This window comes from Furipterus horrens, unplaced genomic scaffold, assembly GCF_987537825.1.
Source record: "Furipterus horrens unplaced genomic scaffold, mFurHor1.1.pri manual_scaffold_6, whole genome shotgun sequence".
Taxonomy (NCBI): domain Eukaryota; kingdom Metazoa; phylum Chordata; class Mammalia; order Chiroptera; family Furipteridae; genus Furipterus; species Furipterus horrens.
Genome location: NW_028327176.1, coordinates 3751470 through 3821162, shown reverse-complemented (window position 1 = coordinate 3821162; position 69693 = coordinate 3751470). Strand labels below are relative to the sequence as shown.

General features: G+C 53.0%; 2 protein-coding genes across 2 annotated transcripts; one reads left to right on the top strand and one right to left on the bottom strand.

Annotated features, from left to right (window-relative positions):
- Nucleotides 1-34818: 34818 nt before the first annotated feature.
- On the bottom strand, nucleotides 34819-38706 carry RRM2 (ribonucleotide reductase regulatory subunit M2). The gene is made up of 10 exons (XM_090280900.1): nucleotides 38545-38706; nucleotides 38389-38463; nucleotides 37936-38079; nucleotides 37449-37565; nucleotides 36896-37029; nucleotides 36622-36716; nucleotides 36367-36500; nucleotides 35331-35435; nucleotides 35133-35246; nucleotides 34819-35051 (listed from the first exon to the last, which is right to left on the bottom strand). Exons 1-10 carry the CDS (start codon nucleotides 38647-38649, stop codon nucleotides 34899-34901), a joined length of 1176 nt encoding a protein of 391 aa, XP_090137026.1. The 5' UTR covers nucleotides 38650-38706; the 3' UTR covers nucleotides 34819-34898.
- Nucleotides 38707-57023: 18317 nt separating this feature from the next.
- CYS1 (cystin 1) lies at nucleotides 57024-65826 on the top strand. The gene is made up of 3 exons (XM_090280899.1): nucleotides 57024-57418; nucleotides 63586-63644; nucleotides 65647-65826. The coding sequence occupies exons 1-3, from the start codon at nucleotides 57104-57106 to the stop codon at nucleotides 65750-65752; spliced, it is 480 nt and encodes a 159-aa protein (XP_090137025.1). The 5' UTR covers nucleotides 57024-57103; the 3' UTR covers nucleotides 65753-65826.
- The last annotated feature ends 3867 nt before the right edge of the window (nucleotides 65827-69693 follow it).

Genomic DNA, 69693 nt, shown 5'->3' with positions numbered 1-69693 from the left:
CCCAGACAGGAAGATGGGCTGGGGTCCAAGAGCTACGGCCAAGGCCCCTTCCCCTCCCCAGCCCCCCAAAGGCAGGCCGCGTGGAGCGGTGGAAACCGTGCCATGGTGGGACGGCAGACGGAGCACAGGTTCCCATCCTGGCCCAGCCACGTACACGCTACATAACCTCGAACCACAGAGACGGGCAGAGACCACAGCCCTTTTCTGTGGGCGGGCGATGTGTGTGCGTACCACCCACGCTCTCTCCACAGCCCGCCGAGACCTGCTGTGGCCACTTTGGAGAGAGAAGAGCATCCTAGAAGAGTTAAACGACCCGGATCCTCTGAGCCTTGTGTTCTCATCCATCCACAAAAAATCAATGCGACGTCCCCATTTCAAAGGACGGAGGCAAGGACGAAACATGGGAGCATTATAGAAATGACGCACGGAGCAATAACGTCCCTTTCAGAAGCGCGTCTGCTCACTCGTCACTCACACACGCATCCTGCGCTCTTGTTTGCAAGGCCAGCCATGGCGCCTGAGATTCCAACGGTGGGCACTGTAATAGGCCACAGCACTGCAGGCCGCTTTGTCACGCATGTCACCTTCACCCACCCCTCCTCGCGTGGAGCTCAGTCCCTGCAGGGGCGGGTGGGCAGAGCAAGGAGGACGGAGCCTCCGGCTCCTCTGCCAGGGCGGCTCCTCATTCTAAACGTGCAGACAGCGCGAAAGCCGATCGGGTGTAAAACAAGAGAACCGGGGCACGTTCGCCCAGTGGGAGCCTCTCTGCAGTGACCCAAGGATGGAGGAAACGGCTCCCCACGGATGAGTCAGTTCCCCGCCCCCCAGACATGATGCTGAGCCAAAGATGCCAGATTTCCTGTGACTCCATTTATTTGTGGCACCTGACCAGGTGACCCCATCTCGGGTGACAGGACACAGCCATGTTCCTGCGCGTGAGGGGCTTCCTCGTGCCATAGGGTTCTCGTTCCTGAGTCGGGAGCTGACGCCCAGGGGCACTTGCTTTGTGGAAAGGTATCAAGCAGGGCTCTAGTGTGTAGTTTTCTGCGTTACGGTATCTGTATTAAAAAGCCGTCTATGAGACATGCCAGGGAGGGGAAGACGGTGGGACAGGTGAGCGTGGTTGTCAGGAGGGTCAGGGCTGGACAGTGTCTGGTCATTAGTGGGAGATTCAGATAAGGAAGAGGAGGTGAGGGCTGAGCCCTGGGGCCTGCTGGGACTTGGGGATCAGGCAGAGGGGACAGAGAAGGGGGCCAGTGATGCTTTTGGGAACCCCAGAGGCCATGGTAGCTGCCAGGAGCCCGTGCTGCTGGGAGTCAGGGAAGATGAGGATGGAGGACCCACCTTGGGACCTATCACTATGAAGGTCACTTGATTAAAGCATTTCAGAGGTGAAGAGGGGACGAAAGCCAGACTATGCCGGCTGCAGAGAAAAGAGAGGTGAAGGAGGGGACAAGACCCAATGAATCCTACTAATCTTTCCAGACTCAGTTAATGCCATCGCCTCCAGGAAGCCTTCCCAATGGCCCTCTTCCTTTCAAAGCCACTTCACTTTACAGGCAGTTAAGGCTGTCCTCACCATGTGAGCCAGGTGCTCCCCAAGGGTAGGGACTGTGTCTTTGTCACCCTGGCATCCTGGCACACAGCTGGGGCTTCCAAATTCTTAGCTCTTCTGTCTCCCTTTCAGGTGGCAGAAGCAAAGTCTGAGACTTTCCCAGAATTCTGTTCTCTCATGTAATGAATCATTCCTCCCCAAACAATTGTTCTTTTTGAATTGCTGTGAGAAGATTATTAGTATTATATAATGATGAGACCTAATATTGCATTAATTGGATTGTGAATTACAATATTTATATTGTCACAGTCGTTAACTCAGTGATTGCAATTTTGCTTTAATTTAATCTAGCTTCTTGTGCATTCTGTCAAGACTTCCAAAAACACTATAACCCAGAAGCGCATTTCAGAACAGACTAAACACCGAATTTAAAGAATTTATGGAAACCTGGCCTGCAGCCACTGCCCTCCTGAGTGAGAAAACACAGGTCATCAGGTGCAGATAGCTGACCCTAGGGCAGGGCCGGCACCCCACCCTCCCACACTGGTAGCCAGTACTCTGCCCCCTCTAGACCCCAAAGGCCTCAAGGGCAAGAAATGGGGGGCCCTGGCTAGAGGGCTCAGTTGGTTGGGCATCATCCTGGTCGGAGCGTGTGCAAGAGGCAACCGATCAATGTTTCTCTCTCATGTGAAGGTTTCTCTCCCTCTTCCTCTTTCCCTCCCCTTCTCACTGGAATCAATAAAAGAAAAAAAAATTTAATGGAATGGGGAGATCGCCTCTGTGCCGCTCAGGGCTCTGGGCTGGGAGCAGCACCACACACGGGGCAAGGCCGTGCTCAGCGCTGGGGCAGCGGCCCCGGTGTGGAGGGGGCACCGACCCAGCCCCGGCAGCACGCAGCAGGGACAGCCTAGGTAACAGCCCAGGTCCCCGGCCCAGCCTTCGCCCAGGCTGCATAGGCTGGTGAAAAGCCCGGGGTCACTGCAACCAGCGGGCTTTCCTTCAGCGAGCTTCACAATCTGTGCATAAATTAAACTTGACCTTTTGTCTTCTAAGTTGCCAGTGGCACAGCCTGGCCGGTTGTCCTCCAAGAGCCTCCTGAGGCATGTGTGCCCGCAGCTGACCGGCCAGCGCGGGCATTAGCTGGCAGGGAAGACTCACGCTGGCCACGCTCACGGGCCGATGTATAAACCAGAGCCCCATTCTTCACTGACAAGGGCAACTGGGCCGTGATAAGGACCAGACCGCTTCCTCCCGGAGACACAGTCTAACCTGCGCCAGCCGCGCCGCCCTCTCTCTGGACGGGGTCCCAGGGCCTGGTGTCCTGAGGCACCAGGCACAGCGCCCTCCTCGCCTGGCCTCCGCGTGGCTCTCCTGTCCTGCGCCCTGCCCTGGTGCGGGCTGTCTGGCCGTTCACGCTGCGGGAGCTCAGGCTCCACACCCTGTCCCCGTGGCCAAGTCCTCTGCCCATTCCCTTTACGTCTCTTCTGTGGGCTGTGGGAGAATCCCCACACAGGCCACCGACCGAACTCAAAAACTCCCTTCCCTTCAACGTTTTGTTTATCTTTGCATTAGAGTCCAAAGCAGTCCCCCCACATCATGAATCTCAGTAAATACCTACCAGACACATGGCTGAATGAACTGGCCCAGCTTTTGCACCTCGGCTCTCTCTTCCTGCAGGTGAGCACTTCCCCAGGGAACAAACACACCCAGGGCAGGGGGCTGTCCCCCAGCTGTCTGGACAACTCCGAGGTGCCTGATCCCAGAGGAAACACGCCTGGGCCCCACCACCGAGGACCTGCTGCCTGAGACCGCCTCTTCCTTGGCTCACAGCACTCCCTCAGCCCCTTTAGGTCTCACGGGCCTGGAAGCTGCTCTGCCTCCAAGGCTGTGTGAGTTCCTGTTCCATTACAAAGAAACTTGAAATTCAGCTTCTAGAGCTATAGTTCTGAAGTCTAGATGGGCTCCTGGGGGTGCCTGCAGGGCTCCCCCACAGACCCAGACAGACCCCAGGCAGAAGAACCAAGTCCTTGGAGATGAGTGAGGGGCGGGAGCTTCAGGGTCAAATGAGCTGGTTTGGAAGGTTGCCTATGTGACTGCGGTCAAGTTCAGCAACCTCTCTGGCTGCAGCCTCCCTCTCCGTAGAAGAGAGCCAATGTTGTGTGAACGTCCTACCTCCCTGGGGCAACACGGGGGGCACGTAACCCTGCCTTAGCATAGCTCCCAGCTGCGAGGCTCTGGCCCTGGGAGTGTTTGCTGTGCCCTGGAGGAAGTCCCACATGCTGGAGAGGACCGGAAGGGGACAGACGTCCCTCAGGCCGGGCCCAGGGGCTCACAGCTCAGCCAAATAAAAATTAGAGGTGTTGAGAGAAAATAGTTTGACCTAAAATAGAAGTGGGGATGGAATCAGAAAAGGTGGAGGAAAATTCCAGAACCCGACTGTAGTGCGGGGTAGGGGACCAGATAGCCTGACCACTCCTTCACTTTACAGTCAGGAGACTGAGGCCTGGCAGTAAGGGCCTGAGCTGGGCCACGCCAGGCGCGGTCTGGTCCCGCCTTGTCCTCTCCTCTCCTCTCCTCTGGTGGCCTCGTAGCTCATGACTGGATGGACGGAAGGACTGATACCTTCCATCTGCAGATCAAAGCCACAGAGAGAGGAGAACCCAGGGTGGGAAGTTTCCCATAGCCAGACTGCAATTTAACACATGACACTCAGATATTCAAAACATTTAGTTTATTTATTTCTCTGTAACTGATCATATCATTTTCCCAGGACTGTACCCAGCTGGAGAATGTAAACTTCCCGACTGCAGGAACGCCAGAGGGACGGGGCCTTGAAGCATGAATGCGTTCCAGTTTTCTATTCAGAAACCACCTCAAAGAGGCCGGACCAGGTAGCTCAGGTGGTTAGAGTATCATCCCTATATGCCAAGGTTGTGGGTTCGATCCCCAGTCAGGGCACATAGCAGATCAACCAACAAATGCATCAATAAATGGAACAACAAATTGATGTTTCTCTGTTTCTGTCTCCCTTTTCCTCTCTCTCTAAAAATCAGTAAGTAAAAATTGTTTTAAGAAAAGAAACTACCTCAAAGAGAGCCCCGTGCAAAAGATAAACTACAACCCCATGCACAGCACACACAACTATTAACGGGACGATGGGTCACAGGCCTAAACATGACAGTGAAAACCACCAAGCTTCTAGAGAAGCACAGGAGAAAACCCTCAGGATCTCAGAGTCGGGAAGAATTTCTTGACCAGGACACAAATTATAAAGCAAAAGAAAACAGCAAATTGAATGTTACCAAAATGAACATCCTTTTGGTTTTCAAGACACTGAAGAGGGAAGCCAGAGACTGGAAAAACCACCTACAGGTCATGTGTGTAACAGGACGTGTAGCGCGTGTGTGCAGAGAGCCCACCACCGAGTAGCACAGAGGATCCGACGGACAGTGAACCCCAGATCTAGGTATGGAACGTGGGCACACACGAAGGTGCGTGGTGAGGTCAGTCGTTAGGGAAACGCACATTAAAGCCACACGGGGGTTGGCCGGTCCGATTCTGCGGGCCAGGTCCCCAGCTGGGGGCGTGCGAGAGGTAACCACACATTGATGTCTCCCTCTCTTTCTCTCGCCTTTCTCTAAAAATAAATAAAATCTTAAAAAAAATAAAAATTAAAAATAAAACCACAGGGGTACCCTGGACGCCCACGAGCGCGGCTACGATGGACAAGACGGGCCGGGCCAGGATGTGAGGCGGCCACATGTCCCCGCGCTCTCGTGCTCCCGGGCACGTGGGGCGGGCAGTCACCGGGGAAACGGCCGGGCAGCTTCCTAGCGCTCACCACACACCTGCCCGTCACCCGCCACCTGCGCCTGCGCACTCCCAGCAGCCTCGTCCGCAACAGCCCGAAGGGGAAACGACTCTCGTTCCACCTGCGGGCCAAACACTAACCCACTGTGGGGTCACACCGTGGAGCAGTGTGCAGCGAGAAAACGGCGAGGGCTGGCTACACACCACTGGGTGAATTTCAAAGTAATGATAATGGAAAGAAGTCAAACAAAAAACAATCATGCTCATAGGCTCTATTTATATAAAAGTCTAGAATATGCAAACTAACCAATCAGCAGTTGCCTGGGGACAGGGTGACAGTGAGGAAGAGCCTGAGGGAGAAATGACGAAGAGGCCGTGGAAACGGTGATAAGACGCTCATTAGCTTGACCGTGGTGCTAGTTTCACGTGTGTACATGTATGTTAAAACTTCACATTAGATTTCCGGCCAAGATGGAGGCCTAGACAGACACAATGGGTCTCCCTCCACAACTAAGAAGGAACACAACTACCGCAGAACTACAGACAACCAGAAGTTCCAGGAAATCAAACTGCATGGAAGTTCAGCAAACAAAGACATAAAGAAGAAACACACTCACTCAGACAGGTAGGAGGGGTGGAGCCGGGGCAGAGAGGACTTGGTGTGCTGGCAGCAGCAGTGGCGGCAGCGGCAGGCTGGCAGGAAGTGCAGTCACACATTTTAAAAAGTCAGGAGGGACCCCTGGGGAGCGTTCCCAGCTCATCACTGGACCCCGCAGCTCACAGTCCCAGCACCAGGGAAAATCAATCCTTATTGCTTCTGACTGTGCAGACCAGTGGGGGTTGGGGTGGAGGAAGAAACTGCCAGTCTCTCAGCAGAGTCCACTTGCTTTAAGGGTCCCCACAGTCCTGGAATGTCCGCAGACCCACCCACTCTGGGGACGATGGCCAGGGCAACATCTAGAGAGATGCCAGTCCCATATGGAAGTGGGAAAAGTGCCTGGAAAAGGGGCAAGTGCTGAGCAAGTAGCATTGTTGCCTCTCAGACCCCTCCCCCACATACAGTGCCACAATGTGGTGAAACCAGTTGCCCTGTACGGATGAATCCCTAAGGCTCTGCCCCTTACAACATAACAGGAGTGACAGCTCTACTTAAGACACAGAGGCAAACACACATAGGTGCCTGTCAAGGTGAGGAGACAGAGAAGTATGGCCCAAAAGGGGGAACGGATCAAGGTTTCAGTGGGAAAACTAAGTGATGAGGAGATAGCCAACCTAACAGATGCAGAGTTCAAAACATTGGTGATAAAGATGCTCACAGGCCTGACAGATATGCTTAAGTACAGCAAATGCATAAGGGAAGAAGTGAAGGCTGTGCTAAGTGAAACGAAGGAAAACCCACATAAAACCAGTGGTGAAGGGAAGGGAACCGGGTTCAAATCAATGATTTGGAACATAAGGAAGGAAAAAACAGTCAACCGGTGCAGAATGAGAAAACAGAAATTGAAAAAAATGAGGAGAGGCTTAGGAACCTCTGGGACAACTTTAAACGTGCAAAATCCAAACCATAAGGGTGCCAGAAGGAGAAGAGGAAGAGCAAGAAATTGAAAGCTTATGTAAAAAAATAATGAAGGAAAACTTCCCAAATTTGGTGAAGGAAATAGACATACAAGTCCAGGAAGCACAGAGAGTCCCAAACAAGCTAGACCCAAAGGGAACCACACCAAGACACATCATAATTAAAATGCCAAAGGTGAAAGATAAAGAGAGAATCTTAAAAGCAGCAAGAGAAAAAAAGAGAGTTATCTACAAAGCAATTCCTATAAGACTATCAGCTGATTTCTCAAGAAAAACTTTGCAGGCAAAAAGGGGCTGACAAGAAGTATTCAGGGTGATGAAAAGCAAGGATTTACCACCAAGATTACTCTATCCAGCAAAGCTATCATTTAGATGGAAGGGCAGATGAAGTGCTTCCCAGACAAGGTAAAGCTAAAGGAGTTCATCATCACCAAGCCATTATTATATGAAATGTTAAAGGGACTTATTTAAGAAAAAGATCAAAACTATGAACACTAAAATGACAACAAACTCACAACTATCAACAACTAAATCTAAAAAATAAAAAACAAAATCCAACTAAGCAAACCAGAAAGGGCACAGAATCATAGGTATGGGGATCATTTGGAGGGTTATCAGCTGGGAGGGGGGAGGGGGAGAAATGGGGAAATGGTGCAGGGACTAAGAAGCATAATCGGTTGGTACAAAACAGACAGGGGGACGTTAACAATAACACAGGAAAGGGTGAAGCCAGAGAACTTATATGCACGACCCACGGACATGAACTAAGGGGGGTGGGATTGCTGGAGGGAAGGGGGGTACTGGGCAGAGGGGAGCAAAGGGAAAAAAACTGGGACAATTGTAACAACATAATCAATAAAATATACTTAAAAATTGTTAAAAATAAAATAATTTATGAATATCATGTAAAAATAAAAAACACTTCACATTAGCACCCATGAACCAGGCACACGTTAAACAGGCACAGCTTATTAGGTGGCGCTTACGCCTTAATAAAGCTGGGGAAAAAGAAAAAGAAATCACTCTAAAGCAACAAGGAGAAAATCTCAACAAAGTCCCCAAGGCAGTCACGAGGTAAAACATCCTCTCGCCTCCGTGCAATCAAATGAAAAATTTATGACAAAATCTGGCGGAAAGAGGCTACCATCTCGGGGGAGGAAAGTTCTGCTGACTCGTGAGTCCAAGAGCAGCCAGGACCCAAACTGCAGAACATGGGAAAATAATAATAATGAAATACCACATATCAGGTTCCGCGGGGTTCAGCTAAGGGAGTCCTCGGAGGAAAAGCCATAGTCTTCAAGACATATTTAAATAGACAAACCAAAGAAAAGGACATCAATTATGTGCCCAAAGGAGGAAGTTAGAAAAAAGAACAAAATCAACCTAGAAAAGCAAAAGGAAGGATACAAAGAAGAGAGGAAAGGGAGCCAGGGCCCAGGTACTTCCGACACCCCGGCTCAGAGTGGGTGCAAGGCGCCTGCACAGCCCTCCCCACCTCCCCCAACCCCGTGGGCTCACAGGCCCCCTCAGGACTGCTCCACCCCTAACCCACCCAGCTCTCCTGCCCTCCCAACCTGGCCCCTCTGTGGGGAAGGGGAGACCCCCAGCCACCTGGGGGCAGGGGTGGAGGTTGCTGAGCTCCAGGGGCTGCAGGCTCGGGGGTACCAGGCCCCCCAAGGATCTCTCTCACACGCCCCGAACAAAGGGACCAGCTGGCAGAGGCTGGGACAGAGGCAGGACACAGAGGCCATGCACACCCCCTCCCTGCCTTCTAGAACAGGGCCCCTCACTGCACATTAGGGTTCCCAGGGAGCTTCGGGCATGCAGGACCCGAGCCCCTTCTGCGGCATCAGCGCGGCCTCCCCACTGTGGTCGTCTAGACCAGGAGCCACGGGGCGGCATGAAGATCGCTACAGGCAGGCACGGAAGCCAGTCTGGGGTTCACGCCCCAGCTCTGCCTCTCGTCAGCTGTGTGACACCACCCCCCCCGAGCCCCAGCGTCCTCGAATATACGAAGTGACCTTCCCAGATGGGTGGGGGCCGGCAGTAATACATGGAACCATGCAGGTCAGCGCATGCACCTAGGGGTGTGACAAAGCACGGCTGTTGTCACCATCCCCCCCTTTGGCTGCCTCTGATTCCTGCAGGTGGACTGGGCTCCAGGATCACCCGCCACATCTGGGGTTCAGCTGGGAGCCGGCAGAGGGGCTGTGGTGCCGAAGCCAGAGCCGGCGGAGGCCAGGGAGGCCACCCAGTGCCTTGGGTCCACAGGCCCAGCTTCCAGTGCGGAACGCTGGCTCTAGGCTCCGTGGGCTTTGTCCCCAAGATGAAATTTCTATTTTGATTCCATGTGACATTAATGAAATGACTTTCCATCCCCACGTGGCGTCTGAGTTATGAAACCACAGCCTCTGGATCCCCAACACGCCCCACAATAACACGCCCTGCCCCTGGCTTCAGGAGCCGCCCCGCGTCTCCAAGAGGGACATGCCCTCATCCACACCCTGGGTCCACATCACTTCCCTCCGGGACAGTGACGGCAGCCTCGGCCTGGGCTCCTTCTTCCGTCTCCCTCTCCCCAATCCAGCTCTGTTCAAAGACAGTCAGGGAGACAGGAAACCAATGGAGAGGGTGGCAAACAGCATTTTTAGGAAAACAATGGAACGGGACGGGCCAGGAAGCTGTGGAATGTCTCGTACACGGAGACAGGGACCGACTGCCGCGCCATGACACTGGCTGTGGAATGAACAACAGAATGTAGCTCTCGCCTGCCACCCTCCCCACACCCTTCCTGAGACGCGCGCCGGTCATGTCACTCCTCAGCTGGCACTCGGTGACACCCCTCAGCACGGTACTGAGAGCCCCTCAAGACCTGGCCGGCCGCTGTGCACCAGGGAGCAGGGCGGTCCAGGCGCCCCACGCCCCCCACCCCCCCAGGGTGCTCAGTTTACTGAGTGAGCAGCGCACGGTGTCACGGGTCATCTCCCGGGTGACGCCACCCCACCTGCCCACCTCCTTGGCTACGATGAGTTCCTGGATTCTGTGGAAGCAAAGATATAAATATTTCTGGAAGCTTTCCGTCCAGAAGGAAGCAGGAGCCTTCCAGTTTCTCAACAACTTGGCTATTCAGAGTAGGAACCCCACCCACATGCCGGAACCCCTTGTCAGGGTCACTGAAAGGCCAGAACCGCAAGGTCCCTTGCGTGTTTGGGGCCGAGGAAGCTGACCGCTGCCAGGAGGCAGGCAGCCATCTGCAGCTGGAGGCACCGCCCCCGTCCCCAGAAAGCTCCGGGGCCACAGAAACGCCAAACGGCACTCCGCCAGCAGCTTCGTAAAACTCCCTTCCCACCACATCGTGTGAACGTCAGGACAAGCACAGGTTCCAAAGGAGACTGAAGAAGAAATTGTGCCTTAGCAAGTAGGTGTAAGACCTCGTCCCTGACCCTGGAAGGACCCCAGGAGCTGCCACGGCCGCCCTCCCCACCCTCTGAGTCCCAGGAGGGGGGCACCTGGCCCCGAGCTCAGGGACGCGTATGGACGGGAGAACCGCAGTGCCCTGAGGATCCGCCCTCGGTTCGGGTGCCAGGCCGCCCCGAGGCCCGACACCCCAGTTCCAGACAGGCTCCCGAAGGCGCTGCGGGTGAGCAGCGTGGCAGGATGGGTGGGACCTTGGCCATCCGTTAGCAGCTGCGGCCGCGCACAGGTTAGCGGGCCACGCAGGGCGAGGAGGAGACGGGGAGGCAGCAGCCAGGAGAGGCAGGAGGGAGCCAGGCGGGGAAGGGAGCCCCTCACATGGCTCCCCCATCAGCAGCCCGCTTCCTCCACCGCGGTGTGACCCCCCCAGTCACGGTGGCTCCCCCCGGACGGCACTCACTCACTCGCTCATTCAATAAACACTTGCCAGGAGGTTCCAGAGCGCTGTGCCCAGGCCAGGTGCTGGCTGGGGATACTACGGGGACAGCAGACCCTGTCCCTCACCTCGGGGGCCTCACAGCCTGGAGGGAAGGGTGGTCGGGAACCACTGGAGGCCCCGGGAGCTGAGAGCACCCCTGATCAGCCTTGCTGGGTCTCGGGGAGGCGCCTGGGGAGGTGGCCCCTGGGATGAGACCTGAAAGAGCAGGAGAAGTAGGACCGGGAGTAATACCCCAGGTGCGACGCGCCGCTGGATCTCCGCTAGGACGCGGCTCCCCCTCCTGGCCACGTGCGCTATAGCAGGTCCCCGCCGCCACCCGCCTGGCGCGCGGGGTGCCACTCACCGAGCCAGGGAACAGCGGGCAGGGAGCGCATCTGCAGTGCAGTTTGGGGCGGTGTCTGGGGCACGCTCAGTGGAGATGTCTAGCTGCATGTTTGGTCTGGAGCTCAACACCTGCACTGACGAGAGAGGTGCAGTTCCACAGACGGGGGTGAAGAGGCTCTAGGAAAAGACTCTGCAGGGGTCGGGGGTGGGGTGGGGGCACAGGGCCAACGAAACAGAGGAGCCACCAGAGCAGTAGCTGTAAAGCCGGGAAAGGGTGGGGGTTCAGGGAGCGAAGGGGGTGCGGTGAGAACCAAAGGGGCCACTGGCCACAAGGGGACAGCACAACGGACGTGAAGCTCCAGAGCGACTCTATATCTGGGCTGCCGCAGCTCAAACACCACTTCCTCCCCTTACTGGCTGGGTGACCTCAAGTAAGTCACTCACCCTCTCTGTGCCTCGGGCCCCTCTCCTGTAAAGATCTGTTGTGAGAAGTGAATGAGTCCATATTCATTAAGTGCTTAGGATACTGCATGGCAAAGAGCCAGCAAACGTCCGTGTCTCAAGGGCAGTATTGGTGGCAAGGTCTGCGAGGAAGCCAGACAGCTGGAACTGAGGCCTGCGGGGACAGGAGAAGGTGGCAGTAACCACCGACTTCTCCAAGAGGGCGGGCTGGGCAGAGCAGGGGAGGTGGCTGACTCACCGCAACGGATGCTGCCTATCAAGAACACACCCAGGAAGAATAAAGAAACTAGAGCTGGGGTGTGGGAAAACTCCGGGAGGCCTAACCCCTGACCCCGCACCCGCCTGGTAGCCTGGCAATGCTGGCTGACCGGTAAGGAATCCTGACCCTCCCCTCCCCTTCTTCCACCATCCCCGCCCCCCTCCAAATTAAACCATTCAGGCCCGAACTAAGTTGCTTCCCAGGCAAGTGGACTCTCAGACCCAAACCAGCCAGGGTCTGCGGGGTGGAGAAGGGGTGAGGTTACTCCCCAGGCTCCCCCGTGCCCACTGGCTGGAGGGGGCCCTGAGTGGGTCGTGCAGGTCAGAGGTCTGGAGCACCAGAGGATTTTAAGCCTCCCCCATGCCCTGAGCTCCTGAGTCAGTAGGTCTGGGGTGGGGCCTGAGAAATGGCATTGCTAGCAAATACCCGGGTGATGACCACGCTTCTGGCCCAGGCCCAGCGGGAAGGCCCACGGGGCCCACCAGCCTCTGGGAGACCCGTTCAGCCCGCGGCCAGCACCACAGAGCCCGTCCCAGGCCCTTCCCGGAGCCTTGGGGAGCCCGCGGGCCCCTGCCTGAAACAGGCTTTCCTCTGCTAACCGTGGGTCTGTCCCCACTTCCCCCTCCAGTTCCTGTCTCTCCTCAGAGCCCATCCTTGACCACCCACGTGCCCTTCCTGCCCCTCTGCCCTGCCTTTGCTTCCGTGAGCACTGTCACTACCTGACTTACCGCATGTAGCTTGTCAGTTTGTCGCTGGTTTTCTGTCTCTCAGTCCACGAGGGCCTGGGCTTCAGCGGCTTTGGGCTTCTTGTCTCCCAGCACCTGGGCAGAGCAGGTGCAGAGGGGGTTCTCAGAACCACGTGTGAGCTAACGCCGTCCCGGCCCCAGCCCCAGCCCTCCTCCCGCACGCCTCCTCCAGGCTGCTGGCCCTGCTCACCTTTGCGCAAGGCCTCCCTTCCCACTCTTCCTTCCCAACAAGAATGGACAGGGGACCCCCTCCCTCCTTCCCTCCCTCCCTGGAGCTAACCACCCTCGCTTGTACAACTGGAGCATATGAGCCTTCGCTGACTGCTCTCTCAACGCCGAGACCAGGCCTCAGACCTGGGCTCCCTCTGTCCACCAGCCACAAGTGTCTGTCTGCTGGCAGTGGCCAGGATTGCAGAAGATGGGCCCTTCCTACGAGGGTGGCCAGCCTCCTTAGGGAGGCCACGTTAATACACGGGACATCATCCTAGCACAACCCACGAGTCGTGTCACTGAGTGGGGCTCTGTGGCACTAACTCTCTGAAGCTCCAAGAGGGACAGGGTGGGGGGCGGGGGAGGGGCTGAGGGCCCAACACCCCCAGATGAAGTCCTGGTTCTGCCACCTGAGCCCCACGGGGATTCCAAAGCCTAAGATGCTCTGAACTGAAAGGGGCCTCAGACCTGCCCCCAGCCCACCGCTTGGCCGGAAATGACAGGCCCTGGGTGCCCAGCGCGATGCAGGGCTTTGTCAGCACTGCCCAGAGGCGACTGCAGAGCAGTGGGCGCACACCCGCGTCACCAGCCAGCCCTGCGCAGTGCAGCCCCACCCCCACGGCGACAGCTCGGGCCCAGGGGCCACCCCTCAGCCTCGCCCTCCTCCCGGGACCCTCTGCCCCGGGGGGCGCTGCCCTTTGCTGATTGCCAGGAAATCAAAACAGAACCACAGAGCAGAAAGCCAAGCTGCAGTCACTCCCAGCACCTGAATGCTGCTGTGTGTTTCCATCTGTGACGCCTCGGGTCTTTATCCCGACGTGCACAGCGTCACGTCGCCGTGACCACGGCACACCCAGAACCCGGCTCTGCTGTCTCTGCCCATTATCCCGCCCGCAGCAAAGCCTTCCTGCCGATGGTTTGCAGTGACTGGTGAGGGGCCCGTGGTACAGGTACCCCGTGACCTGTTTAACCGTTAGGCTCTTTCCGGCCCCAACGCTAATCGGAGATGGCAGGCTGGGTCCCCTACTCAGGATTTCAGAATGAACGGGATGCTTCGGCCACTCAACAAGCCTCCACGTCACAGTGCTTCGCACCCGCGCTCCCCACAGAGGCCCCACCACTGACCGCCCTGGCAGCCAGGGACCACCCTCACCACCCTGCCCCTCGCCCTCGGGCTCCGAGACCCTCCGTGGCTCCCCGTCGCTACCAGGTGTGCACGCCTTCCTCTCCCACCGGCGGCTCACTCAGCAGCCTGCCTTCACCCCCCGCCCCAGGCGCAGGGCACCCGCTCCTGCCTCAGGGCTCTGCACACCCGTGCTGCCCCCTCACCCCATGCCTGGCCAACCCTTCCTCGTGCTCCAAGGTGCCACGTGGCGTCCCTGGGTCTATGGAGGCTTTGCTGACTCCCCGAGGCCTGGCACCCTCCCCGGCCTCGGGGCTCCGCGCCCTGCGTCAGTGTGTTACAGAAACAGGGGTGTTCCAAAAAAACCCCAGAGTTTGCAGCTGGGGGATGGGGAGAAGGAAGCAGCTTTTCAGAATGCCTCCACATGCCTGAGGCAGGTGGCTAGTGTCTTTTTTATGCAAAATGGCTTTAATGCATCCAAAGCCTCAGGTAGATGGGAGGGGTCTTGGACCAGGGGATGGTATGGAGAAAGCACACAGAGCCTGCCTGAGGTTCTGTGAATGGTCAGAACTGGTTACCGCACCCACTACATCAGAGGATGTAGTCAGGAATTTAAAAATAAGCGGCAGACATTTTTAGGCAGACTGACTGTGCGGATTTAACTAAGGTTAAGGCGGACTATGCGAATTACAAAAGGACTAACTATACAGTTTACAAGGAGGCTGAGAATCCATGAGGTTCTGGATTAAAAGCTGGTGGACCCCATAACACAGACGAGGTCTCCCCAATCAGGATTAAATGATTGGCAGCTACTGGTAAAGCTGAACTGTGTTTGGAAAGTAGGGAAAGGGTTTCTCTAACTTTTCTAAAACTAGCCTGGTTTGGTAGGGGGGAGGCAAGAATATGTGTTTATGGGTGTTTTAAAGAACATAAGACTTAACAACAGAAATCCGCAAATAACTAAATCTATATAACTGTTAAATAAACTATTCTTTTTCTTTTCACTAAACTCTGGTATTGAGAGTTATAATTTTGGCGGCGGGCAATCGGGCCCCTAACTAAAGAGCCCGCGGGTTTGTTTTCAACTGGAGCAGCCCAGGGGTTCTGTAACAATTTGGCGACCCAGATGGGACGTTAATAATTGCCCGTGGCAGGTCGACCCCCTTGAGAGACACCCTCTGAGGGCGCCGACCGCCTAAGCACGCCAGTGTGGTGAAAAGAAAATAGAACTAAGAAGGGATTAGAGAAGTAAAATTGTTTGCTAAAACTTATTTCTGAAGTATTTCTGAAATAATGGCATTGTGGATACTAGATTTGTTTGTCCAATTAGGAGAATTCCTGGAAGTAATAGAACTATGGATGCCTAAGTGGTATATATGCTTTCTGGTCCTTGGGGTTTTTCTGGTTTTAGCCATTGTCATGTATGTCTGGGTCAATAAATGCAGTTCTGGGCAAGCCCCTGAGTGCAGTCCACTGAAGAGAATTTTGGAAAACTGGAATATGTACTGTCGTTATCCTATGACTAAGAAAATGTTAATTTATTATTGTAACACTGTTTGGCCTGAGTATGTTCTGGGTGGTAAGAAAAGGTGGCCTCTGAATGGTTCTCTAAATTACCTTATAATTAATCAATTAAAGAGGTACTGTTTGCAATCGGGAAATTGGGAAAATGTTTATTATCTAAATGCATTTGTAAAGTTGTATAATGAAGCCTTGGTGAAGGTGGAGAACCAAGTGGTGGTGCAGAGGAAGGAGGTGGTCTCAGGACCTTTTCCTGAGAGTGGAACACCGGAGGAGAAGGAAAATGAAGAAGTAGCCCTCTTTAACTCTCTAAATCCGGGAGACAAAGGAACTGTTTTGGCGCCAAACTGCGCCCAGGTAAAGGCGCCTCCTGTGGCACCACCCCCTCCGCAGGTAGAGGCATCGGAGGCTCCTGGGGCGCAGCCCCCTCTGCAGGTGAGCGTGGCTTCTGCAGTGCCCACCCGTCTGCAGATTCAAGGGACTTCCCTCTCAGCACGCCTTTTGATTATGGCCTCTGAAGTGACTACAAAGCCAATGACTCCAACTCTGCAGAAGGAGAAATGGTTCTCTCCCTCCAGAGCCTGCATGAAGGTTGTGATTTGGACACTAAGTTTCATAGGTATACTGCCATTTTGGGTAAGCCACGTAAGTGCTCCACCATGGTGAATGAGTCACGTGGGTTTGCCACCATCTTGTGGGTGGTACTCATGGGTGCCACCGTCTTTAAAGATGCTGGATGTAATGCTGCCACCATCTTTGAAGTGGGCAAAATGGTGGGTTAGGTATACTCTTAAGGTGATGTGCTTTGTTTGCAAAATGGTATATGTCTAAACATTCAAGTCATTGTTGCATGACAAGTGTTTGCAAGGTCTAAGCTTCAGAAAACTGCAGAATATCTACAAGTCTAGGGAAATTTTAGCTGCCAAATACTAAGTTTGGGTAAAGTCCTTTACAATGTGGAAAAGAATTAGAAATGGGTTATGGTTAAGTCTAAATGGGTAAATATATGGAAAGTTTGTGAATGTTGCAGAAGGTCTGTGGAAAGTCATAAAAATATGTAAAAAGGTTGTAAAAGTTTTTAAACCTGGGAAAAGGAAAACCTCAACTACTTGTGGTCTAATTGTATGGTTACTGTACCCCTGGATTGGCATTTAGCCTTGGGACCTATGAAAGGTCGTCTGGAATTCCCTGGATTGGCATTTAGCCTTTGGGGACCTATGAAAGGTCATTTGGAATTCCCTTTGTTGGTTTGGCATTAGCCATTGGGGACCTATGTAAGGTCTAAAATTCTCTAAGGCCTAGGAAGGGTCTGGAATTCTCTGTACTGGTACTGGCCATATAATCTGAAAGGAAAATTAAGGTTTCCCAGAGAAAGTTAAAACTTCACATGTAGAAAAGTGAACAAAAGAAAGTATAAGGCATGAAAATGCAATTTTAGGGAATATTAAAAGAACAAGAATTTTCCTTCACACTGTGTATTTTTCTCCCTATCTAATCCCTCCAGAATTTGGCAATTTAAAGAAGTAAGTAATTACATTAGGTTTCTTTGCATAAAACTAAAAAGACCAGTTGTTAATAAAGGTATTGTTAACCAAAACTTTTGACTAAAGTGACATGCCTGAAGGAGGCATGCTTAGGCTCTGGTTATCACCAGAAAGCCCTGAGGAACTGGACTTGACTTTTAAAGCTAAGGAAAGCCCAGAAGGAAAAAGGCCTGACACCTTGGTTGGTTGTGCGGTTCATGGCAGTCTTTCCAGGGAAGGAACGAAGGTTGCTTTCCTAAAGAATGGCTAAAAAAAACCTAAGGCACAATGGAAAACCCAAAGGACTTGAGAAAGCAGGTGTTTGCAGGCAAGGCTGAATGGCAGGTGTGTGGCTCAGCTTCTGTGCCCTAATGGGCAGACTAAAGTCAACATGAAGGTTCCTTGTGTAAGTTCCAGCAAAGTAGACTTAAAAATCATATGTAATCAATCACTGCTGCTCTTGTTGTTTTTATACAAATAAACAGGCTAAAATTAAAACTGGACTTAATGCAGTCCCTTTACTGACAAGGAGGGTAATCTTAAGAAGAAAAATCGTGACTCAAGGAAAATCACAATGCTCAGTGCAGCTAACTGTCTATAAAGTTTGTTTTTCATTTAAAAGTTAAACCAAGTCTGTGACATTATCAAGGATGCTTAATTTACAGGCAAGAAGAATGTCAAGTGCCTTGCAACTAAATGTCTTAACAATAAGACAGTCTCTCAGGTTAAGAGACTGGTTTGTAAACTGTGTTGTGATTTAACATGCATGTTCTTTCTGTTTTCATAGGGCATAAGCCTATGATCTCTACCTGAGTAATTATCTGTACATATAGGCCCCACTTAAGAAGCCCATCTGCATTGCCACCTCCTAAGACTCAACGGTTTGGCTGAACTAAGTGGTTGAGTTGGTGAAGTATGGGGTGGTCTGCGGGCTTCACTTTAAAACTGGTTTCTTTTCTGTCCTAATGGCTTGGACAGAAAGGGCCCAGAGGTCTGAGACGGGGGAAATCCAAAATTTATACCCCTCAGCCCAAGCTAAGTATAATGGGCAAAAGGGCTTTGGACAGGTGTGACATGCCCTGCACACCTTCCTCCAAAGAAGCCATTCTTTTTTCTAATGTGGGACATTGAAAAATTAACTCCTGCCTTTTGTATATAGTGGTTGTAGGTTGAATTGTGTTTTTTTTTAACCCTGTTGCCAAATCTGTTGCCCTCAGAATACGACAAGAATGCCAGCTTGTCCAGCAGTGCCAGCCCTTGGAAACCAAGCATGCTGCTACCCAGGAATAGCCAACTGACCTGGACTCTGCAAGATCCTTCCCCATGTGGGAAGGCCACCCTCCCCTACATCCCCACTCTTATTAGGGATTTCTAGACCCAAGGGTAGGTAGGACGACGACCACGTTCAGCAGGAAGCAGTTAGAGGAGCATGAGACCTTCGCCCATTGTCCTTTATAAGATTATAAAGGGTCTTAGTCTGAAAGGGGGGAAACTGTTACAGAAACAGGGGTGTTCCAAAAAAAACCCCAGAGTTTGCAGCTGGGGGATGGGGAGAAGGAAGCAGCTTTTCAGAATGCCTCCACATGCCTAAGGCCTGTGGCTAGTGTCTTTTTTATGCAAAATGGCTTTAATGCATCCAAAGCCTCAGGTAGATGGGAGGAGTCTTGAACCAGGGGATGGTATGGAGAAAGCACACAGAGCCTGCCTGAGGTTCTGTGAATGGTCAGAACTGGTTACCGCACCCACTACATCAGAGGACGTAGTCAGGAATTTAAAAATAAGCGGCAGACATTTTTAGGCGGACTGACTGTGCGGATTTAACTAAGGTTAAGGCGGACTATGCGAATTACAAAAGGACTAACTATACAGTTTACAAGGAGGCTGAGAATCCATGAGGTTCTGGATTAAAAGCTGGTGGACCCCATAACACAGACGAGGTCTCCCCAATCAGGATTAAATGATTGGCAGCTACTGGTAAAGCTGAACTGTGTTTGGAAAGTAGGGAAAGGGTTTCTCTAACTTTTCTAAAACTAGCCTGGTTTGGTAGGGGGGAGGCAAGAATATGTGTTTATGGGTGTTTTAAAGAACATAAGACTTAACAACAGAAATCCGCAAATAACTAAATCTATATAACTGTTAAATAAACTATTCTTTTTCTTTTCACTAAACTCTGGTATTGAGAGTTATAATTTTGGCGGCGGGCAATCGGGCCCCTAACTAAAGAGCCCGCGGGTTTGTTTTCAACTGGAGCAGCCCAGGGGTTCTGTAACAATTTGGCGACCCAGATGGGACGTTAATAATTGCCCGTGGCAGGTCGACCCCCTTGAGAGACACCCTCTGAGGGCGCCGACCGCCTAAGCACGCCAGTGTGGTGAAAAGAAAATAGAACTAAGAAGGGATTAGAGAAGTAAAATTGTTTGCTAAAACTTATTTCTGAAGTATTTCTGAAATAATGGCATTGTGGATACTAGATTTGTTTGTCCAATTAGGAGAATTCCTGGAAGTAATAGAACTATGGATGCCTAAGTGGTATATATGCTTTCTGGTCCTTGGGGTTTTTCTGGTTTTAGCCATTGTCATGTATGTCTGGGTCAATAAATGCAGTTCTGGGCAAGCCCCTGAGTGCAGTCCACTGAAGAGAATTTTGGAAAACTGGAATATGTACTGTCGTTATCCTATGACTAAGAAAATGTTAATTTATTATTGTAACACTGTTTGGCCTGAGTATGTTCTGGGTGGTAAGAAAAGGTGGCCTCTGAATGGTTCTCTAAATTACCTTATAATTAATCAATTAAAGAGGTACTGTTTGCAATCGGGAAATTGGGAAAATGTTTATTATCTAAATGCATTTGTAAAGTTGTATAATGAAGCCTTGGTGAAGGTGGAGAACCAAGTGGTGGTGCAGAGGAAGGAGGTGGTCTCAGGACCTTTTCCTGAGAGTGGAACACCGGAGGAGAAGGAAAATGAAGAAGTAGCCCTCTTTAACTCTCTAAATCCGGGAGACAAAGGAACTGTTTTGGCGCCAAACTGCGCCCAGGTAAAGGCGCCTCCTGTGGCACCACCCCCTCCGCAGGTAGAGGCATCGGAGGCTCCTGGGGCGCAGCCCCCTCTGCAGGTGAGCGTGGCTTCTGCAGTGCCCACCCGTCTGCAGATTCAAGGGACTTCCCTCTCAGCACGCCTTTTGATTATGGCCTCTGAAGTGACTACAAAGCCAATGACTCCAACTCTGCAGAAGGAGAAATGGTTCTCTCCCTCCAGAGCCTGCATGAAGGTTGTGATTTGGACACTAAGTTTCATAGGTATACTGCCATTTTGGGTAAGCCACGTAAGTGCTCCACCATGGTGAATGAGTCACGTGGGTTTGCCACCATCTTGTGGGTGGTACTTATGGGTGCCACCGTCTTTAAAGATGCTGGATGTAATGCTGCCACCATCTTTGAAGTGGGCAAAATGGTGGGTTAGGTATACTCTTAAGGTGATGTGCTTTGTTTGCAAAATGGTATATGTCTAAACATTCAAGTCATTGTTGCATGACAAGTGTTTGCAAGGTCTAAGCTTCAGAAAACTGCAGAATATCTACAAGTCTAGGGAAATTTTAGCTGCCAAATACTAAGTTTGGGTAAAGTCCTTTACAATGTGGAAAAGAATTAGAAATGGGTTATGGTTAAGTCTAAATGGGTAAATATATGGAAAGTTTGTGAATGTTGCAGAAGGTCTGTGGAAAGTCATAAAAATATGTAAAAAGGTTGTAAAAGTTTTTAAACCTGGGAAAAGGAAAACCTCAACTACTTGTGGTCTAATTGTATGGTTACTGTACCCCTGGATTGGCATTTAGCCTTGGGACCTATGAAAGGTCGTCTGGAATTCCCTGGATTGGCATTTAGCCTTTGGGGACCTATGAAAGGTCATTTGGAATTCCCTTTGTTGGTTTGGCATTAGCCATTGGGGACCTATGTAAGGTCTAAAATTCTCTAAGGCCTAGGAAGGGTCTGGAATTCTCTGTACTGGTACTGGCCATATAATCTGAAAGGAAAATTAAGGTTTCCCAGAGAAAGTTAAAACTTCACATGTAGAAAAGTGAACAAAAGAAAGTATAAGGCATGAAAATGCAATTTTAGGGAATATTAGAAGAACAAGAATTTTCCTTCACACTGTGTATTTTTCTCCCTATCTAATCCCTCCAGAATTTGGCAATTTAAAGAAGTAAGTAATTACATTAGGTTTCTTTGCATAAAACTAAAAAGACCAGTTGTTAATAAAGGTATTGTTAACCAAAACTTTTGACTAAAGTGACATGCCTGAAGGAGGCATGCTTAGGCTCTGGTTATCACCAGAAAGCCCTGAGGAACTGGACTTGACTTTTAAAGCTAAGGAAAGCCCAGAAGGAAAAAGGCCTGACACCTTGGTTGGTTGTGCGGTTCATGGCAGTCTTTCCAGGGAAGGAACGAAGGTTGCTTTCCTAAAGAATGGCTAAAAAAAACCTAAGGCACAATGGAAAACCCAAAGGACTTGAGAAAGCAGGTGTTTGCAGGCAAGGCTGAATGGCAGGTGTGTGGCTCAGCTTCTGTGCCCTAATGGGCAGACTAAAGTCAACATGAAGGTTCCTTGTGTAAGTTCCAGCAAAGTAGACTTAAAAATCATATGTAATCAATCACTGCTGCTCTTGTTGTTTTTATACAAATAAACAGGCTAAAATTAAAACTGGACTTAATGCAGTCCCTTTACTGACAAGGAGGGTAATCTTAAGAAGAAAAATCGTGACTCAAGGAAAATCACAATGCTCAGTGCAGCTAACTGTCTATAAAGTTTGTTTTTCATTTAAAAGTTAAACCAAGTCTGTGACATTATCAAGGATGCTTAATTTACAGGCAAGAAGAATGTCAAGTGCCTTGCAACTAAATGTCTTAACAATAAGACAGTCTCTCAGGTTAAGAGACTGGTTTGTAAACTGTGTTGTGATTTAACATGCATGTTCTTTCTGTTTTCATAGGGCATAAGCCTATGATCTCTACCTGAGTAATTATCTGTACATATAGGCCCCACTTAAGAAGCCCATCTGCATTGCCACCTCCTAAGACTCAACGGTTTGGCTGAACTAAGTGGTTGAGTTGGTGAAGTATGGGGTGGTCTGCGGGCTTCACTTTAAAACTGGTTTCTTTTCTGTCCTAATGGCTTGGACAGAAAGGGCCCAGAGGTCTGAGACGGGGGAAATCCAAAATTTATACCCCTCAGCCCAAGCTAAGTATAATGGGCAAAAGGGCTTTGGACAGGTGTGACATGCCCTGCACACCTTCCTCCAAAGAAGCCATTCTTTTTTCTAATGTGGGACATTGAAAAATTAACTCCTGCCTTTTGTATATAGTGGTTGTAGGTTGAATTGTGTTTTTTTTTAACCCTGTTGCCAAATCTGTTGCCCTCAGAATACGACAAGAATGCCAGCTTGTCCAGCAGTGCCAGCCCTTGGAAACCAAGCATGCTGCTACCCAGGAATAGCCAACTGACCTGGACTCTGCAAGATCCTTCCCCATGTGGGAAGGCCACCCTCCCCTACATCCCCACTCTTATTAGGGATTTCTAGACCCAAGGGTAGGTAGGACGACGACCACGTTCAGCAGGAAGCAGTTAGAGGAGCATGAGACCTTCGCCCATTGTCCTTTATAAGATTATAAAGGGTCTTAGTCTGAAAGGGGGGAAACTGTTACAGAAACAGGGGTGTTCCAAAAAAAACCCCAGAGTTTGCAGCTGGGGGATGGGGAGAAGGAAGCAGCTTTTCAGAATGCCTCCACATGCCTAAGGCCTGTGGCTAGTGTCTTTTTTATGCAAAATGGCTTTAATGCATCCAAAGCCTCAGGTAGATGGGAGGAGTCTTGAACCAGGGGATGGTATGGAGAAAGCACACAGAGCCTGCCTGAGGTTCTGTGAATGGTCAGAACTGGTTACCGCACCCACTACATCAGAGGACGTAGTCAGGAATTTAAAAATAAGCGGCAGACATTTTTAGGCGGACTGACTGTGCGGATTTAACTAAGGTTAAGGCGGACTATGCGAATTACAAAAGGACTAACTATACAGTTTACAAGGAGGCTGAGAATCCATGAGGTTCTGGATTAAAAGCTGGTGGACCCCATAACACAGACGAGGTCTCCCCAATCAGGATTAAATGATTGGCAGCTACTGGTAAAGCTGAACTGTGTTTGGAAAGTAGGGAAAGGGTTTCTCTAACTTTTCTAAAACTAGCCTGGTTTGGTAGGGGGGAGGCAAGAATATGTGTTTATGGGTGTTTTAAAGAACATAAGACTTAACAACAGAAATCCGCAAATAACTAAATCTATATAACTGTTAAATAAACTATTCTTTTTCTTTTCACTAAACTCTGGTATTGAGAGTTATAATTTTGGCGGCGGGCAATCGGGCCCCTAACTAAAGAGCCCGCGGGTTTGTTTTCAACTGGAGCAGCCCAGGGGTTCTGTAACAATTTGGCGACCCAGATGGGACGTTAATAATTGCCCGTGGCAGGTCGACCCCCTTGAGAGACACCCTCTGAGGGCGCCGACCGCCTAAGCACGCCAGTGTGGTGAAAAGAAAATAGAACTAAGAAGGGATTAGAGAAGTAAAATTGTTTGCTAAAACTTATTTCTGAAGTATTTCTGAAATAATGGCATTGTGGATACTAGATTTGTTTGTCCAATTAGGAGAATTCCTGGAAGTAATAGAACTATGGATGCCTAAGTGGTATATATGCTTTCTGGTCCTTGGGGTTTTTCTGGTTTTAGCCATTGTCATGTATGTCTGGGTCAATAAATGCAGTTCTGGGCAAGCCCCTGAGTGCAGTCCACTGAAGAGAATTTTGGAAAACTGGAATATGTACTGTCGTTATCCTATGACTAAGAAAATGTTAATTTATTATTGTAACACTGTTTGGCCTGAGTATGTTCTGGGTGGTAAGAAAAGGTGGCCTCTGAATGGTTCTCTAAATTACCTTATAATTAATCAATTAAAGAGGTACTGTTTGCAATCGGGAAATTGGGAAAATGTTTATTATCTAAATGCATTTGTAAAGTTGTATAATGAAGCCTTGGTGAAGGTGGAGAACCAAGTGGTGGTGCAGAGGAAGGAGGTGGTCTCAGGACCTTTTCCTGAGAGTGGAACACCGGAGGAGAAGGAAAATGAAGAAGTAGCCCTCTTTAACTCTCTAAATCCGGGAGACAAAGGAACTGTTTTGGCGCCAAACTGCGCCCAGGTAAAGGCGCCTCCTGTGGCACCACCCCCTCCGCAGGTAGAGGCATCGGAGGCTCCTGGGGCGCAGCCCCCTCTGCAGGTGAGCGTGGCTTCTGCAGTGCCCACCCGTCTGCAGATTCAAGGGACTTCCCTCTCAGCACGCCTTTTGATTATGGCCTCTGAAGTGACTACAAAGCCAATGACTCCAACTCTGCAGAAGGAGAAATGGTTCTCTCCCTCCAGAGCCTGCATGAAGGTTGTGATTTGGACACTAAGTTTCATAGGTATACTGCCATTTTGGGTAAGCCACGTAAGTGCTCCACCATGGTGAATGAGTCACGTGGGTTTGCCACCATCTTGTGGGTGGTACTTATGGGTGCCACCGTCTTTAAAGATGCTGGATGTAATGCTGCCACCATCTTTGAAGTGGGCAAAATGGTGGGTTAGGTATACTCTTAAGGTGATGTGCTTTGTTTGCAAAATGGTATATGTCTAAACATTCAAGTCATTGTTGCATGACAAGTGTTTGCAAGGTCTAAGCTTCAGAAAACTGCAGAATATCTACAAGTCTAGGGAAATTTTAGCTGCCAAATACTAAGTTTGGGTAAAGTCCTTTACAATGTGGAAAAGAATTAGAAATGGGTTATGGTTAAGTCTAAATGGGTAAATATATGGAAAGTTTGTGAATGTTGCAGAAGGTCTGTGGAAAGTCATAAAAATATGTAAAAAGGTTGTAAAAGTTTTTAAACCTGGGAAAAGGAAAACCTCAACTACTTGTGGTCTAATTGTATGGTTACTGTACCCCTGGATTGGCATTTAGCCTTGGGACCTATGAAAGGTCGTCTGGAATTCCCTGGATTGGCATTTAGCCTTTGGGGACCTATGAAAGGTCATTTGGAATTCCCTTTGTTGGTTTGGCATTAGCCATTGGGGACCTATGTAAGGTCTAAAATTCTCTAAGGCCTAGGAAGGGTCTGGAATTCTCTGTACTGGTACTGGCCATATAATCTGAAAGGAAAATTAAGGTTTCCCAGAGAAAGTTAAAACTTCACATGTAGAAAAGTGAACAAAAGAAAGTATAAGGCATGAAAATGCAATTTTAGGGAATATTAGAAGAACAAGAATTTTCCTTCACACTGTGTATTTTTCTCCCTATCTAATCCCTCCAGAATTTGGCAATTTAAAGAAGTAAGTAATTACATTAGGTTTCTTTGCATAAAACTAAAAAGACCAGTTGTTAATAAAGGTATTGTTAACCAAAACTTTTGACTAAAGTGACATGCCTGAAGGAGGCATGCTTAGGCTCTGGTTATCACCAGAAAGCCCTGAGGAACTGGACTTGACTTTTAAAGCTAAGGAAAGCCCAGAAGGAAAAAGGCCTGACACCTTGGTTGGTTGTGCGGTTCATGGCAGTCTTTCCAGGGAAGGAACGAAGGTTGCTTTCCTAAAGAATGGCTAAAAAAAACCTAAGGCACAATGGAAAACCCAAAGGACTTGAGAAAGCAGGTGTTTGCAGGCAAGGCTGAATGGCAGGTGTGTGGCTCAGCTTCTGTGCCCTAATGGGCAGACTAAAGTCAACATGAAGGTTCCTTGTGTAAGTTCCAGCAAAGTAGACTTAAAAATCATATGTAATCAATCACTGCTGCTCTTGTTGTTTTTATACAAATAAACAGGCTAAAATTAAAACTGGACTTAATGCAGTCCCTTTACTGACAAGGAGGGTAATCTTAAGAAGAAAAATCGTGACTCAAGGAAAATCACAATGCTCAGTGCAGCTAACTGTCTATAAAGTTTGTTTTTCATTTAAAAGTTAAACCAAGTCTGTGACATTATCAAGGATGCTTAATTTACAGGCAAGAAGAATGTCAAGTGCCTTGCAACTAAATGTCTTAACAATAAGACAGTCTCTCAGGTTAAGAGACTGGTTTGTAAACTGTGTTGTGATTTAACATGCATGTTCTTTCTGTTTTCATAGGGCATAAGCCTATGATCTCTACCTGAGTAATTATCTGTACATATAGGCCCCACTTAAGAAGCCCATCTGCATTGCCACCTCCTAAGACTCAACGGTTTGGCTGAACTAAGTGGTTGAGTTGGTGAAGTATGGGGTGGTCTGCGGGCTTCACTTTAAAACTGGTTTCTTTTCTGTCCTAATGGCTTGGACAGAAAGGGCCCAGAGGTCTGAGACGGGGGAAATCCAAAATTTATACCCCTCAGCCCAAGCTAAGTATAATGGGCAAAAGGGCTTTGGACAGGTGTGACATGCCCTGCACACCTTCCTCCAAAGAAGCCATTCTTTTTTCTAATGTGGGACATTGAAAAATTAACTCCTGCCTTTTGTATATAGTGGTTGTAGGTTGAATTGTGTTTTTTTTTAACCCTGTTGCCAAATCTGTTGCCCTCAGAATACGACAAGAATGCCAGCTTGTCCAGCAGTGCCAGCCCTTGGAAACCAAGCATGCTGCTACCCAGGAATAGCCAACTGACCTGGACTCTGCAAGATCCTTCCCCATGTGGGAAGGCCACCCTCCCCTACATCCCCACTCTTATTAGGGATTTCTAGACCCAAGGGTAGGTAGGACGACGACCACGTTCAGCAGGAAGCAGTTAGAGGAGCATGAGACCTTCGCCCATTGTCCTTTATAAGATTATAAAGGGTCTTAGTCTGAAAGGGGGGAAACTGTTACAGAAACAGGGGTGTTCCAAAAAAAACCCCAGAGTTTGCAGCTGGGGGATGGGGAGAAGGAAGCAGCTTTTCAGAATGCCTCCACATGCCTGAGGCCGGTGGCTAGTGTCTTTTTTATGCAAAATGGCTTTAATGCATCCAAAGCCTCAGGTAGATGGGAGGGGTCTTGAACCAGGGGATGGTATGGAGAAAGCACACAGAACCTGCGTGAGGTTCTGTGAATAGTCAGAACTGGTTACCGCACCCACTACATCAGAGGATGTAGTCAGGGATTTAAAAATAAGCGGCAGACATTTTAGGCGGACTGACTGTGCGGATTTAACTAAGGTTAAGGTGGACTATGCGAATTACAAAAGGACTAACTATACAGTTTACAAGAAGGCTAAAAATCCATAAGGTTCTAAATTAAAAGCTGGTGGACCCCATAACACAGACAAGGTCTCCCCAATCAGAATTAAATAATTGGCAGCTACTGGTAAAGCTAAACTGTGTTTGAAAAGTAGGGAAAGGGTTTCTCTGACTTTTCTAAAACTGGCCTGGTTTGGTAGGGGGGAGGCAAGAATATGTGTTTATGGGTGTTTTAAAAAACATAAGACTTAACAACAGAAATCCGCAAATAACTAAATCTATATAACTGTTAAATAAACTATTCTTTTTCTTTTCACTAAACTCTAATATTGAGAGTTATAATTTTGGCGGCGGGCAATCGGGCCCCTAACTAAAGAGCCCGCGGGTTTGTTTTCAACTGGAGCAGCCCAGGGGTTCTGTAACAAGTGGTGAGCTGATCCGTGTTCAACAACCCGCTCTCCGGGGAGCGACCCTGAAAGGCAGCGTCACCCGTCTCCGTGGTGCAAACACTCCCCCCGAAGCTGACTCCGAGCTCCCAAAGTGACATCACTCTTCACGGAGGGGAAAAGAGATGCTCAGCCCTGGCTGGTGTGGCTCAGTGCCGGCCTGCAGACCAGGGGGTCCCGGGTTCAGTTCCCAGTCAGGGCACAGGCCTGGGTTGCGGGCCAGGTCCCCAGTTGGGGGCGCGCGAGAGGCAACCACACACTGATGTTTCTCTCCCTCTCTTTCTCCCTCTGTTCCCCTCTCTCTAAAAGTAAATGAATATTTTTAAAAAGAGAGAGAGATGCTAGGTAATAGACTGCACACAGTTATTTCCCCCAGCAGACAGAACAGGCATGAGGCACTTCAGGGGCACAGGCAACAGTAACACGTGGTAAAATAGACCTTTGCATACTTATTGTATTTGTCTTTAATATTAACTTATTTAATTGTAAGCTTGTGTGATTTACTTTTTAATAATGGCTGCATCTAACAACTAGCTCAGGGAGATGGGTTGAACTGATCCCCCCCCAAATCCTTATGCTGAAGTCCCAACCCCCCATCCCTCAGAATGTGAGTGTTTGGAGAGGGGCCTGACAGGGGGGATTTCGGTCAAATGAGATCCTGTGGGTGGGTACCAGTCCACCCTGACCAGTGTCCTCATAGGAGGAGATGGGGACCCAGACACACGCACAGGGAGAAGCCAGGGAGAGCAGCCTCAGGAGACACCAGCTCTGCTGTCACACCTTGATCTTGGACTTCCGGCCTCAGAGCTGTGAATAAGATTTCTGTGGTTTAAGCAGCCCCGCCTGTGGGAGTTTGTTACCACAGCCCCAGCAAACTAACAGGCTCACAAAATCCCTGAAAACGTCCCAATCTGCTCTCCTGGGGTGCTTGCTGGCTCTGCCCCATTACTGACCACCTATGGCTTTCCCACTTCCTGACTGGACTGTGGCCCCTTCAGCAGCAAGGTCATGCCTCAATGTTAAGTCATCAGATGCTTTTTGGAAAAGGCCAGAAACTACTGTAGCAGCCCTGGCTAGTGAGGCTCTGTGGGTTGAGCACTGGCCTGCGAGCTGAAAGGTCGCCAATTCGATTCCCAGTCGGGGCACATGCCTGGGTTGCAGGCCAGGTCCCTGGTTGGGGATGTGTGAGAGGCAACATCACACATCTCTCCCTCCTTTCCCCTCTCTCTAAAAAGAAAAACTTTTTTAAAAGAAAATATTGTAGCTCCAGGTAAAAATACAGCCTCTGATGCAACAATTCAACTCTGCTGTTGTAACACTAAAGCAGCCATGACAATGTGTACATGGGAGATGTGGCACCTGCCAACGAAACAACATTTTGACTTTACGGGTACCATGAGGAAAAAACCCCAGCAAGCCTAACATGGAGTCACTTGTGCTAAGCCCTGGGAACTTCCTGATCATCGCTGGCAAGGTAGCCTGCCTGATAAGACCCCTGCCCTCCCCTAAGGGAGGGTGTCCTCCCTGAAATAATCCACTCTTAACTTCCCTGTTCTACTCCCGCCTGCCTAGAAAAAACCTTTCATTTTGCATAGCTCCTGGGAGCTCCTTCCTACTTGCTGCCCTATTCATGAATCATCCAATAAGCCCAATTAGGTCAGCAAATTGACTCCGCTGACTATTTTAACCGCTGAAACACGGGTTTCATGTAATTTCCATGTGTCACGAAATATTCTTCTGCTGCTGCTCTATTTTAAACCATTCTTAGCTTGAAGCCTGTATGAAAACAGGCTGTGGACCAGCCCTGACCCCAGGACAAGCTTCCTGACCTTTGACCTCCCTTCTGCCCGGCCCCTAGCTCAGAGCAAGGGCTGGGTTAATGTTTAATGACACAGGCGTGAAGGAATGTGGCCTACCAGGCACCTCACAGGACAGGAACAGGCAAAGTCCCCTCCCAGGCATATCATCTCTTTTAATGCAAAAGATTTCTCCAACATGCCAAGAATAAAAAAGCTTTCTGAAATGTAAACCCAATCTGTCTCTGCGAGGCAGACCTACCCCCTTCGCTGTCTCTCAGGTCCTAAAGGACCTTTTAGAAACAGACCCCAGTGCCGCTTCCGTGAGTCACCTGTACTGGGCGAGCACCTAGGAATGTACCACATTGAACCCCGGGACACAGAACTGCTCACCAGGGGCTGCCTGGGGCTGGGCGGTGAAGGGCACAGGCAGGGAGGCTTATGGGTGTGGGGTCTCCCTGGGGAGCGGGAATATTCCCCATCTGGAATATGCCAGAAACCATGGAATTGTGTGTCTTAAATGGATGGCTTGGATGGTAGGTGAATTATCTCAATGAAGCTGCTTTTAAAAAACACGCCAGGCAGTGGTCAGCTGAGCCTCACGAAGGAACACAGCTCAGCAGCTGGGAGTCGGCTCGGCCCAAGGGAGGCCGGAGCAGCCCCGGGTGCCTGTCCGCTGGCTTCCGGAGAAGTCCCTTCTCAGCTTGGTCCCAGCGGGCAAGTCCCAGGGCCCCTGCACTGGGAGGTCAGGGGGACAGCTATCACGGCTCCGGGTGCCTTTCTGGAAACAGCTAGTCTCCTGTGTTCTACCGCCAAGATCAGCTACTGCACCGCCACCCCCATTACTAGGCCTGAGTGCCCTGTTCTCTCATAAAGGGGGTCACATGGTAAAGGAACGAGAGTGTGGCCAAGGGGCCCGCACACCTGAGCTCTAGCCCCGGGGGTCCGTCTATCTGTGAGGTCCTCAGCAAGGCATGCACCCCCCCTGAGCCTGCTGGCGGCACCTGCACAGCAGAGCTGTTATCTCAGCCCCAGGGTGGCCGCACCAGATGAGCTCAGGGCTGTGGACTCTGTACAGGTTTAACTGTTGCATGTGGCAGCAACATCAGCCTGATTCCGTTGGGACTTCATTAGCTTACTTAAGTGAGACGGCTGGGGCAGGGGATTCAGGCATGGTTCGATCCAGAACACAAAGTCATGAGGACCCCGTTTCTCTGTAGATCAGTTCTCCTTTCCCTGTGTAAGGCCTGCCCTCATGGCTGCCGCAACCTCAGCCACTGTTCCCTCAACTCCAAGGCCAGGGGTAAAACAGGCCTCCCTAACCCTCAAACGCAAAACAAGCCTTAAGCCTGGCTCTGGGGTGCAGGAAGCGGGTGCTTTTTGCATGGAGTCTGGGATCCCACTGGCTGTGAGCAGGGGACTTGATGGTGGGCAACGGGGTCAGACAGTGGTCTCTGGGGCAGAGCATGGCTTTCCAAGGTCCTACCAGCTCCTGAAGCTGGTTCCATCTTGCTCCTCCCCCATGTCTCTGCCCCATCAGTTCTCAGAATCTATTTTCACAGTGCTGTCCTTCAGGTCTGAATTCATTGTTCTCCTCTGATCCCATTATATCACCTTTTGCCATATTACCCCAAGTTCCTGGGATACTAGGGCCCTTTGTTCCCACAACCATGTTTTATAGTTTGTGACCAAGCTCCACCCATGGGAATCACGTGCAGCCAGGCTGGGGCAATTATCTCCCAAGAGCTCCTACATCGCCTATCTGTTGGGTGCAGAAAGAGGAACACCTTACCCTCCTGCCCGGGCCAGTGGGAGTTTTCCCTAGCCCCCTTTTCAATGCAGGTGGGCGTCCAGCTTTATGTAGAGGTTTGGATTCCAACCTCTTCCCTCTTGCAGGCCCATCCTTCCCTCCAAATCCAAAGGGGTGTTGGGTCCCTTATCCTTGATTTTCCCCCAGGGACTCTAAGCTCAGGGTCCATGGTCGCTGTCCCCAGCACCTGGGAATCTCCTTCCTGGGGAGTCATTCCCCATTTAACTTATTCATCACTGGTAGGTGTTTGAAACAAGGGTCCACAGGACCTCAGTCTGCCATCTTGTGGGAGCCACTCCGGCCTTTACGGTCACGCCGAGGCGGCTGTGGGTACGGAACTACACACAATAGGCTCAGCCATCCTCACCATAAAGCCTCCTACTGTAAAGAACGCGTCCGGTAACAGGAGACCCCACGGATCGTGTTCTTTCTCTAAAGCCCAGAGCGCACCTGGAGGGCAGCCCCGCTCCAGAGGCTGCAGGGTGGAGTCCCCTCATCTCCGCTGGTCTGAATGGGCCCTGCCACACCGTCCCCTGCCACAGAGCCGTGCAGCTCCTCCCTGAGGCCAGGCTGTCCTGCCTCACGGACTTAAACCCTTAGGGTCTCCCAACTGCCACAGGCAGGGCCCCCAGCCTCAGTGGCACACAGACATAGCTTTCAGCCAGCTGGGGCTAACAGACCCCGGGCCCCAGCTGCAGAGCCAGGCCTCGGGCGGGCTCCCAGGCCAGGCAGCGAGCGGCAGGTGGGCAGAGGAAGGCTCTCCTGGCTGGCTCTGTGACTGGGCTTGGCACCCAGCTGAGCAGAAGCCGTGTTCCCATGCAATGAAATGTGCCTCTTAATTAAGCGGTGGGGGCTCAAGGCATCTGGAACACAGATCAGATGCAATAACAGCATCTCCAGTTAAAACTCTGAGCAGGGCTGCCTTTCCCAAGAGGGGGTCTGGCACCAGTTATTCCTAAAAAGCCCGCAGGCAGTTATGATGCCTACCAAGAGCTGAAAATCACCAGTAGGAACTATACCTAAGGAGCCCACCCCACCCAGATGTGGAGTGTCTGAGATGAAGTGAGGGGAACTTGTACAAATCGCCCCAGTGGCTCCGGAGGCCTGGGACGAGGCCTCTCTGGAACACGTGACACTTCAGACTCCTGACCTGAGCCCAGACTCTGACGCAGGTCCCCTAAGAGAAGTGTGAGGTGTGTTCTGGGAAGAGCGTGGGCAGCTGCGCAGGTGGACAGCAGGAGGGGACATGATGGGCTCCCCGGGGAGGCTGTTCTAATGGCCGGGGGTCCTTGGGGCGTGGCTGCTCTGAACATCCCGTGCTGCCACTGCCTGACACTGCACATCGAATGACCTTCACTGGGTGCCTCCAGGGAGCCAGGGCAAAGCTCTCCGCTAGGTTTCTCTAGGACACAGAACATGCCTTTCCCCAGGACATCATGTATGGACCTCGAAACACGCAGCTCAAGTTCACTTCCTCTCCGCAGGGGCCGGTCCTGGCAGACAGACCAAGCCCAGGCCTTTTGGGGGAGCCCTCCCATTCACTGGGGAAACCTGGCGTGACCCCTGACACCAGCAGGCAGGAAAGCAGGAGCAGCAGCCTGGGTAAGGCCGGTCCCCAGGCCCCCCTCACCAGAGAAACATCATCTTCTCCATGCCCGTCCTCAACACTGCCATCCGAGGACAGTTTTATTTTAATCGTTCACACACCTGGGTAAGTACTCAACTTTTAAGACTTCCGAATGCTTCCGACTAAAACCTTTTCCCTTTAAACTGACCAGAAACGGAACCCTAGTCGGAAGGAATGAACTTGTACGTGGCAGCCCATGGGAGGCAGAATCCTAGCATCTGCTTCTGACCCCCCACCTGAACCCAACAATGCGCGGCAGTCTTTATTGATTTTTGTGTTGCACGGGTGAGGGCCACAAAATCTGGGTTAAGGTCAGTTAACAATAACTTAAAAGGTAGATAAGGGTGGCATATTACAGAGATTTGTAAATGGACGACCATTTATACAATAAATGATAAAGGAAACTGACAATAGTATATAAACCAGTGGTCAACCAACACACGTTAACAAATGGGGCCAACGTCTCTTGGTTATAGTCACTTCTGAAACTAATATTTAAGTTATTAGTTTTCCTTTTATAAAGATTTTAATTTATTTTTAGAGAGTGGGGAGGGAGGGAGAAAGAGAGGGAGAGAAACACTGACTGGTTGCCTCTTGCACGCCCCCAACTGGGGACCTGGCCCACAACCCAGGCCTGTGCCCCGACCTGAGAATCGAACCGGCGACCTTTTGGTTCTCAGGCGAGCGCTCCATCCACTGAGCCACAGCAGCCAGGGCAATGTTTGAATGGAACATGTGTTAACAGCTCAGGCAACACTGCTTTTCTAACCCCACCAGTTGACACTCAGGTTTAGGTAAGCACTAGAAGTAACCGCACACATAATCAATTATGAACTGCAAGCTAAGATGGTGTAATTATTTCAGAGTATAAACTGTAGATACAACGTAAAAGGATAGGGTTAAACACGTTTTCTAACTTAAAAGATATGCAGTAAATATACATGCAGTCCACGTTACCTATTGGCATGCCAATTACACAAAGTCAGAATTAACACAACTCTGGGAAGGCCAATTTCAGCCCTGGTTTTATCACTTCGCAGGAGCAAGATCTTAGCGGGGTCATTTTGTTCAAGGATTTGAAAATCAATTCACCATCCTATCCTAGATCCCAGCCATTAAGAGTCTTCAAGGATCTTTCACACAGACTGAAGTTGGGGACAATGCAGTCTGAAAAATACAATGACACCGACCCAGGGCACCAGCCGTCAGCACACGGCACGCTTCAGTGAGAAGGGCCTTCCCCTTCACCTCACCCCTGACCCTCCACCTGGGCTACAGAGTACAGAACACGGGCTTCCTGCGTGGCAGCAGCTGGCTAATACTTGGGTTTGCTCAGGATTGAACTCAGAGTTGGTGGAAAGGCACTTGAACTCACGAGAGAAGATGAGAAATAGAAATAACAGGCTTAGATTACACGATTTAACTTATAGTGGCCACATGGTAAACTCGGGGCTGGCTCCCATGAGTGGTTCACAGAACACTTTGCGTTTGGTGTACAAACGACTCAGGTTAGATGAAACCGGGCCTTGATGCTGACAATACACACCAGGAAGTGCCAGTTTTATAACCAAGTAAACTTTAAAAAGTGCTTTGGGAAGCAGCGAGGCTGACGTCCTCCAATGGCCTCGTGGCAGCATCTGGATGCTTAGCCCCGCCGACTAGACCAGCCTGAGCACCCACCAGCCTGCCTGTAGGAGCCCACCTCGGACAAGATCTTTCGTAAGAATCCGAGTGGCTTCTGTCTCCACTTCCATCCTAGGTCAGACCAGCAGCACCTTTAACAGACAGCGCCGCTAATACGGCAGTGGCTACACGGGCTGAAAGATGCCATTAACAAGCATTATGGATAATTCGTGGTGTAACTGGTTGAGACACTAAGTAGCTAATATTTCTTTTGAAAAGAAAAAAAATAAAAAGAACCAGCAAAGGGCAGACCTTCAGTTCGTTTAGAAGTCAGCATCCAGGGTAAACGAGTTTTCTGTGGGGCTGGACATCACTCCCATCCTCTGGTACTCGCCTACTCTCTTCTCAAAGAAGTTGGTCTTCCCTTCCAGCGAAATGTTCTCCATGAAGTCGAATGGGTTTTCTACTTGGAAAACCTGAAAGGTTCACGGCCAAACATGAGTACAGAACAGCAGCTGCGAAGGACCCAGCAGGGCTCTGTGCACCCCCTTACCCACCTTGCCGAAGCCCAGCTCCAGCAGGAGTCTGTCGGCCACGAACTCAATGTACTGCTTCATCAGCGTGCAGTTCATCCCAATGAGCTTCACAGGCAAGGCCTCCGTGAGGAACTCCTAGGGACCGAAACGCAGCTTCAGTAAAACGGAGGCGTGAGCACGTCCTCGTCAGGCAGGCATGACACCTTCCAAATCACCCACCTGTTCTATCCTGACTGCATTGACGATGATTTCGTTTACTTGCTGCTCCGAAGGTTTGTGTAACAGGTGTTTGAACATCAGGCAGGCAAAGTCACAGTGCAAGCCCTAGAAGAAAAGGTTTAAGGTCACCGGGGAACCAGAATGCGTCCATCATGAATATGCAATCGGAAGTGGCTGTATCTTTTTCTGCGCTCTCTTTACACGTCCTGCTTGGCCACACTGAAAGCACTTACTCAACCTGCTCAGAGTTTAACTGCTGACTATTCTGCTTTTGTCACCGACACAGGCTCGGCCCCACCCAAGGCTCTCAATGCTGCCACCTAGGCGCCGAGAGCAGGCCGAGTGTGGTCCTCGCCGCTGTGATGTGGCTAAGGATGGTGCAGAACTTCCGCTTAGAGCATCCTCCCGCTCAGAGCATCCTCCCGCTCAGAGCATCCTCCTGCTCAGAGCATCCCTGTTGCTCTACGGCTGCATGCCCTTATTTTACCAATGATCCCAGCAAGAGAGGCAGAACTCTGACCAGGTTCCTCTTTAGATCTACAATCTCACGGGCAGGAACTTGGTAATCCAGTTTCAAGGGAATCAACTCTGCAAGTCTTAGTGCCAAGTAATGCTGCCGTGGCCTAACCTGGGTACCCGGGCACCGCCCCTTCCTCTCTCTACAGCTTAATCCAAGCGTGCAAAGCCTCCTGCTGGACCACAGGAGGGGCTCATTTCATCAACATGCCCATCAGCTAACTCTGAATTACAGTAGAAGCACACAGAATACCAGAAAGAAAAAAAAAAATCCCTGTAAAAACCCCATCACCCACAGAGAAATACCTATGTGCAAATGCACTGTGATTATATAGAGAATACGAGTTAACATAATTTCAGTGTGTCATTTAAGTATTTCATTCCCTGCCAAGTATGCATATGGTTGAATTTCACATGTGAAATGGGGACATGAGGCCAGACCTGTGGGTTTCCTTCAGTGAACACCCCTAAAAGCTGGTGCTTGGGGTGCAGGTTAGCCGGTTACTTGAACCAGACTCACCTCATCTCTGCTAATAAGTTCGTTGGAAAATGTGAGGCCGGGCATCAGTCCTCGTTTCTTGAGCCAGAAGATCGATGCAAAAGAACCAGAAAAAAAGATTCCTTCCACAGCGGCAAAAGCGACAACACGCTCTCCTAGTTAGGGGTCAACACCAAAACGTGGGAGTCAGGGTTCATATGCACGGGAAGGGCCCTCAAACCAGGCCCCACACCTAGAACACGAAGCACGGGGGAAGGAGGGCCACCGACCCCTTACCATAGGACGCCTCTTTGTCCCCGATCCAGCGCAAGGCCCAGTCTGCCTTCTTCTTGACACAGGGCATCGTCTCGATGGCGTTGAAGAGAAACTCCCTGCAGACACACAGACATCAGCAATCCCAGCAAAGACTCTCCTCCTCCTCGAGCTTCCAGGGATTGGAGCCTGGGCCGAGGCCCTCGGGAGTCATTTTCCTCCCCCTGGGTGGATTCGGACACTTGCAAGAAACAACTAGGGAGTGCTCGGCACGCAGGCACGCCACCCGCTCGCTCACCGTTGCTTGGAGTCTTTAATGTAAGTGTCGATGAGGAGACTGTACATCTCGGAGTGTATGTTCTCCATGGCGATCTGGAAGCCGTAGAAGCAGCGGGCCTCGGTGATCTGCACCTCCTGGCTGAACCGCTCCACCTGGTGGCGAGACAGCGCAGTTCGGCTCGAGGACAGGGGACAGGGACGGGGGCAGGGCAAGGCTGCTGCGTCACCCGCCCTTTTCTGGACCACTGTCCGTTTGTCTGTGTCATTCCCCGTTTTCCTGTGACACAGCTGGACCCTGTATGTCAGACGCTCTCGTTGTGGATCAGGAGGTAGGAAACCTCTATTTTCCCGCGAGCACCTGGCTAAAACGCGTGTTGTTCTTGAGCTTTCCCAGTCAGGGGAAAAAACACGCTAAGGGGCACGTGACGAACCAGGGCGCGGCACACGGATGCCGGCTTACAGATGCGTGTACACGCGCGCGTTTGGAATGGGAAGATTTTGGCGACGAGGAAGAGAATGCGCTCTCCCTCCGATCCTGGGGGAGTAAAGGCAGACTTTTGGGGGCAACTCACCAAGTTTTCGTTCACGATGCCGTCGCTGGCTGCGAAGAAAGCCAGGACGTGCGAGATGAAGTACCGCTCCTCGGGCTTCAGGGCCTCCCAGTGCAGGAGGTCCTTGGACAGGTCCACCTGGGATCCAGAGGCGCACGGGGCGGGGCTCGCAGGACGGCACACAAGGCCGCACGCCACCTCCCGCGCCTCGGGTTCTGACCCCCACTCCCCGCTCTCCCCCGCCCCCACCCCACACTGCCCTCCCCCCGCCCCCACCCACCCTGCCCTCCCCCCTCACCTCCGCCCCCAATCCTGCCCTCCCCCTCCCCCGCCCCCACCCCAACCTGCCCTCCCCCGTCCCCAACCTGCCCTCCCCCTCCCCCACCTCTCCCCCACCCCGCCCCCACCTCAACCTGCCCTCTTCCCCACCCCGACCTCTCCCCCACCCGGCCCGTGCTGTGCCTTCGCACCGACTCTGACCAGCGCCCCAGGGCCCGAATCCGATTACCTCCTCGGCGGTCCAGAAGGAAGCCTCGGCTTTCTTGTACATCTGCCAGATGTCATGGTATTCGATGGGGAAGATGACGAAGCGGCGGGGGTTTTCTCTCAGGAGCGGCTCGTCCTGCGCGCTGGGGGCAGCTACCTTCGCCTTCTGCTGGGGGAGAAGGCAGTGAGGACGTGCCAAGAGCCCGGCGAACCACATGAAATCGCCACTCCCCCCGGCCAGGGCAGGCCCCGGCGCGGCGATTTCATGTGGCCCGCCGCGCGCCCGGCCTGCTCCCTCCGGGACCCGGCGGGGAGGGAGCCGCGGAGACGTGGGCGCGGGGCGGGCCTAAGGAGGAAGTGAGAGCGAAACCTCATTTTGGCGGGAAAGCGCCGGCAGGGGAGGAGCTACGCGCGGAGGAGACAATGAATGGAGTGCGGGCGCCCGGAGCAGCGCCGCCGCCCCCGCCTCACTCACCCGCTCGCCCGGCTCCTGGAGGATCCTGCGGGCGGTCTTGCTGGCCAGCACGCGGGTGCCACTGAGGCTCGGCGGCTGCGGGCAGGGAGAGGCGCGGTGAGGGCCGGCCCCCGCCCGCGGCCCCCCGCCCCGCCCGGGCCCCGCGCGCGCGCCCACCGTGTTCTCCTTGTCCGCCAGGCTGAGCCCGTTGAGGGGCGACAGCTGCAGCTGCAGCTGCTGCGGGTCCGGGAGGGCGGCGAGCGGGCGGCGGGCGGGAAGCATGGCTGCGGCGGCGCACGGCTCCCCCAGGTGAGGCTGCGCGCGGGTCCGGGACCCCGCACCTTCCCGCCCGGCTTTTTAAGGTCCCGCTGAGGCGCGCTTCTGGGCGGCAGCAGCGTCCCATTGGACGGGCCGGAAGCCCACCCCCAGCCCCACCTACCCAGCCCGGCGGCCGGGGTCCGCGGCAGGCTTCTGCGAATGGGAGCGGCGCCCGGGACGGCGGAACGCCCCCCGGCCTGGGGCGGCGCTCCGGTTCCGCCCATTTGGATACGTGTTCCTCCCCGGGCGGCGGTGCCCAAAGTCCTTGAGAGCGGGCCAGGGCGCGGGGTGCTGCCTGTGGGTGAGGGGCGCTGCTCCCTGGGTCCCGCCGGGCGGTCGCCGTGCCCTTTGGACACGGGAGAGGGCCTAAGGGTTCGGTAAAGCGGGACCCGTAACCACGCCTAGCCTTGGGGCTCCTGGGGAGATTAGTCCTGTGACAAGTTCCGCCCTTTGTGAGCCTTCCAGGTAACGAAGGGGCAGAGAGGGCCTTTCCCTCGGGGTCCCACTGGCAGTGTGGCTGCTGTCAGCCACTGTCCCCGATGCCAACAGTGTTTGGAGCATTGCAAACTGAGCGGAAAATCCCGAGAGAATCGTTTGGAAAATTGCAAACTGAGCGAAAAGTCCTGAAAGTTCAGAGAATGGAAGAACCGGGAGTTCACCCACTGTCCATCCGACACCAAGTGGCCTGAAGAGGCGGTTGACGATCCCCCGGGTAGTGAGGGAGACATGGAGTTAGTGGGTTTTCATTTTAGTTGGCATCTGCCTTTTTGGTTTGTCATACATGTGGCAAAACGCCAGGAACGAGGAGCAGCCCCTGTTACGCTCTGTGCACGGAAACCAGGAAGGGGAACCGTGAACCCGCCAGAAACTGACCGCGTTTTTGGTTTAATGTTTTCCCGGGCCGCCGAGAGAGCCCATGTGCCTGGGGAAGACGAACAGTGCCACGCGGCAGCCCTCCCCCTCCGCTGCCGGCCAGCTTTGAGTCACTGGGGCTCCCCGGCTCCCGCCTACTGGGTTTTCTTTTACTCGTCGGGACAAGAAGCCCAGAAAGCTCCCTGGTTCTGGGTTCCGCCCCGCGGGGGCGCCCGAACACCGCCGGGCCCCGGCTCTGACCCTGGGCACAGAGAGGGGAGGGCCCGGTCCGGCCCGACCCAGACCCCGGGCGAGAGGGCGCCCGCCGCAGCGGCCAGGCATCCGCCAGAAGCGTCCCCGTTTCAGTTACGCGCGGTTTTTGACAGCGGTGCCGTCACGTGTCCCGTTTTGACAGTCGCTCGTCTCCACGATTGGTCCGCCAGCGGCGCCCCGCCCCCCACTCCCGACAGGCCGCGGTCCGTGCAGGTTAGACCTCGGGCTCGCTCCGCTCCCCCCACGCCCCGTTCTCTCCCCCCCCCCAAGTCCAGACCCCGCTTCCGGCGCGGCTGGCGCGCGCGGGCCAGTTGCTCCTCCCCGTCCGGCGCAGGGAACCGGGCCGGGAGGTTCCCCCGGAGCCACTCGTCGCTCCTGAACCAGACGCAGTGCTCGGGACGGTCACAGTAGCCCTGGTGATAGTCACTAGCCCACAGCCGCCGGGCACGCAGACAGGTCACTTGCGCCTTTCACCCAGACCACGGGTCCGTAGGTGTTCTGGGCTCCGTCCCGTAGGCGAGCAGTTCAGGCCTGAGGGTCAAGGGCGCTGCCCAGGTCCCCCCGCTGCTCTCCCGGCGCAGCCCGCAGCCCGCAGCCCGCAGCCCGCAGCCCGCACCCGCCTCCGCCAGCTGGTTTAAAGACTGCCTCCAGCAAACAGAAGTGGAAAGAATTCTACGGCGTTTACCCCCCACCCAGGGGTCCACAGGCGTTTCCGTTTGGGCGAATTTGCAAGATCCCCCTCTCTGGGTTTTCCTGCATCATTTGACACCTCACCCCTACCTAGTTCGTCTTGTAGACCCTAAAAATAAGGACATTCTCTCCCTGGCCGGCTGGAGTGTCGTCTGCTGCACCGAAAGGCCGCGGGTTCGATTCCCGGTCGGGGCACCTACAGGCGGCAACAGATGGATGTTTCTCTCTCCCCCTTCCTCTCTCTGTAAAATCAATAGACGTATCCTTGGGTGGCGATTAAATGAATAAATAAAATTGAGGACGTGCTCTAACGTAACTACGCCACCATATTCAGACCTAAGTAAACTGTTAATTCTCTCATTAATCACCTAATATCTAGTCCATACTCAAGTTTTCCCAGTTGTTTCAAATGTCTTTTAAATTTGTTCAGACACCAGATTCAATTAAGTGCATGCATTGCATTTGGTTTGGTTTGGGTTTTTTGTTTTTTGTTTTTAGTTGTCTTGAATTAGAACAGCTCCTCTACTTTTTCCCCCATGACCTTCACTTTTTGATGTTCAGGCCAGTTTTCTGTAGAAGGTCCCACATCCCTCAAATTCTACATTTGCCAGATTGTGACTTCATAGGACAATTTAACTTGTTTTTCTAACCCGTGTATTTACTGTAAACTGGAAGTTAGATCTAAAAGCTTTTTAAAAAAATCCTCACCAAGGACATGCTTGTTGATTTTTGAGAGGGCGGAGGGGAGGGAGAGAGAGAGGGGGAGAGACATGGATGTCAGAGAGAGACATCTATCTGCCGCCTCCTGTGTGGGCCCCAGGGGACCAAACCTACAGCTTCGGTAGGCGCCCTGACCGGGAATTAAACCTGCACCGTCTGGGTTTATGGCACGGACGCTCCAGCCCACGGAGCCACACCAGCCAGGGAGAAAGGCCTTTTCAGATTTAGTTATTCTTTTATTGAGGTGAAGTACACATAAGCTAAAATTCACCTTTGACCCACTCTCGGGGTGCAGTTCAGTGGCACTGAGCACATTCACAACATTGTGCCTCCGGCACCACCACCCGCCCCCCAAACTTTATCGCCCCCACTGCAGCTCCGGCCTCATCGCACACCAGCTCTCCGTGACTCGCTGCCGCCAGCCTCCCATAACCGCCTCCCCTCCGCCCTTCCGTCTGTGACTCTGACATCTCTCAGTCCTACGTAAGTGGGATCGTCAACGTTTGTCCTTTGGTGTCTGGCTTATTTCACTTACATAACGTCTTCGGGGTTCATCCGCGTTGTAGCAAGCATCAGGGTTTCCTTCCTTTTCAAGGCCGAGTATGTTCTACTGCATGGCCATGCCATGTTCCATTATGAGATTTCCTTTCTGAGACCCACCTGCCCTTTCCCTCCACAAGGTTCTTTTATTTCCCAACCACAAGGAAGTAAAGTCAACCCTCCTCAAAACCACGATTTCCTCCCTGTGTGGCTCCAGAGAACCTTCTTCCTCTTTCTGACCTTGACATTCCCTTCAGGATGCTCAGGAAACTGTTGAGGAAAATGTGTCCAAGGGGAGCAGGAAAATGAAATACTTCATCCCAAGCGTGACTCGTTGGCTGTGGAATTTCAAGAGCAAAGCAGTGGGCTCAGGGTAGAGTTGGCTCACCCACCCTCTGCCCTCCAGTCCCTCAGCCAACCCCCCAAATCTGCCAGGGGACCTCCCCCGCCCTACAACTCCTCCTGCAGAAACACCCCCCATACACACACACAGCTCAGGTAACCCCAGAACCTGTTCCTCCCAGAGAGGACAGAAACATTTTAAGCTTGGATCCTAATCAAGAAAAATCCAGAACGCAGATTCAGAGTTTCAGCCACGGAGGGGCCTGAACCCGGCATCCAGCTCCGTGCAGAGCTGGAATCTGGCTTTCTTTTTGCTCAAGTGGCCTCTAAAGAGATGTTGAAAAGTAGCGTGCCCCTTGGCACGCGTTTAAATGGACGTTTAAACCTTCTCATCGCGAGATTAGGTAGTTGCAGGGGAATGTAATTTCCACCAAGTTGCAAATGTTCGCATTTTTTAAAGCATGAGATTGTGATTCTTAGAACCTCAGCTCCTTAGAGGTCTACATGTTTGCTAGGCTTATTTTAAATTCGTAGTCTGTCCCTTCTAATCTGCAGTTGCTGATGGTATTTGTAATCCGGTTCGTGGCTTTTCTTTTGAATTAGTTCTACTTCGGCCAATGATCTCTTGTTCCCCCCAGGGGCGTATCAGCTGCTAAGGGAAGGGCCAGCCCTGGAGAGTTCTGGAGAGGGTGGCCCACCACCCACTCCACGTCAACACCTACAGGCTTCTCCAGGGGAGTCCACCCTCAGAGAAGGAGCCCAGGGCCCAGGAGAACCCCTCGTGGGAAGGAAGGTCATCTGCTGGCTGGACGTAGTGGGGGAGAGGGAAGTGAGTTACCCGAGCTGTTCACTGTCTGCAAGAGGTGTTTTTCTTTTCTCTTTTTGTTTAAAAATGTTGGCCTCTTACCTTTAAATATCCTTATTGTATAAAAGTGATACATTTCATTGTAAAAAATGCAAACAATATAAAAATATATAAACAAAAGAGTCAATGTTTTCCACAACATCATGCCCCAAAGACAGTCCTTCGGACCTTTGTTTTTATGTACACACCCTCTGGGGCCCTGTTATATCACTGCTTCGTGGCTGCTGTTCTCACGGAACACGCCTGCAGGAAGGACCCTCATACTTAGTGCCTGGTGTGACGTTCATGTCGTGGGTTTTAGACCCAGGCTGCCTAGGTAGGAGTCCCCGCTCCCCCGCTTGCTAATTAATGAGCATCAGCTTCCCCGCATAACAACAGTGCCTAGAGCCTGTTTCCCGGTACTGGTGTAGGGAATACACAAGTGAATTAATGCGTGTGAAGCACTGGAGTTCCTGGGCCTGGATGAATAGTACCTGCCACTATCGTTTGCCTGACGGGTCCTCAGTAACAAATATTTAGGTCCTCTCCGATGTTTTGCTACTACAAACAGCGCTGCAGTGACCATCTTTATACTCCTAAAGTAGAATTGCTGGGTCAAATGGTGTGAGTGTTTAAAATTTGGGTAGGCACCGTCCAGATGCCCGTAAGGAGGCTGGCCAATTCACGCTCTCACCTAGCGGTGAATGGGAGCGCCACCCCGCACCCCGTATCCGGGCCAGAGGTCTTTTATGAGTGGGAGCTAGTATTTCCATGTTGCCTTATTCTGAATGTGTTTGATTATTAGTAAGATTGAATATGGACATGTCTACTCTCTGAATTTCCTGATATTTGTCCACTTACTGGTTGGGTTATTTATCATTTTCATATGGATATACAAGTGCTCTGTATCTTTTGGATGGTATCTCATTTTCTATTATATGTTTCAGTTACGGTGCCTGGTCTTTCATGTGTGTCTTCTCTTCTCTTTTTAAAAAATATAACTTTGTCTTTGAAAATAGTTTAAGACACAGAAGTTGCAAAATTAGTACCAAGAGTTCCTGTGTACCCTTCACCCAGGTTCCCCCACGTCTTACGTAACCGCACTTCATTGTCAAAATAGGGAAATTGGCATCGTTGCGATCCTATGAAGTAAATCATGAGCCTCACTGGGGTTTCACTAGTTTTCACATGCATGTGTGGTTATGTACACGGTCGCTGGAAACGTTATCAGATGTGTGGCTCTGAGGAATCATCACCAGATCAGGATGCAGGACTGTCCCATTGCCACAGAGAAAATCCCGGAGTTATTCCTTACTGGTCACACCCCCCTCGACCCCGGCTCCTGGCGGCCCCCTGGCTGGTCTGCATGACCATAATTTTGTCACTTAGAGAATATCGTATAAATGGAATCACACACTGTGTCACACTTTGAGAGTTTTAAAATGATCATTGCATTTATTTTACAGATAATTAAGTATTATCTGACACCGAATGCCTTCCCATTCATGAGCACCACCTGCTCCTTCATGACGGCTTCGTCCAGTGACCGCCGCCAGTCCGGGTTCAGAGGGTCCTTGTAGATTCTGTGCATTGCTGATTGGGTTTGAGTCTCAGTATCTTCGTAGTGTTTGGCCCCCTCTTCCATTCTGTCGCCGCCTCTAGATGACTCCCACTTAGGAGTCTTCTCGGGCCTGAGCTGCCCCCTGTCCTGGCCTCATCTGACACTGGCTCGCTCTTCTCACCGGGACCTCGGCACAATGGCCCTGCCCCATCTCTGACGCATCGCTGTGCTTTGGGGCTTTGCACTTATCGGTCTGCTGACTTTGTTTCTAATTTAGGATGTCAGCGCAGGAGCGCCAGCCTGGGGAGCTGCTGCCTCCTGTAGTCCCCAGCATGGGACCCCACTGCATTCTCCACAAATAACCACGGAATGACTCACAGGAAAGAATGCCTGGTCTGGCGTTTTACCCACAAGCACCTGCTGATGTCTGATAGACATTCTTTATTATGTTAAATTTATTATATCCTAGGTCACAGTGGGTTTTTATGAGGAATGTTGAATTTAAGCAAATATCCTTTTGGCATCTTCCAGTGAAACTCTATGAGTTTTCTCCTCGAATCTACAGATGCAGTGGCCACAGCCAACTGACACACACACTGGGATCCACCAGGACTGTCCTGAGCGCTGCTTGTATTTCCTTTTTTTTTTAATTCTCACCCAAGGACATGTTTACTGGTTTTAGAGAGAGAGTAAGGGAGAGAGAGAGAAACCTCAATGTGAGAAACATCGATCGGTTGCCTCCTGCACACGCCCCAACCTGGGACGGAACCCACAACCCCGGTGTGTGTCCTGACCGGAAATCAAACCGCAACCTCTCTGTGTGTGGGACAATGCTGCACCCAACTGGGCCACCCGGCCAGGGCCTTGTGTTTACTTATTGTAACATAACCCACGAGGTAGGTGCATCCTCATCCCCATTTTACACATGAAAAAGGTGAGCCGCGGAGGGATTAAGTAACTCACCCCAAATCAAGCCGATGAACCCAGGATTTTAACCTCCACAGTCTTGTTCCTGAACCTGCGCTTTAAACCACAAAGTTAGTCCCTATCTGCCATGGTCTGTATGCTTTTATTATTCCTCTGCTAGGACCGGCAGGATTACTTAGATTCTGCGTCATTGCAAACAGCATTGTTACTCTTTTATCATGTTCCCTATTCTCACATTTCTTGGAATACAAGCAGTTTCCTTAGAGTAAAATTAAGAATGTTTACCTATTTTCTTCACTCTGATATAAATTATCTGTCTCTTGTAAGTTTGATAAAATTTGCCTGTAAAAACTATCAAGGATGACTACCTTTCTTGTGTGGAGGGAGGTAAATACGTGACAACTTTTTCACTTTCTTCTATGGCGTGAATATATTCGGTGTTTTGTCTGCATAGGAGTAGGGGCCACTTGAGCGTGACAAACTGCTGAAGCCAATTTCGGCAGAAAAGGATTTATGAAGGATAGTACTTATGAAATGGTTGGAAGGGCTTGAGGGCTGGGCACTGGGTGGGGTTTCCAGGAGCAACTCCCAGAACACTGTAGAGCTGGCCCCCAAAGGCGCTGCCATCAGGGCTGTGCCCGGAGGGCTGGTGTGGGGAGGCCGGCGCCCTTTGCTGGGCTTGGGGGCATGCTGCCCTGCCGGGGTCCTTGCTGCCAAGAGCATGCTCTGTGCCTTTCCTCTTGACCCCCACGTGGCTCTAAAGGTCTATCTTTTTCTTTAGACTTATTTTGGCATACTTTATTTAGATTGGCAGAAAAATGGCAAAGATATTACAGGAAGTTCCATTGAGCCTTCATTTATCTTTCCCTAATATTGACACATTCGCTTAAAAAAAAAAACTAAACTAAACTAAAGAAATTAACATGGGAAACCAAACTCTGAACTACAGACCTTATTCGGATTCCACCAGATTTCTCTCTAATGTTTCTTCTCTGTCCCAGGATCCAACCCCCGGTCCCACGTTGCTTTTAGCATTTTTCTTTTTCCCTTTTTAAAAGCTTTTTTACAAGTAGAATCATTCAACAATAAAGCAAAAGCACATGAGCCTGGAAAAAGGACCGAGCTCTTGTCTAGAATGTCGCAGGACATTTGACACCTCATTAGCTAAGCTGCCTCTGCACCTGGCTCGCATGGTGTTTTTCTTCAATGAAATCGTTAATGTCCTGGCATGTTCTTTTGAGTACATTTTTGGCCAAATCCCACAGTGTGAATAGATAGTGATCTCATTTTTGCATTTTTAAAAAAATAGCCCGAATTTTTGGGTTTGATTTCTACTTTGATCTGAGTTCTTTGGAAAGTCAAAAATGTTAATTATCCATGTAGTCTGATTTCAGTGTTTGGTACCTTTTAATTTCTATTCTCTGTGGTTATTGCACTATGATCAGAAAATGCCTGGCATATACTTTTTCTCTTCTTCCTCATTTTTTAAGTTAAAAAAATACGAAGAATAATTTAATTTTCTGAGGAACTGCTATATTCTTTTCCATCGTGGCTACGCCAGTTTACATTCCCACGAGGAGGGCACAAAGGTTCTGATTTCTCTACATCCTCGCCAACACTTGTTATTTTATGTTTTTTAAAATGTAATAACTCTTGTTTTCGTTCCCATTTCCAGCATTAACTTTTATAGGAGTGTTTTAATAGGTTGACAGTGTCCAGCCTGAAACAAAATTGATCCTATTACCTGCTGCGGATCTCACAACCCCGCTTGGCTACAGGGGCTGAAAACGTTTGACGCGCGACCGGAGGTTCCCTGGAGGTGGGACGCGGCAACGGAGGGGCTGTGACTGCAGTGCGTGGACTCCAGGGTCCCACAGGATGGGCTTTTCCCTCGGCCACATCCTGGCTCCGCGACCCTGCAAGCTGCCTCCCCTGAGCTTTCCCTCCCTGGTGGGAGAATGGGGTGGGACTACTTCCAGGGGCGGCTGGGGGCTCCCATGAGGTGATTCAGCCATTACGATGATGTGGGCTTTGGGGCTTTGCTTGAGGGCTACCCCGCCTGTACCCACATCCCAAAGCCCCGATGTGTTGCCTGATGGGACCCAGGGGAGGTGTTCCTGTTCCTCTTCTGCCTGTGCCCGCCGGCCGGGGAGCCTTATCTCGGCTGGGCCCCAGGGCGGTGAGGGGAGACCATAAGGCTTACATGCCCATTATCAGAAGCCGGCAGACTCACACTTAGAAGCCAGAAAGTGTCCCCGGAAGCCCAGGGGCGGGTGGTGTCGTGGCTGGGGTGTGGCTGGGCGAGGCTGCCAGGGCTCCACACGCAGCCTGAGGCCTGTGACTCCCCGCCTCCGCTCACTCAAAGCAGGGGTCCCAGGCCTTGCGAGGCCACGGGGCCCACGAGGTCCAAGTGGGTTCACTCTCCATCTGCGCCCTTGTTCCTGAAGGTGTAGGGGAGGCTGCGAGCCCGCACTGGCTAGGCCCTTGGCCCATTAGGGATGGCAACCAAGGCGAGCCTTCCTCGGGAGCCCCGTTTCAGACCCCCGGCTGGCATGGAAGGACGGGGTGCTCTGGGAACTTGGAGAACTGAGCTGGGGGCCAGTGCAGCCCCGAGTGGAAAGTGGGTTCTTCAGGGGAGAGCGGAACTGAGAGGTGGAGAGACTGTTAGGGCTCTTGGTGGCGAGTGACAGACACTTAAGCAACATGGGTATCTACTGGTTTATGTCCCTAAAAAACCGAGGGTGGCAGCCCCGCACGCCTGCCCCGCACCTGGCAGTGCGAGCAGTTTGGCGCACCTTCCCCCTCCGCCCCACCTCTGGCCGGGCCCTGGGCGGCCCCCCTCCCCCGCCCGCCTGCCCCTCCTGAGACCCTCCAGGTCTGCTCTGACACAGAAGACTACTCAAGGAGAGTTAAAACACAGCCCAGGAAACAGCTAAGCATGACTCAATGTCAGCTGGAATAGAAAAAAAATACAACTGATATTCAGTTCTTTAAAATCTGAACAATTTACTTCTTCATGAAAAGAACCTAGTGAGTAATCTAGGGCCTGACTCCCTGGTATTTAGACAACATTTCTTTTAAAAAATACATCCCTGGCTGGTGTGGCTCAGTTGATTGAGCGCCAGTCTACAAACCAAGAGGTAGGTCGCTGGTTCGATTCCCATTCAGGGCACAGGCCTGGGTTGCTGGTAAGGTCCCCAGTTGGGGCTGAGCAAGAGGCAACCCATCTATGTATCTCTCACACGTATATAAAACAAAACCTTAAAAATCATATGTTCTTAAACATTTGGGTAAAGACATTTTCATTGCACATCTATTTAAATTCCCATAAGGGGTTTAAAATGTATTTACCATAACCGACTCCTGTAGGCACGGCGCAGATGCTGTCCATCGGCCCGCAGATTCCCCCCGTCCCGCCCCCACCTGCCCTGTGCCGGGAAGGTACCTTGCAGGTACACCCTCAAAGAGCCGCCTCCTGTCCGGCTTCTAGGGGTCTGGCCAATGGGGGCATCACCAGGAGAGTAGAGGGAGAGAGAAGATGGGGCGGAGCAGCTCTCCCCATGGCTCCGAACTTGAAGGGTCACGCGGGCTGTTGGCACCCTTGACCAAGGCCCCGGCTGCTGCCCAGCAGCCTTCTCCACAGGCCAGCCAATAAAAACAAATGCCGTACGTTTTCACTTACATGTGGAATCTAAAGAAACTCACAGATACAAGGAACAGATTGGTGGTTGGCAGAGGCAGGGGTGGAGGTGCGTGATACGGGCGATGATAGTCCAAAGGTACAGACTTCCCGTTGCAAGTCCTGGGGTGTGATGTACAGCATGGTGATCGTAGTTAAGACCATTTTCTGCTCTAGATGAACAAAAACCCACAAAAAGGCAGTTCTGTGGACGGTTTGCCTATACTTGTCCCTGGAGAGAGAGGGGCGTGAGATCCCCTCTCCCCCTGATCACTGGCTTGGCAGGTATTATAGTTCCTGAGGGCCGGGCCCTGTTCTAGGAGCTGCGGTAGTAGCAGGGAACAAGTCACAAAGAAATCCCTACCCCTGGGAGCTTACATTCCAGCAGGAGGAAGAGAGCTGCGAACAATGAACAAGATCAGTGTGTTAAATTGTATGTCAGGTGCATGTGGCTCAGTGGATGGAGCGCCGGCCTGCAAACCGAAAGGTCGTCGGTTGGATTCCCAGTCAGGGCACATGCCTGGGTTGCAGGCTCAGCACGTAAGAGAGGCAACCAATTGATGTTTCTCTCTCACACCGGTGTTTCTCTCTTCCTCTTTCTCCCTCCCTTCCCCTCTCTCTAAAAATAAACAAATAAAATCTTTAAAAAAAAATTGTATGCCAGAAGGGAGAAAGGCCATGGAAGGAGACAAGCCAAACTAAAGAGGATCTGAAATGCGGGGGGCAGGAGGGCTTCATTTAAAATAGGCACCCCCTGAGCTGATGCAATGGAGACGGGGCGGGGTGAGACATGGATGGATGTGAGCTGTGCGGGTTTCTACAAGAGTCACAGACACACTCGTGCAAAGGCCCTGGGGTGCACGTGTGTTTGGCACGGCTGAGGATGGGCCAGGAGACCAGGGGGCTGGAGAGGAACGAGGGAGGGCAATGGGAGAAGCGAGAGGGGGCCGCTTTCTAGACGCGTCATGGAAGGCAGAACTAAGAGAATTGCCAGTGGTTTGAAGGTGGGATGTGAGGGGGGGAGGAGTCAAGAATGACCCCAGGGGTTTGGGGCCAAGCAACTGGAATAATAAAGAACTTAGAACAAGGCTGGATGGTTGCCTCTCCCCCGTGCACCAGCTGGGGACCAGGCCTGCACCCCAGGCATGTGTCCAGACTGGGAATCGAACCGGCGACCTTTCGCTTTGTGAGTCGATGCTAAGGCAACTGAGCCATGCCAGCCAGGGCGCCGCCTTTTATTTTCACGAAGGAAAATACACCATTTCATAAACTTTTTGTTTTTAAGTAAGTGTAGACTTCCAGGAGAGTGGCCAAGATAGTGCAGTTTCCATGGTGCCCTGGCTCTCCCTGCTGGTCACGCGCGGCGTAACAACAGCCAATTGCAAAAATAAGACATGAACTTGGCACAAGGCTGTTCGCTGAGCTGCAGACTTTATCTGGATTCCCCGAGGTTTCCCTGTCTGTCTGCTCTGCGATGCAGGGCCCTCCTGGGCTTTGCTGTCACGTCTCCTTAGTCTTCTCCAGTCTGAGGCAGTTTCTCGCTCTTTCGTAACTGCCTGGCACCTCCTCTTTCTCTGGGCGCAGGTCTGGGCAGGGACGGGGGCAGGGGTGGAGCTCGGGCCACCCACTCGGGAGAGCCAGAACCGGGACCAAGAGAGGAGTGGCCGAAGCGGCGTCTCCCACCCTGGCCCAGGGCCACGGGCTGGCCCCAGATCAGCACAGCTCTCAGCCTCGGAGGGAACCGCCAGGGCCCGGTCACCACGGCCACCTCTGCGGGACAGAGCTGGGTCTGGGAAGCAGTGCCTGCTTACCCCACAGCACACAGACGGCTCAAGGAAGGGTCGGGCCTCCTGGACTCCACCAGGATTAAAGTACTGACTCCCTGATTGCTCCCAAGGCTGAAGAACGGCGCAGCCAGTAAGGAGAGCGCCCTCTGCCTTCTTCCGCCCCCACTGCCCCCACCCAGCGCTCCGCAGTGCGCAGCCAGGGGCACCGGAGTGACCGGCCCGCCGCATGCGGTGCTGTGGAGCTAAGGCCACTGTGGTGCTGCTGGCACTGCTCAAGCCAGGAAGCGCGGGTGGCTCAGTTACCATGGAAACCAAAGTTTGCTTCCCGGGCAGCTGGAGTTCAGATCTTATTTGGACTTAGAAACGCACTAGAGGGACTTAGAAACACACAGCGTAGGGACGGTGAGGCGCCACACACATTCAAATAAACCTCTCCTGCAGATGGCCCTGGGGGCGGCACGCAGTGCCGGGCTGTGCCAGCTAAGATGTGGGCTGGGGTCTTCGTAGGGGGCGGAAGGAGCTGGGAAAGCCCTGGTCCAGGAGAGAGGCCCCTTCGAGGACAGGGACACAGCCCTCTGTGCAGCTGCCTGCTGGTCTGCCCGGTGGGGTGGCTGGTCGGTGATGGAGGGCAAGGCCAGGGGCCGGGATACGTGGGCTCCCCTGTGAGAGCGCCCGAGGCTCCAGCACTGCCCAGCTGCGTGGCTGTGGGCAACGGTCGTGGGCTCTCTGGGCCTTCCTGCCCTGTCTGTCAAGTGTGGGACCACAGAAACTACCCTGCACAGCTGCTGAGCATTAGAGGCCAGACCCTCACAGACTGCCCGGGGCGCTGTAGGCCGCCAGCAGTTCTCTGAAATCCTCGTCCCGGACTTGGGCCAGTCGCGTGTTCTTCTCCTGTGAGCGTGCGCTTCCCAGGGCCTCTCTGAGCACCGACTCAGTGCCCTGGTGTGTGCGGGCACTCATCCCACGTGGTCGTCAGCACACAGCACCACCGTTGGACCAGGGTGGCAGTGATCCAGTCACAGAGTGACGTCGGCACTGAGACGGGCTGGGGCCCAGAGAAGCCTTTCTTTAACTGAGGATTTGATTTCATTCAAACCACAGGGTTTAAAAAAATAAAAATAAAAATCAGAGTACTCTTTCTCCCCACTGTAGCAGTAAGCTAAGTACCCTGAGGGCCTTTTTCTTCCCTCGCCCCAGGAAATACCTAGCACCGAAGGTCCCCTGTGGCCGTGTCCCCTGCCGCAGCATCTCAGCAGAGATGGTCCTTCTCTGCTTTCAAAACCCAGCTGTTCTCTCCGTGACCTTATCGACCTTCCCTTCCGTGGAGTCTTCACTCATGTTAATTGTCCTCCTTCTGTATTCGGTGCTGTTATTTCACATTTCTCTCTTTAATTAATAGCTGTTTTGTTTGCGGCATTGAATCAAATGGACTGTATGTGGGTTACATGCTTGTTCAAACAGACTGCGTTTCTTTTCGGATGCTTTCGTTCTGGTGTAAGTTTGCTTTCAGTTTAAGTAATCAAAGCACATTTGGATAAGTACTCTTGAGTAAATTAAAATACCTTTGACCATATTCCTAGTGGTGATCCCTGTAAAACTGGGCATTGAAAAGCTGCTCCCCTTTTCTTTGTGTCAGAATAAGAGAAAGAACAAGGAAAGGGAAATGCTTTTAACATTTTATCCGTAAGGCAAAAAAGAAGCTGTAGAAGAAGTAGAAAAATAAAGATGACTGGCAGGTCCAGTTTCTGGTTCGTACAAAAGGAGGAATTTAAAAACTAGGCAGGCTGGTGTGTCTACAAGAAGTTTTTTACTTCGGGATTCATAACGCAACCACCTGGCCTGGGCCCCAGGTGAGAGTGCTGAGTTAGATATAAAGAAGGCAGAAATAAGTTACTAAATAAAACCCGTAGGTGGTTAATATTAACTCCCTTTCTTTCATGAATAAACCATATCATCTGGGAGCAATGCATGCAAGTCGGAGGGCTTCCGACTAGACAGGGGACTGGCACACTTTCTAGAGGGGCCAGATGGTGCACATCATAGACATTGCAGGAACTGTCTCTGAAGTAGCTACTGAGCCCTCACTATTATGTAAAATTGCCATATAGGACAGGGTCTCAGGGTCCGGGCCGTCCTGAATGTTATTTCTTGCTAAAGGTTAAAATGCAGCACCGTAGTTTGTACGTGCAGCTATAAATGGGATGAGCTGACAGGAACTCAATGGGATGAAAATGCCCAACTGCGAAGAGGAAATCAACATGTACTTGACCAAACCATGTAGGAGCCGTGGCTAACCCTCCATCTGGGAGCGGCAGGGCTTTGGATGTGAATCCCTTCTCCTTGATTTGCTGCAAAGAAATAAAACTACCTGGTCACAACCGCACCTTGCGTTTGGATAGGGCGCCCCAAGCGGCAACTCCCTTGCGCTGGGTAACAAAATCAGCTGGAGACATGCGTGGGGCGTGGTTCCAATGAAACCTCATTTCCAAAAACAGGTGGAAGCTGGATTTGGCTTGTTGACTGCAGGTGGCTGCTCCCTGAACGACACATTCCTTTTCCAGGCCTAAGCGTCCATTCTCTTAAACACACCAGGTCCGGAGAAAAGGAAGCCGTTGTGACCCAAGTCATAAGGTTATTATGGCATTGTGGTTCTTTGTCATTTTAACGCGAATGATTATTAAAATCAAATTCTGAGCAACAGGGAAAATACACGTCTTGGGGTTGAGAGGCCCGATTCGCGAGACCCAGAAGGAAGACTCGCCTCCTACCTGGGCAGAGCTTACCTCCTGCTCTCGCGGGCCATTCCTCACCCACTTACTCACTGTCTTCTGGGCCTCCTGTGCCCAAAGGCAGCCTGCTGGCTGGGTTGATTTTCTTTAGAGGTGGGAGAGCACAAACCTCTCCAGAACCTGGGGCTGGCAGTGCGGCACAGGAAGCCCAAGACCGAGTAACCTTTGGAAGAACTGTAGCACAATAAATCTGCTTCTTCCGCTACTCAAGAGATTTTATGTGACCATGGATTAGGCAGGGTTACGCGGAGAAACAGAACCAATAGAATATGCTGTTATATGTTATACAGTGGACCCAATCAATCTTGACGGACCCGTGCCGACTCTGAGAACTTAATCCCATTTCTGAGTAAATATAAGGGGTTCTGGAATTCATTGATTGTCCTTAACGAATAGTGTTGACTCTCGTCAGGAACCATGACACCCAACGCCAAACCTGGGACAGGTTGCCCAAAGACAACAGCAGTTATATGAGCTACTCCCGTTAAAATGCGTCAGCCATGATCAATACCACTGTAGCTCTCTCCAGTTACCGAGGAAGCATTAAAAATAGAAACACAGCCTGCCTGTTTCAAAGGCCGTCTCCTCTTTCATCTGAAGAGAAACGCTGTCTTTCTGCATATGCATAATCGCCGGAGCCTACACAGTATACCTCTCCTAGGTACGACCAAGGGCAGTGTCAGGGACGGCGGGAATCACGGAGGTTCTGAGCTGGGAGAGCAGACCTGGCGGGTCCCTGAAGAAGGATACTTGAGCGGCGCTTTCATGGGGGCCGGGCTTGCATCCGCTCTAATGGGGGTGGTCCTGGGCCTGCGGTGAGGGGCAGGCCGCTCCATCCCCAGGTGCCAGGCTAGCCCTGTTGCCAAGGAAAACGTCACTCAGGACACATTTCCTGCTCCGAATGCCAAGAGCTACAGTTCCCTCCCGAAGTGAAATTTGCTCATTGCGAGCGAGGCTCTTATTTCCCAGGAGGTAGGCGGACAGCTTCCAAGCTGGGCCTCATCTTCACGCCCCCTCCCTGGCCGCTGCCACAGTTACTGCATCAAGAAGTCCCTCAGCTGGAGAGGTGTGGCTGCCAGGATGCTTCCTTAAGAGGGATTAGACCCCATTTTCTTTTCTCTCCCCACCCCAAAGATTTTATTTATTTTTAGAGAGAGGGGAAGGGAGGGAGAAAGAGGGGAGAAACATTGATCAGTTGGTTGCCTCTCGCACATCCCCAACAGGGAATTTGACGCACAACCCAGGCCTGTGCCCTGACCAGAAACGAACCGGCGACCTTTTGGTTCACAGACCCGCTATCGGTCCACTGAGCCACACCAGCCAGGGCCAGACACCATTTTCAATGTCTCAATATTCCTGGGGCTTTGCCTTCCCTTTGGAACAAAGAGATTCTTGTTTATTTCTAGGGGGGATCTCAGGCGGCCTTGGTCACCTGGGAAAGCTCGGGTTGATTGCGTAGAGGACCTCCTAATATACTCAAGCTGGGGTTCTGGTACCTCCTATGGGAGCCATGTCTCCCAAGGCAGCTGATCCTAAATGTGCTCTCACAGTGGAAGGAACACGGGCTTGGCACTCCTCTCCCTTACGCGAGCCAGTGAGCCAGACACGTCTGGGAAAACAGGCTGGGAACCATGAGGGGTCAGAAAAGTCCACTGCCCTGGGAGGTGAACGCCGGGAGCTGCGGGGAGCGTTAAACTCTGAGTCACGTGACGAGACTTTACTCAGGCACCAGTAAAGCATGTTTTCCTTTAAATGATTAAACTTACTTGAACTTAGTTCAAGAAAAAAATTTTTCCATCTGAACACTTTTTTCCAGGCTTAAAGAGTTTCAAGATGAGATTTGTTTTCTTAAAGAGAGAACTTGTATCGATTGCTTCCAAAGTAGACACATCTGTGGGCTTAGAGCACCCAAATGATACCAAATAATGTATGTGGCCCAACTCCTACATCTGGATGGTTAACACAATGCAGCAGAAAAATAAAGAAAGAAAGAAAAAGAAAGAAAAGAGAAAAGAAAAAAAAAGAAGTGGAGTTCTAAATACCTCCTTGGCCTCTTCTCAATAAAGCTGAATGGGTATGGACTTGAATCCCGTGACTATTCCATTTCCTTGGGCATAAACTTTTTAATGCCTATGCCCAAAAGTGATAAAAAATAGTAAAATTTCAAGTGTGTGGTTGGGAAAGGTTAGCTAGAATTTCACTTGAACAATTATTCTGCAGTCCAGGCTGGATTCGGGTTAGTGTCAAGGCAAGACATGCGAATAAAACCCCGTCTCTGAGTTGCCCAGCTTTGGAAAGGCTGGGCTTGCAAGTGGGGAAGGGGAAGGAAGGAGCCCCGTGGAGTCAAATACAAGAATGACCAACAATAACATCCCTGGGATTAAGCCTGACAGTTTTGGAGCCTTTCCGGCTCTTATTCTGGGGTTGGCTCACTTAAAAAAGAATACACGTTTTTCTTCCCTTTTTATTTATTTATTTATTTATTTATTTTTACTATTCTACTTCCCAAAGCTAGAATGAACTATGATCAGTATCTGCTCGGATTTCCTTTGCTTTTTCCTGGGGGGATAGGATGCGTTTTCTGACTCCCTCTTGTAAAATTTTTTCTTTCCCCAACATGATTACTTCTTTTTTTTATAGTTTATTTTTTTTGGTATGTTTTATTGATTATGTTGTTACAGTTGCCCCAATTTCCTTTCCCTTTGTTCCCCTCCGCTCAGCACCCCCTCCCCCACTTCATCAGTCTTGATGAGGTTTTTGATGAGGCTCAGCATTCAGGCTCCGGATCTCCGATGGGGCAGGAGAGGGACAGGAAACCGAGGGCACCTGCTTCCCACTGCTAACCGCCCCCGCCCCCGCCCCCGCAGAAGGCAGGAGGGGCGGCCGACCGGGAGCATCTCTCGCCTCCCTGCTCCGTCCCGTCCCAAGTGTGTCCCTGCGCGGGAGGGAAAGGGGCACACGCCTGAGGACGGGGAGGCCACAGACCTTATCTTACTTGGAGGTGCCTTTACCGCACGCCCCTTCCCCAGTGTCGCGTTTGAGAAGAGGGGGAGCCGCCCACCTCCCTCTAAGCTCCAGCGGGGTGAGGCCGCGGGGTCACCTGCGCACAGTGCCTCCAGGTGACGGGGACCGGCAAGGAAGGGACCCCAGGTCGGCGCGTGGGTGCAGAGCAGCGAGGGAGGTGAGGGAGGAGAGAGAGGGGAGTCGCCCTGCCCCAAAGCCAACCACCCAGTGACCCCGCCCCCGATCTCGTGACCCCGCCCCCCTCCCCCGACCAGGTCAGCCCCGCCCCGCCCCGCCCCGCCCCGGCCCGGCCCGTCGTCCCCAACACCAGCGCTCCGCTCCTCGGTTCACCCCGGCCGCGCGCTCCCCAGCCCCGCAGCTGCCAGCCTGCTCGGCGGGCGACGGCGCGCCATGGGCAGCGGCAGCAGCCGGAGCAGCCGGGCCCTGAGGCGGCTGCGCGGTCCCGACAACCGGCCGGCAGGGCCCGGCGGCGGGGCAGCCCCGGAGGGCGGGACGGCTGCGCGGGAGGAGGCCCCGGAGGCAGCGGGGGCCGAGGCGGGGGGCGCGGCCGACTCTGACCCTGGCCCCGCGGCGCCCCCCGACGGCCGGGAAGAAACCCTGCGCCTGCTGGACCAGCTGCTGGCCGAGTCGGCGGCCTGGGACCCGGGGGCGCTGGCCGCGCGGACCCCGGCGCGGCCCCGACCCGCCGCGGGCGAGGGGAGCCGGGTGAGTGTCGCCACGTCGAGCGCGCCCCCCCCTGCTGCCCCCTCCCAGGCGGGCTGCATGCGCCCTCCCACTCCTCCGGTCCCCACCGCGCTCCCGCTCCCCCGCCGTCTTGCTGCGCCCCACCCCACCCCTCCTTCCCTAACACCCCTCTGGTTCCCCCCCTGTCTGCCTCCCGTGGGTGCTGGCTGACGGCCTCCATGGGGGCTGACAGCGCGGGGAGCAGCCTTCAGGGGCAGGCAGGCAGACATCCCTTGGCAGAAATGCGGCTCCCGGGCTTTCTGCTGGCCGGAGCTCCCCTTTCTTTCTTCTGGGACGCCCGCTGAGCACAGCAGCGCGGCGCCTTCCAGCCTGGGTGCGAGCCCACCGGGGGCGCCTCGCCCTGGGCAGCCCGGGGGGCCCTGGAGGAGGAGGGCTCACAGGCGGGACACGGCGCCCAACAGGGGCTCGCGGCCGCCCTGCGCGCCGGGCTCCTCGGCATCGTCGCCTCGCCGGCCCGGCCGCGCGCGCTGCTGGCTGATGTTAGGGCGCCGTGGCGCCGCCCCCGGGCCGCCCTGGTCTCCCCCAGCACACTCGTGCCAGCAGCGCCGCCGCTCCGGAAGAGCAGTGAGCCGAGCGCTCCGGGTGGGCACCCGCCTCCCCTCCAGCGGAGCGGAAGGGACGAGGACTTTCACAGCGGCTCCTGGGCTCCAGGAGGAAGCCGCGGGCAGCACCCTCCCGGACGGGCCTGGGGACGGTCGTCCCGGGCTAGCGCCGGCAGCAGAAGCCTGAAAACGCCTGAGACTGTGGGGAAGGGCGGGCCCGCCCACCCTGGGCAGCAGGGAGCCGTCCTGCCTCCTCGCCCGTCCCAGCCCCGCAGCGCTCCCAGAGTGCGCTGCCTTTACGCAGACCGAATTATATAACAGGAGATTCCTCTAAGGCTACATCAGCACTCTGTTATATAACACGGAAAATGGATAAACAGTGGAGAGATTCGGGAAACTCTGAGTTGGCATGGAAACAAAGTTTTAGTGTTCAATTTTCAAGTGCTTTGGAAACTTTAGATGTGAAAATGAGAAAATGGCGCAGGCAGGGTGGCTCCGTTGGTTGGAGCGTTGTCCTGCGCACCGAAAGGTTGCCGGTTCGATTCCCACTCACGGCGAATTTGGGAGGCAACTGATCCATGTCTCTCCCTGCCCCCTCCTTCTTTCTCTAAAAATCAATAAACATATCCTCAGGTGAGGATTAAAAGAAGAAAGAACACGAGGAAATGGATTTCCCCCCAACCGCTGAGGGTCCTAGAGGCTCAGGGTACAGGGTCTGCCTCACGCATCCTTTCAGTAATTTCTCAGGTATTGTTTGAGCTCCTACTGTGTGCCGGGCACCCCTGGAGGTGCTGGAGATGAACACAGATGACACACTGTCTCTGTCCCTAAAGAAGCCCACAGTGGGGGCAGATCTGCAGACAGAAATTGGAATACAGTGCTGTGTGGGGTCTGTGCAGAGTCCGCAGGAGGAGCAGCTGAATCCTGGAGGAGTCAGGACGGCATCCAGATGGACAGCGCTTGACCTGAATCTGGAGGGGCCCGGGGCATTAGCAGGGCAAACAAGCGGAGGAGAGCATTTGGGCAGAGAACCCCATATGCAAAGGCGGTGGTGGCCTGGTGGCAGGGGAACAGCCAGGTGGATCCAGATGGTAGCTGCTGTGCACGGCCGCAGGGAGCCAGCCAGCTGTGCAGGGGTTGGAAGCGTGCTGCGCAGTGCCTTGCCGGATGCCAGGGCTCAGGGGATGGCTGCTGAGCCCTGGGTGTGGGAAGGTGTAGAAATGAAGCAGACAGGACCTCGCTGCAGCGTGCACTGCCCAGAGAGGTGCCGATGGACACCTGGCCCAGGAGTCTGAGTTCCCGCAGGACTGGTGAGGAGGATCACAGTGGCTTGGCCAGAATGGCGCTTGTCCCACACCGGAGTACCAGGAGCCTGTCACCAGTGAGGCGGACAGCTGCCAGCCCAAGGCCACCGTTCAGGTTCTCACTGGACTCTGTCCCAACAGCCGTGTGCAGGACCCCTTTCATTTCTGGACAGAGAATCACAGATTGCTGGAGCCCAGGGGATCTCAGCAAGCACCCAGCGCTGCCTTCTCGCTTACACTGGAGGCCTTTGAGCCCGCATGGTGACTGCCCTTGCCCCCGGCAGGACCAGGAGCTGTGCCATGTCACCTGCCTGTGGCAGCAGGGGCCCTGGTCAGGAGGACACCCCGGGTGGGGACATGCCGTCCAGTGAACTACTCAGTGTATGGACCAGAGGTTTGGAAGAATTATGTGCATATGTATGTGAATGTGCTTTATAAAGTGACAAAATACTATATAAATGTGATTTATTGTTAATTTTCCTCCAGTTCCACCCACTTCAGCTTCTCCATCTCCTTGACCTTCTTTCCCTTTGGAAACACTTTCCTGAAGGCCGGGCCCCATGAAGGGCGGTGGAGGACCTAGGACTGGTGGTCTCAGAGCCGGAGTCTCCCTTTGAAAAAGTCCTTTGTCGTTTTAGCCAGGTGGAATAGCCCTCCGGCGGAAGTCCTGCTGGGTGCAAGCCTGCGAGGCCCTCCAGGGCGGGGGCAGCGCCCTCTGGTGGTCAGAGGACTGACCCCCCCCCGCCCCCCCCCCCCCCCGACTGGCCAAAGCCTGGACCGGGCTGCCCCGTTCTCTGGGCTGTAGGGGGGCTTCCAGGAGGAGAACTGCTGACCCCCGCCATGCGGGTGGGTCTCAGGACCCTGGTGCCGAGTGAAAGAAGCCGGATGAGAAAGAGGGCACGCTGTGCGACTCCAGGACCCAGGCTCCTGGAAGGTGCCCACGAGTGGGAAGCAGACCCCTGGCTGCCTGGAGCCGGGAGTGGGCAGGGAGGAGGAAGGTGGCACTGAGCCGCTGAAGAGCACGTTTGGTACCTTGGCTGTGGTACATCTGCATGTCAAACCTACCCAGTGGCATCCTTCAGACAGCTGCAGCTTGTTCTACGTGATCATATGTGTGCACATCCAGGGTGGGGCGAAAGGAGGTTTACAGTCGTGAGTACCCGAAACAAGTTAATTCCTGGGTTATTATTTATTAATTATTGTGTTATTTTCCATATGAACAACTGTAAACCTGCTTTTGCCCCACCCCGTATGCACATATAAAGCTGTTAAGAGCAAAGGAGAGCCCTGGCCAGATGGCTCAGTTGGAGCATCGTCCCAATACGCCAAGGACGCAGGTTCAGTCCCAGTCAGGGCACACACAGGGGTCACCCAATGAAGGTGTAAGTAAGTGGAACAGCAAACCATTGTTTCTGTCTCTTTCTCTCCCTCTCTGTCTCTCAAATCAATAAATAAAAAGTTTAAAAAAGGAGCCAAGGAGAGAATGCTTTAAGTAGAAGGAGCAGAATATAATACATTTTGCTAAGTAGATGTGTAGAGGATTTTCTAAAAATTAACTGTTGATATCTTACTATTCTAACAAACACCCTACCTGTGAGAGCCAGAGGAGACGCGAAGAGATCACCGTGCCCAGTTCCTCCCCCGGTTTTCTGCGCCTTGTTCAGCCGTGGTGTGGCTTCTCAGAGCCTCTGCAGGATCTCCAGTGAGAACATGTCCCTGCCCAGCCTGGCCCGTCAGGCCTCCCGGAGCTCAGTCTGGTTCCCATGGCTTCAGCCCAGGCCCCTCCCTCCTCGGGGTCCCGCTGCCCCACCTGCAGGCGGCCGGCGGCCAGCTGGCTGTTGGCAGGAGCTTGTGTCGCACCTGGCCTGGAGCAGCCACCAGGGGCTGCTGTGTCTCTGCTTTTCATCCAAGCTCCCCTGGCTGCTGCCGCACGCTGCGTTTCTGGGACGGAGTTTCACCCATTTCCCATGGGAGAAAGTCAAGTTACAAGCGCCAACCAATTGGTGAGAAAAAGGACCACATGTTCAAGTCACAGGCACAGAACGAAACAGGCGAACGCTGAACAGACAGAACAAGGAAGTGACTGAAGAGAGAGTACAACCTACCCTTCGAGCGCAGCTTCAGGGCGGGCAGTTCCCCATGTGACGGTGCCGCATCGTTCCTGCCCGGTGAGGCTGGCAGCGCGTCCCCGTGAGCGGGAGGCAGGGCAGCGCGGAGAAGTGGAGCCGGGCTGTGCATGCAGGTATTTGATGCCAGTCCTGTGCTCTCTCACTGGCTGTGCTCCTGGGGGGGAGACACTGTGTCTATAACAAACCCTACAAGACCTGGGGATGGAAGCAGAGGCCACCGCAGGTGACAGCAAAAGCTGGTGCCAGCAGCAACTGACAAGAGGGAACTAGGTCCCTATAGGGAGACTTCATTAAAAGTAGCTGGAGGGTGGTTGGGTCAGAGGATTACTTTTCTTCTCTGTGGCCCCTGAGAATGTAGCCAGGCCCAGTGAGGGAGGCTGCAGGACGTAGACTGGCATCGTGACAGGAGGGAACCTTCAGATGTACCCAGGAGAAGTGGGACGTGCACTGAAGCACAGCCCAGGTCGACCCCTGCACACCCAGGTTCGCAGGAGCGCCGGTCTCAATAGCCAGAAGGAGGAGGCAGCAGCCCACGTGTCCCTCCATCGATGGACGGATAAACAAAGTGGGTAAACAAAAGGAATGAAGAAAACACGGTACGATCTCAGTGAGCTGTCCCCTCCCACCTGTCAGAATGGCTGTCATTAATAAATCGACAAGTGCTGGCGAAGGTGCGGAGAAAGGGGACCTCTCGTTCACTCTTGGTGGGAATGCAGACCGGTGCGGCCGCTGTGGGAAACAGTATGGAGGTTCCTCACAAAATTAAAAATGGATCTGCTTTATGACCCAGTGATTCCACTTCTGGGCATATATCCGAAGAAACCCAAAACACTAATTTGAAAGACTGTATGCACCTCTATGTTCACTGAAGTAGCCAAGCTATGGAAGCAACTCAAGTGCCCATCGATAGACAAGCGGATAAAAAAAGTGGTGATGCAGCCCCTGGCTGGCGTGGCTCAGTGCACTGTCAGCCTGCACACCAAAGGGTCGCCGGTTCGATTCCCAGTCAGGGCACATGCCTGGGTTGTGGGCCAGGTCCCCAGCTGGGGGCGCGCAAGAGGCAACCACATGTTGATGTTTCTCTCCCTTTCTCCCTCCCTTCCCCTCTCTCTAAAAATAAATAAGTAAATAATACATTTTTAAAAAAGTGTTGGTACATATACAATGGAATATTACTTGGCCATAAAAAAGAAGAAAGTCTTACTATTCGTGACAGCATAGATGGACCTACAGGGTGTTATGCTAAGTGAAATACGTCAGTCAGAGAAAGACAAGGACCCTATGACTTCAGTCATATGTGGAATCTAAAGAATAAAATAAAACATAAACAGACTCAAAGAGACAGAGAACAGATTGATGGGTGCCAGAGTTGGGGGGTGGACTGGGGGCCTGGGTGAAAAAGGTGAGGGGGATTGAGAAGGACAGATGGGCAGTTACCAACTAGTCATGGGCAGGTAAAGTGCAGCATAGAAAATGCAGTCAATAATACTGTAATAACCATGCATGGCGCCAGGTGGGTCCTGGCAGTATCAGAGGGAACACTTTGTAAAAAAATGATGGGCCAACCGCGATGCTGCGCACCTGAAACTGATGCAAAACAATACTGACTGTAAATGGCAATTGAAAAAATATAAATAATTATACAAAAGAAAAATGTGGTACAGTCGTCCCTCGGTATCCATAGGCGGTTGGTTTCAGGACCCACGTGGGTACCAGAATCTGCAGATGCTCAAGTCCCTTATTTAAACCGGCATAGAGTTTGCATATAACCTACGCACGACTTCCCGTGTGCTTTAAATCACCTCTAGATAGTTCCTACAGCAGAAATGCTGTGTAAGGAGCTGTACTGTATTGTGCAGGGAACAGTGACAAGGAAAAAGTCTGCATGTCCCAAAGAGACAGCCATCGTCGGCGTAATTACAGAGAGCATGTCAGCAATAACGTTCTTTTTTTCTTAAGTATTTTCGACCCCTGGTGGGTTGAATCTGTGGGTGCAGAACCCGCAGATATGGAAGGCCGAGGGCACATACATATGAAGGAATATTACTCAGTCCTGATTGAACGTGGTGGCCACGTCTGTCAGCAGAGAGCCAGGCTGTTAGGAGGCTCAGCATCAGTAACCTTTGATGCCTCTTCCTTTTGTCCTTCTCAAGGTGTCCCCAAAACAGAGTGCTGAAGACCACCCAGAGAGCAGCAGTGGCTCTGGCTCCGAGTAAGTACCAGGAATCCCATCTCCTGTCCTGTCGGATGCCCCAGGCGCTTCCATGGGCTCCCCAAAGCTCTTGTAGCCCCATTTGGGTCCCAGCTCTTTTCCAAATGCAGCTCCCTCTTTAAATGCAAAGCTCTCCCTCCTCTTAGGCAGATCCCAGGCCTGGGAAAATTCAAAAGCTTTACAGGCTCCCAGCAGCTTTGACCTTCCTTCTGAAAATGGCCCACCCTGGTCACAGGGCTCCTTCCCCTCCCCATCCCAGGATCCTAGCCTCGCCCACGCCCTCCGAGTGAGACACTTCCCAGGCCTTCTGGAGTTTACTGCCTACAGGGGTGACGGACTGCCCCTCTAATCCCGTGGCAGTCTTATCAGGAAAACGCATTTCAAACCCCTGGACAGGTACCCCGGGCCAAGCCCCCAGGCCTTCTGCGGCCCTGAGAGCGGCCAGCCCAAGGCTCGGCTCTGTTCCCCAGGATGGCAGGCTGGGAGGCCCTTGGAGGCCTGGCCCACTCCCGCGTTCTTTCTTGTCTCTAATGGGGGGACAGTGGCCTGCCCCTCATCACTGGGAGGCTGGCGATTGTGGCGCTCAAAGCCGTAGATATGAAAAGTTGTGAGAATTCTAAGTTCACGGCTATTTTTATTACCATTTCCAAGTGGTTTCCAGGCAAGAACCTTGTGGTTTCCCTTACTTAGCAAAGCTTTGCAGAGCTCCTGTCCCGAAGAGTGAGGTCTCAGCAGGGCAGGGCGGTCAGAAGCGGGGACAGTGGCAGCCTGGGGCCCCTGAGGGAGCTGGTGTTGAAATGGTCTGGGGGACACTGAGGGATTCCTGTTCCCAGAGGGGAGAGCAGGGAGGGAGCCCTCCCGTGGGGGACTGAAGAAGCCAGAGCATACGCAGCCGCAGCGGAGCGCTGACACAGGGTCTGTGGAGGGACTGGAAGGAGGGCCTTGCACGCTGCGCTGAAACCCTGGCCATTGCTGTCTAGTCGGAGAAGGCTCTGGGGTTTGGGAGACCATGGGACAGCAGAGGGTGACACAGTGAGAACACTGACATGGTGGGCTCTGACCCCTGGCACCGGCCGCCAAGGTCAAGAGCCTTAGCACAGTGACAAGCCCTGGTCCTCACCCGTTAGGCCAACGACCCCAGGCTCCACCTTGCAGCCCAGTCGCTATGCGACTGTGGGAAGTCAGTCTCCCCAGAGAGGCTTTTCCTCTCCTGCCGGGATGTCCCCAGGCCCAGAACTGACGCCCTGGGAAGCCTGCAGGACAGCTGGCTTCCTGCTTGATCCCCTGGCTTGGCCAAGGGACCCTGATGCCCTTGAGGGTCTCGCAGGTGCCTCACTGCCAGTCTGAATTCCTCCTCCCTGGCCATCTTCAGTGAACCTGGGGGTGGGGGCGGGACAGGAGGAGTAGGAGGTAACAGTGGCAGGGACCGGCCTCCGTCCCAGGACCTTTCTGCCCAGTGCTTCCCGGTGCCAAGCTCCGTGCTAGACTCACGGCATTCAGCCTCCCATCTCACCCTTGGGTCACCCCGACCCCAGCAGCTGCTCATATCACACCCCCCAGAAGCACAGGGAGTCGGTCAGGCACCCGGCTCTAGCACCACTGCGCACATTGGCCGAGGACGAGAGTCAGTGTCCCATTCTGTCCATACATGCTCTCATTTCTGCCTCAGAAGGGACCTAGGGACACAGCTCTTTTTTATAGAAAAAATTATTGCTGCGCTAATAAATGGTGGGGCTGGGATTTGAACCGGGCCCTCCCTGCCCCGGGGCCCTCACCCTTAGAACAGATGCTGCAGGCTTCCTGGCAGGCAAGGGCTGGGCAGATAAAGCCGGAATGAAGCCTCAGAGCAGGCAGAGGCCTGCTCACGCAAGCGACCAGGGGGCTTTGGTGTTAGTTACAGTATGATTGGAATTCTGTGACGCTGTGGTTGTCCAGCAAAGACACCGCGTTCGAAGGCGACATCCTGCCTCCTGACACCCCCGTCTGTGTTTCTGGCTCACAGAGCCCCAGGCAGCAGCCACAAGAGGCCAGAGCAGCAGTCAGCCACCCTGTACGACTACTCCGAGGAGGAGCTGATGGCCAGCATCGAGCAGGAGTGCTGTCGCTGAGGCCCCGCCCACCCCCGCCTGGCCACCAGGCCTTCAGCAGCCTGGGCTGGGGGTGCACGTCCCGCCGCCCTGCCCGGGCCCGCGCCGGAGCTGCGCCGCTGCCAACGTGCAGTGACTCATGGATCCCTCACACCGGCCTTTTCCAACCCACACGCAGACGGTCCTGAACGCGGCCCGCTGCTGGCCGGCACGCTGCGGGCGAGAGATGGTCAGCTGTGCAGGCCCAGGCCCGAGGACACGCAGGTGCCAGCCCCCAGGTGTGCAGGCAGGTGATCTCCAGACACCTGCTCTCCACGCAGTCTCAGGAGGGCCTGTCTATGGGTTCTGCTGGAGCCTGAACGCCTCCCCTTTCCCATCACCCCCTTTCCACCTGGGCTGGGGAAGGCGCCTTAGCTGAATGTGGCTCAGTCCGGGAGCCTTGGGGCTTCTAACACGTCCCACAGCGCTTCCAGAAAGTTCCGCTGTGAGGGTGCACCTGGGAGGGGCACGCCCTGAGTTCTGCGAGTGAGTCTCCCGAAGACTGAGCAGCCAGGACTGAGTGTAGCCTTTAGACCCCTGTGCTGGAGGCTGCTCAGAGCCTCAGCCCGCCTGGCTCCCCGAGGGGACAGCCTGGGCCGGGAGCCAGGCCCAGCTTGGACGCCACGCTCGCACTGATGGGCAGTCACCCACCCTCTCCGGGAAGTGAGTCCTGGAGGCTCGTGGAGGCGCTGTCCCGCTGTGGCAACCTGGGATCACTCAGTTCCAGGCTCCCGGGCTCTCCCCTGTTCCCAGCCCACCAGGCGTGCCCGCTGATGGTGCTCACCTGCCCCACCTGGGAGGGTCTTCAGGGCCACCGGCTCCCACCTGACCAGGGCCTGGTGGAAGGCAGACAGTCGCAGCAGTGAGACAGAGGAGCCCTGAGAGTGGTCCCAGCTGACACACGTGAGAGCTGACTGGCTCGGGCGCCCGCCCATCAGAGGCAGCGCCAGGAGGCCACGGCCTGCCCGGGAGGTGGGACTTCGAGGTGGCCCAGGTGTGGCCGCTTGGGGAAGTTCAGGGAGAAGAGTGGGCAGGAGTCTGGGGGACGGCACCTCCGGGGCGGCTGGCCAGCGCGTCGGCACAAAGCGGCGCATGGAGGTGACACAGTGTTTGCTGAAGCCAGAATAGGTCCCAGCTTGTCTCGTGTTTGCCACCAACACAATGGCCTCCCTGGAGTCACATGCAAACTGCCAGAGCATCTCAGAAACTGACAAACAGCCACTCGGCACTGTCCCCAGACCCACAGGCCCGCTGCCGTGGTTGTTTCCATGAACTTCCTTTATTTGACGGGAGAGCCTTTGATCAGATGTTCCGCAGCCGGGAGACTTTTCCTGCCAAGTCGGGACGAAGCCATGGAGCTCAGAATCCCCCGAAACGGGAGCTGCTTCTCACCCAAGCCCAAGCCCAAGCCCTTACTGTTCATATAGCAATTAAAGCCATTACTGTTCTAGTAATACAAATGCTTCTTTTAAAAGAAGTTAAAATTTTATTTCTCACAACCAGGCGGATCAGGCCTTGAGTTTAATATAAAATGGTTACAATTTTACATCATTTTGTCCTAATGGAACATGTTTGGCTAGTTTTCCAAGAACAAGATGGTATCTGCAGTTTCCAGTGAAAACCCTGTAAAACCCTTAATGAGAAAAACGTGCTAAGAACAAAAGTCCCTCGTAGTCACAGTCTGTGTCAGTGTCAAGGTGAAGACACGTCACTAAAGCTAGGAAGTCACAGCAATTGTTCTCGGGCCATTAAAAAAAATTCCTTAGAAGTGTCTTCTGAACAGCAGCGGGCCAGACGCCGCCCAGGGTGCCCGCCGCCTGTTCTCTACGGTGACGTGAGGTGCTGCGCGCAGGGGCGGGACGGGGCGTTGCAGGCGTGGGAACCGTGCGGAGACCCACTGTGTGCGCCGGGCACGGCCTCGGCCCGCTCTCCTCGGCTGCTTGTGTGGCTTCTGAGCCTTCCTGCTCAGGCTCCCTGCTCCTCACGGGGAGATGGGCTTTCCTAAGACCCCCACAAAGACTGAGCGCCCCTTGTCCCTGGGCTGCCGTTGTCCTGGCTGTGCTGAGGCCGCGGTGCGCACCCCTGGGGAGCTTCTGTTCGGTGCTCCGTCGTCCACATCTCTGAGCCCCCGCTGGCCAAGCCCGGCCGTCCGCTAGATGCCAGGCTCATGCCTGGCAGGATCTAGGCCCCCCAGTGAGGACGGGCAGCTCTAGTGGCACAGGACACCTGCAGACGTGTGCGCCCCTGGAGGAGGTCAAGGCCACCTGAGACTTGTAGCCAAAGCCCACCCCAGGTCAGACCTGTGTGGGGTGGAGTAGGGTGGGGTTCTTCTTCTGTCCTGCTATGATGAGCCAGGAAAAAGCCCACTCAGTCCGTCACGAGGATCAACCGCAGCCGGAGAACTGCGGTCAGTGCCGCCTCCAGGAAGAAGGGGCCTAACATCAGAGCTCACTGCATCCACACCCCCAGGCACCACTCAGACCTACACAGGAGTGTGGGGCTCGATGTTCTGTTGCCGTGAGACCCTTTAGAGTCCAAAGTTGGGGAGGAAAAGCTGCCTCTTCTGTGGGGTGTGGACGCTGGGAAGAAGTGGCCCCTAAAGTGTCTGATGGACGCCCCATGGAGCTGCTGTTGGGGGCGATGGCTGCCCCCCCCTGAGACCCGGAGGGCACTGAGGGCCCAGGGCCGTCCTTCTAAGATCCAGGGCTCCTCCACGGTCAGGGGCCTGGGGCCAGCTGCCAGCAGTGACACCACTTAATAGCCAGACTCACCGTGGTGTTGGCTCCTTCCCTGGGGAGGGACAGCTGGAAAACTTGAACTTGGGCTGAGTAAGCCGGAGAGGTTTCAGACAACTTGTAGAAGGGAGGAAACTGCAGGGGGAGAGGCTGAAGTTCCCACTCAGTGGACAGGAAGAGATGAGTGAAAAATAAAAGCAATCAGATCTTAGTACCACCCTATGTTACTGAAGAATGTTACAGAAACATTCTTTTTTAAAAAAAAGTACAGACCCACGACTTGAAGCAGGCTGGCACCATTCCAGCTCTGAGCTGGGCGGGCCCTGGAGGTTTGTAAAAGATAAGATGCCACAGCAGAACGAGCCCAGAGCAGAGGGGGCACAGACGAGGGCCAGGTAACTGCATGCGCCCCCGCAGGCCTCGCCGCTCACCGTCCTAGGAAAACGCGGGATGGGCAGTAGCCCAGCTCCCCGGCAGCAGGAGCAGCAGGAGGTGACCCTCAGGAGAGCCCCGGGGAGGCGGGACGCTGGGGCTCCGGTCTCGGCCTCGCTCTCCTGCAGGGGATCCTGGATCTCGGCCTCTTCATGTGCTCTGGGCAGCCCGCGCTTACTCTGAGGCCGAACGACAAGCGGCCGGCTGCGTGCCCCGTCACTACAAGGGCTGTATCAAGTGAGAGGGAGGGGTCTGGCCTTGGGGAGGGGGGACCCTGTCGGGCCCCTCCCTTAGGTAGGGGAGCTGGTCTGTGCCACAGCCTTTGGGCCTGGGGCTTGGGGTTCAGTCTACCAAGAAGCACAACTCTCCTTAGGGACCCCTCCACCCTGAAATTACAAACGACCGTGGCTTCCAGCCCCACCCCACGTGCTAGCAGGAGTTCCGCATTTTCCGATGGTTTCTACATCAGAGGTGTTTCCATGAGTTCTGGTCACCTGTCCCAGGAGCTGATGCTCCGTTGCACCCCCTTGAGGCCCACCGCAGGCCTCCTGGCCTGTGAGCAAACTCCGCGGGGGGGAGGTGTGGGGGTGGGGGTGGTGCTGGTGTGTGTGTGTGTGTGTGTGTGTGTGTGTGTGTGTACCACTGAGCTCTTCTCTGCGGTGCTCTGGTAGGGGGGTCCCACTGCACAACCCACCTGGGCACCTCGTGTCACTGCTCTTTCAAGTCCCACATGCAGAGCCATCTCCCCGGGTTCCA

What these genes read in the sequence shown, in the direction of transcription:
- RRM2 (XM_090280900.1), bottom strand. Translation starts at nt 38,649, where the DNA reads ATGCTTCCCGCCCGCCGCCCGCTCGCCGCCCTCCCGGACCCGCAGCAG. An exon ending in CCTTCTGGACCGCCGAGGAG is followed by an intron (nt 37,566 to 37,935) that starts GTAATCGGATTC and finishes TCTGGATCCCAG; the next exon opens with GTGGACCTGTCCAAGGACCT. An exon ending in ATTAAAGACTCCAAGCAACG is followed by an intron (nt 36,717 to 36,895) that starts GTGAGCGAGCGG and finishes GTGTGTCTGCAG; the next exon opens with GGAGTTTCTCTTCAACGCCA.
- CYS1 (XM_090280899.1), top strand. Translation starts at nt 57,104, where the DNA reads ATGGGCAGCGGCAGCAGCCGGAGCAGCCGGGCCCTGAGGCGGCTGCGC. An exon ending in CCGCGGGCGAGGGGAGCCGG is followed by an intron (nt 57,419 to 63,585) that starts GTGAGTGTCGCC and finishes GTCCTTCTCAAG; the next exon opens with GTGTCCCCAAAACAGAGTGC. An exon ending in AGCAGTGGCTCTGGCTCCGA is followed by an intron (nt 63,645 to 65,646) that starts GTAAGTACCAGG and finishes TCTGGCTCACAG; the next exon opens with AGCCCCAGGCAGCAGCCACA.